Below are 61,450 nucleotides of genomic sequence, written 5' to 3'. Positions count from 1 at the left end.
TGGGACCCGCGCCCCTTCCACCCCGTGCGGCCCTCAGCGCGTCCTGGGACCCACGCCCCTTCCACCCCGTGCGGCCCTCAGCGCGTCCCCGAGTCCCGCGTCCCTTCCACCGCGTGCGGCCCTCAGCCCATCCTGGGACCCGCGCCCCTTCCACCGCGTGTGGCCCTCAGCGCATCCTGGGACCCGCGCCCCTTCCACCCCGTGCGGCCCTCAGCGCATCCTGGGACCCGCGCCCCTTCCACCCCGTGCGGCCCTCAGCGCGTCCCCGAGTCCCGCGTCCCTTCCACCGCGTGCGTCCCTCAGCCCATCCTGGGACCCGCGCCCCTTCCACCGCGCGTGACCTACAGGCCATGTGGCCCCTTGGTTGAAAAGGCATCTTTCAAGTTAGGGCAGTTCCTTGATCTCCTCTTACTGGTGGTGGTCGGGGAGGGGGAGCACCAGACAGTGAGGGGCTCCCACGTCTCTTTGATGATGACTATCTGCTGCTGTTCACTGACCCAGCCCCCCAGGTCTGCTGACTGCAGCCTCAGCTGCTGTAAGGTCACCCCCTAAAACATGGGGCCCAGGCACATAGGGTTCCTTTTTGTCCAGAGGAAGCTGACAGGCAGCACGCTCCCACTTGAGGGCTGCTGGCTGCCCCCAGCCCCCAGAGGGGCCAAGCCATCCAGGCTGTAGACGACCCTCGGCCCACCTCTCTCCAGCCCCAAGCCCACCTGCTCTAGGCTGCTGTAGTGTCTCAGGCACCTCATTCTGCTCAGGCCTGGGTGAGCACTGGGTCCCAATCCCAGCCTTTGCCTTCGCTGCTCCCTCCCGCCCTCCCCAGGGGGCTCTGACCCCATCAGTCTGCATGGGGGAGGGGGGCTGTGCTCGGCTCCCGGAGTCCTCCCTCCCACAGCTGCTAGGAAGGGCAGCAACAGGACACACACACACACACACACACACACAGAGATGCACCACACACGCCTGTCTCGGTGTTAATTCTTGGCAAAGTGATAGCCGCCTACAGGAGACTGCTCCTTATATTTTCGTAGGTAGATGATTTCTCATTTATAAATGAAGTTTGCACCCAAAATGCCTTGAAGTGTTTTTAATGGAAGTGGTCTAGCAATGGTTCAGGGTTTGGTGATGGGCCCTCCCTGCCCATCCCAAACTGGAGGGCATTTAAGGCACGTCATCTTGTGATTAGAATTACACAAAGTTTGATTAATATTACAATTGCAAAATCATACACAATTTTCAGACTTGTAATTTGAAATGTTTCGGTGAAATTCTTTGCTTTCACAATAGATCAGTAGTACACAGTATATTCAACTCTGTAACAAAATTATTTTTGAGAAAATACAGAAGAAATGATGATTTCCTAAATCTGCTGACTTTATCATAGAGGAGGCCAACGTTCAGTATTAAATAAATAGACATCCTTCCTAATAAAAGTTTTTACAACAGTTTTCCTAAGGAAATACATTCATAAGACTGTTTACCTTCTGTTTTACAGTAGTGACGGGAACATGGGGATTCCCACTCATGATGTGTTCCTGGCAACCACAGCCCGGGCGCACCACGTTCCCTGGTGGGGTGTGGTTTGAGCTCCTGTGAGCGAGGTTTCCTCACCTGGAACTCTGGTTCCACGTCTGTGCTTAAGCCTGTGTGGTTCTCATAAACACAGAAAACCTGCCTGCCCACCCCGGTGCTGAAGACTGACCTCAAGGAGGTGTCGGTAAGTGTTGTGTTCACCAAATGGCAAGCTGGCAGTGATTACCCCGTTGTCTTTGCTGACTTTGGTGTCCAGGGAGGAGCGACCAGGAGTGGCCGAACAGTTAGTTACCTGGACTCCGCTGCTGACTGCAGCCGGGAGTCAGATGCAGGCCCAAGCAAGGGTCCAGGGGAGCTGTTCTGTGCCCGGAGTCACCACATGCTGCGCTGTGGGCCACACGGCGCTCCCGCTCTGTTCTCCCAGGCTAGGATAGGCACTTGGAAGGTAGCTTTGCTCCTCTGGCCACCCGGAGACCTCTCTGCGGTGCAGACGGGACAAACTGGGGACCTCTCTGAACACTCACTCGTGCCGGGGAGGCCAGGCCCCAGGCTGCTCTGGTGAACATCAAGATGGTCGCTGCCGCAGGGACTCAGGCTGGCCTCAGCTCTGTCCAGCAGGGTCACTGACTGGGCAGGCCTTGCTGCATAGAGAATGGCTGGATTTTGTGCTCAGAGTTGATTGAAATGGCTGCAGTGTGGAGAACGGCCACTGAACACCGAAAGTCACTGCGCTTGATCTGGGTGGCTGAGCCACTGGTTCATACAACAGAGTGGCTGCAGTGAGATGAGAGCTTCTCCGACGCAGGGGGCACGGAGGCTTCTGTGTGGATGACGCTTCCCTTTTTCACAGCAGTACGAAGTTACCGGTGGGAAATGGTGGACTCTTCCCACCAGTGTTCCATAGTCAAGCAATGGAAACTAAGAACGCCTCCTTACTGGTGACTGCCAACACTTACCACGAGTAGTTTAATTTTCCTGAGCAAGGAGCTGCGAGTCTGCCTTTGGAAGAGCCCCTAGGAATGTCCCACCTCCACTGCGCTCATCAAAGCCAAGTGCAGGCGGGGTGGACCCTGTGGGACTCGGAGCCCCTCCCGGCTCAGCACCGCGGCCTCCCAGAACTCGGGCTGGGAGGACCGGGACCGGCCCAGGGACGCTGGAGGGGGGTGGGAAGGGTCCAGGACAGGCCCAGGGGTCTCAGCAGGTCTTCCTTGGAGGGCCTGAGCCTGCGGGGTGCCCTGGGCACCTCCATTCCCCCTTGGCGCTCCCTGCTGTGTTAAGGGGGCCAGGGCACTGAAGGACCGGCCGTGATTCTCGGCAAGCGCCGCCCGCCAGGCCGCCCCTCACCCAGCCGGGGCACCGCGGGCGACCTCCGCGCCGGGGCGACAGATCAGGCCGGAGACCCGGTCTGCGGGGACCGGCGGTGCCCCGGGCCGCCACCCTGAGACCCGGCGCGGGCAGGACGGAGCCTGGGAGGGAAACGGAGCCGGTGCTGGCTCCAGGAGTCTGAACCCCCTCGCGCTGAGCAGACCGAAGACATTCCGCCGCGTTACCTGCAGCTCCAAGGCCGGGCCCGGGGTCCCGGCGGCCTGGGAGGTCCCTGAGTCGGTCCCGGGCGGGCCACGGTTTCGGGGCCACGGTGGGGACGGGCGCGAGCGGCCAGCTCCGGCGCGCGGGCCCTTCCCGCCTGCGGCGTCACAGCGGCGTCTCCTCCTGCTCCAGCGCGTGCGGCGGCGCGTGGCACGAGGGCGGCAGCGAGGCCAGCTTCAGCAGCGCGGGGCGGCGGCGCGCGCGAGGCCGCTGGAACGAGCGCCGGCTGTGAACGCGGCGCGCCGCCGCAGACCGCGCGTGCGCGCTCGGCAGCCCCCGGCGCTCCGGCCCCGCCCCCGGGGCAGGCCCCGCCCCCGGCTCGCTCTCGGGCAGCTCTGCGGGCGCGGGCGCGGCGCTCTCGGGGTTCTGCGCAGGCGCAGGCGCGCGCGGGGCGGGGCTCGGGGCGCGCGGTCGCTGCAGTCGCGCGGGGATCGGGGGCTTCTCGGGGGCGGCGGCGGCGGGCGTTCCGTGGCGCGGGGACGAGCGTCCGGTCAGCGGCGTGTCGGAGCCGGTGTCACCTGCGGGAGAGCGGGGCGTGAGCGGCGGGCGGAGCTCGGGCGCCGGGGCGGGAGGGGCGGTCCCGCGGCTCAGCTCTCCCCGAGCCCGGCGGCTCCCCTCGCCCTCCCGCCGCGCACCCCGGACTCGGCGCCCGCCGGGGGCTCCTCCCAGGACCCGGGTTCGCGGGGCAGAGGCGGAAGCGGCAGCAGCGAAGCCCCGGCCCGGCCCCGTCACGTCCCGCCGTCGGGGGTCCCGGGCCCGCGGCCTCCTCGGTGCGGGCAGCCCCCGCCCCAGGCCCCGCCCCGCGGGAGGCGACGGTCCCCAGCGGGAACCCTGCCCCCCTGCGTCTTAGACCGAGGCCGCCCCTCCCTTCCCCGGCCCGGAGCTGCGGGGTCCGGCTCCCGAGGGGCGCGGCCGGCGGGGCCTAGAGGAGGAAGAGGCTGCAGGAGAGAGAAGCAAGTGCCGGGTTCGGGTCCCGGGAGGAGCGCGCCGAGACCTGCGGGAGAGGAGCTGCGGAGAGAGGGTTAGCGGGCGGCCCGGGAGTTACATGTGCGTGGACTCGGGCCCGGCGGCGGGGGGCCGCTCCTCGGGGCCGTCGGCCTGCAGGAAGGAGTCCACCGACTTGCTGCTGAGGCGGAAGGGCGTCAGGCGGCGGAAGGCGCCGGGAGACAGGGGGATCTGCGTGCGGGCCCTCTGCGAGGGCACCACCGTCTCCCCGGGAGACAGCCAGGGCGGCACCCGGGCCAGGAGGCTGCGGTCCAGGGCCTCGTCCGGAGAAAACACAGGGTTGTCAATTCCTAGGGGAGAGAGCAGCGGCCGGTCAGCGCCCCGGAACCCCGCAGCGGCAGGGGAGGCCTCACCGGGGCCGTCACCCGCAGAGTGCCCTGGAAGGTCAGGGTCACCCGGAAGGTTAGGGTCAGCAGGAAGGTCAGGGTCATCCAGGAGGTGAGGGTCAGCAGGAAGGTTAGGGTCACCCGGGAAGTTAGGGTCATCGGGGAGGTAAGGGTCAGCGGGAAGGTCAGGGTCACCCGGAAGGTCAGGGTCAGAAGGAAGGTCAGGGTCAGAAGGAAGGTCAGGGTCATCCAGGAGGTTAGGGTCACCCAGGAAGTTAGGGTCAGTGGGAAGGTCAGGATCACTTGGAAGGTTAGGGTCAGTGGAAAGGTCAGGGTCACCCGGAAGGTTAGGGTCACCTGGAAGGTCAGGGTCATCCAGGAGGTGAGGGTCACCAGGGAAGTTAGGGTCAGCGGGAAGGTCAGGGTCACCCAGGTTAGGTCACCCAGAAGGTGAGGGTCAGTGGGAAGGTCAGGGTCAGCGGGAAGGTTAGGGTCAGCAGGAAGGTCAGGGTCAGCAGGAAAGTCAAGGTCACCAGGAAGTTAGGGTCATCGAGAAGGTAAGGGTCAGTGGGAAGGTCAGGATCACCTGGAAGGTTAGGGTCAGTGGAAAGGGCAGGGTCACCCGGAAGGTGAGGGTCAGCGGGAAGGTCAGGGTCAGCGGGAGGGTCAGGGTCATCACCCAGAAGGTTAGGGTCATCGGGAACATAAGGGTCATTGAGAAGATCAGGATCACCTGGAAGGTTAGGGTCAGTGGAAAGGTTAGGGTCATCTGGGAGGTTAGGATCATCAGGAAAGTCTGGATCACCTGGAAGGTTAAGGTCAGCGGGAAGATCAGGGTCACCCAGAAGGTCAGGGTCAGTGGAAAGGTTAGGGTCAGCAGGAAGGTCAGGACCATCTGTAAGATTAGGGTCACCTGAAAGGTTAGGGTCACCTGGAAGGTCAGGGTCAGTGGGAAGGCCAGGCTCACCCAGGAGGTTAGGGTCACCCAGAAGGTTACGGTCAGTGGGAAGGTTATGGTTACCCGGGAAGTTAGGGTCACCCAGGAGGTTAGGGGTCACGTGCCTTTCAGGTTGCAAGCCCTTCCCCCACAGCCATGACCCCACACACCACAGGAAGCACGGGTAACACCTCCCTTCCCTCAAGACACACCCAGCCTACTCCACCCAGCCCACTCCGGGGACAGCATTGTCCGAGTTGGTTGAGGGGACACTCAGTGAGTGCCAGGCAGGGCCCTCAAGAACTCACAGGAGCGCCCCCCCCCCCCCAGGTCTCAGTGTCCCTGGTCTGATGACAGAGCTCCCTTCTGGGGCAGCAGGGACCACCCCTCCCTTGGCCACGACATCCCCACCCTGTTCCCACCTGCAGGAGAGTCGGATGCTGTGTCCTTGGTGACACCGGCCAGGAACTCGATCCCCCCGCTCATATCATAGTTGGGGGGCTCCTCAGTGTCTGAAATTTCCAAGTCTGGGGGGCATGAGGGAGACAGGCTGGGGTGAGGACTGGGGTCACTGGGGGGCCATCCTCACAGACTGGTCGGCAGTGTCCATCAGCTCTGTGCACTTCGGGGCAGGGGGTTGGAACCCACAGAGAGGAAGCCTGGACCGCAGGGCCGGGGGAGGGACCCAGAGAGGAAGGCTGAACTGCAGGGCCAAGGGAGGGGGAGGAGGGACCCCGCTTGTAGGGCAGTGCCTCTGGAGCCCCATCCTGGGTGGGTCTGACTGTGCCTCCCCTGCCTGTGTGGCTGGAGGGGCAGCAGCTGGGAGGGTCCCGAGAGGGGAGGGCGGGGCCTCAGAGGTGGGGCCATTAGCACACCTTTCTCCTTGATGGTGAAATTCTGCACGGGGATCTCCGTGGGCAGCTTCCCATTGGGGATGCTGCTGTTTCTCTGCGGAGTGAACGTGAAGCTGCTGTTGACCCCAACACGGCTGCACTGGCCCTGACCCCGCTCCCACTCAGGGCCCAGCCCCCCACGTCTCCTGGTGGCCCACCCTCACCCGCTTCTGGGCACGCTCCCGCTTGTACATCTTGGCTGCCTTCTTGTTCTGGTTGAGCCCCAGCTTGGCCGACTTGAAGGACTCCAGGCGCTTCCGCATGGTCCTGTGGAAGATTTCCCGGTCCTGCTTCTCGTCCTCAGTGGGCGTGAGCTCGTGCCGGCTGTACAGATGCTTGTACTGCAAGGTCGGGCACGGAGGTCACAGCTGTGCCGGGCGTGCGCTGGGTGCTCCTGCTGCAGGAGCTGAGCACAGATCCCCATGGTCCCGGGAAAGGACCAGGAGGCCGCCCCACAGGGGTCCCTGTAGGCTCCCCTGGCCCCCGGCCCACGGCACCCACCTCCTGCCGCGGCTTGTACAGGTACTGCTGCAGCGTGTGGTGCGTGACCATGTCCTCCGCGTCCCGGATGCTCCGTCGCCGCTGTTCCAGAGACTGCATGTCCAGGCAGACGGCACTGACGTTTTCCCTCCTGTGCAGGGACAGCACTGAGCCACAGGCTGCCTCGGGGCGGGGTTTCGTGCGTGGCCCTCGCCTTATGGAAGCCACCTGGCCGGCCCCGTCTCCCCTCAGGGCTCCGGCCGAGTCCCACAAGGCCTTCCTGGACTCCCGTCTGAAGTGGAGCCCCCCTCTGAAGCCCTGGGTGTGAGATCCGGGGACCCCAGCGTCTGCACACCTGGCAGAGGGGACCTCTCGTGACAACTGGTTGTCAGCTGTAGAGCCCAGGACTAGAGGGGCAGTAGGGGTGGCACGGGGACCAGGGCAGCCTGCTCCTGACTGGGGGCAAACACGTCAGGCTCAGCCCCCAGTCCTCTGTGCCCGCCCCCCCTTTCATCTTGCACCGAGGGAGTCTGGCCAATGCCTAACACGGGAGAGGAGTGCCTGCCGGAGAGGACCCTGGGCCACGCCTTCTGCACCCCTCCCTTCCCCCCCTGCCACCCCCAGGCCAGGAGCTGTCCCAGCCCCTCTGTGACTCTCAGCTCCGGGGCTTTGTTCTTCCCTGGGGAAGCTGTGTGAACATGGCCACGTACAGGAGGTAGGAGACAGAGGCCTCCACAGTGGATGATCGCGGCGTGAAGTCCACGTTGACCATGTTGTCGGTGCTGGGGGAGCGGATGAAGGCCAGGGACCCCCGGCGCTCTCCCTGTGGTCAGGAGGCAGCCCGTCAGCGGCTTGAGCAGCCCTAGGCCCAGGACCTGGGGCAGCTGCGGCTGATGTGTGCCCTGGTGGGAAGCGCCGGGAGCTCAGGGCCCAGGGAAGACCTTGAGACGGAGCCTGGGTTCACCCCTCACAGCTGCGGTGGGTGGAGACCCCGAGACCAGGAGCTCAGATTTTGAGTCCCCGTCCGCGTCCATCTGAGGCATAGCCAGGCTTCTGCCTGAGCTTGGCAGAGCTAACAGTTGCAGGACGACACAGCAGTCTGTGTGTGAAGCGGTGAAGCTGCCTGGGACCTGGGGTGTGTCTGGGGACACTGTCTATACTGCCGAGTCAGAGAGGAGTCCCCGTCCCTGCCAGAGGCCCTGAAACACCTGCCCCCATTTCCCCCAAAAAGGGACCCCATCGGCGCCACATCCAGAACTGACTCAGGTCAAGGGATCGGAGCAGAGCCCAGTGGGACACAGAAGCTGCACAGCTGAGCGTCCTCAGACCCTGCCCGCCTGCCTGGCAGCAGGGCTTGGGGAGTGTGGGGCTGTGGGGGAGCATAGGGCAGGAGGGGCTTGTGGCTGGATCAGGGTCTCCAGGGCCAGCAGAGGCACAGGTGTGGGGAGTGTCAGCTCGCTGTGCTCTGTCCTCGCCAGGTGGGCACCCGTGCTGCCTTGCACTGGCAGAAGCCTCCAGGGGCGGGAGGTGCTTCTGCTCCCCCTGCAGACATGACCCCCACTGCACTGCCCACCCGGGGGTCTGTGAGGGGCGTTGGTTCTGAGGATCCTCTGTCGGCTTTTGCTTCTAAATCCAGCATCTTCTGTACCTTTTCCTCTCCCACCAACTCCGTGAAGACTAAGAGTTGGGGAGCCACAGTCCAGCTGCAGCTCTGGGCAGACACAGGGGAGGGCCGCAGAGTGGCGGGTGCTGGGAGAGAAAGCGGCTGCCCTGTGTGGGATCCAGGAGGGACACTGGGCAAGTGGCACTCTGGCCACGCCGCCCCAGGTGGGGAGACTGTAGCCACTGAGTGACCAGGAGGGGCCCACAGGCTCCCCACACGCAGCGGAGCCCAGGGTCAAGGACGGTGGCTGGTGGGGTTGGGGAAGAGGCTTGAGGCCCCGCCTGCTGACCTTGTCACCTGTGTGGGGGTGAGGGGAGCCCGCTGCCCCTTCCCACCCTAGGCCAGGGTATCTCAACTTGCTCTTCCTTGCCGGGCCTGTGGTTTGGGGTATTGTTTGGAGCCTGGCCCAGGGGCCCTCCTTCCTGATCTGCACCGGCCCGGCCCCCGTGCCCCCTGCCAGGAGCCGCCTTGCCACTCGGCGTGGCCCTGGCCGTGGGTGGTACGTCCGGGGCGAATGCACCCCAGTGCAGGCAGAATCATTCTGTCTGAATGAATGGTATTCCCAGGCCCCCGCTGGCCCTCTGTATGAGGTTTTGGCAAGACCGCCCATTCCCTCTGGCAAGAGCACCGGCCCCACCTGGCTGCTGGACAGGGGCACCAAAGCTGTGTCCCTCAGGTGGAGCGGGACCTAAAGGGAGCAGAGGCCCTGCTCCGCACAGTTCCTGAAGCCAGAGCCCCTCTGGGGAGGTCAGGGCAGGCCCGGGAGGCTGAGGCCATTCTGGGCAGGAGCAGGAGCCAGCGACCAGTGGTCGTGGGGCTGGGTGGGGCGCCTGGGGCCTCGTCTCCTGGAGCCAGCAGGGGCGCTGCAGACGCCAAGAGAGGCCTGCGCCCCGTGGACCAGGAGCTGCTGGGCAGCCTCAGAGCCACGGCCTGCCCATGGCAGGAGACGACCCTGCTGCTGCCCTCCATGTGCCTGCATGTGGGCCTGTGGGTGCACGTGTACATGTGGGCACGTGTGTGTGGGCCTGTGGGCACGTATGTGCATTTGGGCATGTGTGTGGCGGTGTGTGTGTGGGGGCATATGTGGGCATGTGTGTGTGGGTGTATGTGTATGGGCACGTGTGTGTGTGGGCCTGTGGATGCGTGTGGGCATGTGTGTGGGGAGCCCTATGTGTGCATGTGGGCCTGTGGGTGTGGGCCTGTGGGTGTGTGCATGTGTGTTGGTGCATGGACATGTGTGTGAGCACATGCGAGCCTGTGGGTGCGCGTGTACATGTGTGTCGGTGTGTGCTTTTGGGCATGTGTTTGCATGTGGGCGTGTGTGTGTGTGTGTGTGTGTGCGCTTGGGTGTGCCCGGGTATGTTGGAGCCAGGTCCCGTAACGGCCTGCCTGCTTCCTGTCTGCTTCCATCTTCAGGGAAAGTGCAAAAGCTCAGGGTTGGGGGACCTGGCCTCAGCCCTCCGCCCACCAGCACCAGCGTCAACAGGGCTCTGTGACGTGGTTTACCCCTTGTGAGAGCCAGCTGGGATTTCCAGGGCATCAGAAGGCCCAGGGTCCTCCCGTGAACTTTTGCGGTGGGCCTGGCCTTGGGATCGGGTTCAGGGTCCTCTCCTCACTGCCCCTGTGGTGCCCACAGCCAGTGTCTGAGCCTGCTTCAGCCCCCACCCGATGCAGGGAGTGGTGGCTCCGGGACCTCGGCCACGTAGCTGATGGCGTCCTTCAGGTTCAGCTCATGGAAGACATTCAGGATCCGGTCTCGAGACTTCTGGGCCGACCGTCTCATGAGGACCCGGCTGAGGAACTTCCTGTCGAAGTGGGACCACCTGCAGGGACAGACCCCATAGCGTGAGCCTCAGGCCACAGGCGCCCCGGAGCCCGCCAGATGGCTCTTCTCTCAATGTTATTTGGTGTGAGGACCCTGCAGGCGCTTTTAAAAGGAGAGCAGCCCTGCCAGGCACCCAGGCTGTTCCGCTGCTCCGCTGCCTGTCCTGTTTGATGGATGCCATTAGAATACACATGAAACTGCATTCCACTTTCCAGCAGCCACCGCCTCCAGAGGGGGGCTTAGGACAGGGTGGGCATCAGGCCTGGCTGGGCAAGGGGGCTCCGGCCACATGGGGGAACATTTCAGTTGGACAGGAGGAAAGGGAGGGTGGGCAGACGCCCTGAGCTTTTCAACTTGCCAGAGCCAAGCTGATCAGAGTGAGGTTTTTTAGCCTAACAGGATTCACTGGTTATCTGAGGCAGAAGGGACAGTGGCCCGGCCGGACTTAGAGGAAACTGAGGCACAAAGAGGTGACACCCGTCACTCCTAGACATGGGTCCCTGGGGCAGAGGTGGGCCCTGGCGAGCTTCAGTGCTCACACCTGGGCAGGCCCCGTGGCAGCCATGGTGGCTGCTCAGTGCAGGTCGAGTCACCCCATCAAGAAGTCAAAGCTTACGGAGGCCATGCCTTCCGAGACCCCCGGACGGCCTCTGGGAGGCCAGGGAGCTGGGGACTGGATACCTGGGGCAGAGTCACTGTGGCCACAGAGAACCACAGCTGTGCTTTATGAAGCCACGTGGCCACACCGTCTGGATGCTTCCATCCCCACCAAACACAGATCGTTTGGAAAACAGGAACCAAGGGCAAATTGTGCTGTGTGCTGGGTTTATTATGATTTTAAATGTCAAATGTATTTTATAATAAAACATAGGTGATTTCAGCTTAATGGACAAAATCTTTTTTTATTTTGAGACAGAGTCTCTCTCTGTTGCCCAGGCTGGAGTGCAAAGGCACGATCTCGGCTCACCACAGCCTCCACTTCCTGGGTTCAAACGACTTTCATGCCTCAGCCTTCTGAGTAGCTGGGATTACTGGCACCTACCACCACCCCTGGCTAATTTTTGTAATTTTACTAGAGACAGCGTTTCACTATGCTGGCCAGGCTGGTCTCAAACTCCTGACCTGAGGTGATCTGCCTGCCTGGGCCTCCCAAAGTACTGGGACTACAGGTGTGAGCCCACCTGTCACTCCTAGACATGGGCGCCTGGGGCAGAGGTGGGCAAAATCATTTTAAACGTTGACTGATATGAACATACTCTGTTTATGACATGGAGGAAATAACCTATTTTCCCTGTTTTCAATTCCTACATAACAATTTGGAATTAATTGGCCCACATGAGAGGGTGTCTCTATTCCCAGGAGCAAAGCATGCAGCTCCCTTTTCTGCAGCACCTGTGTGTCTGGGGGCACACTTGGCACCTGGCCTCATGGGGCACTGGAGCCAGCCTGGACGCAGACAGTTACACACGTGGCTTCCGGCTCTTTCCAGCGGAGATGTTTCTGGAAGCTGGGCTGTGCTGTGCAGCACAGCTGGGGCAGCCCCAGTCACTTACTTGTCTCTGAGATAATTGTGCCCGATCTGTCCAGATATGTCCTCGATGGCTGAGAGGATGTGGTCAAAAGCCTTTCAAGGGAAGAAAGACGTGAACATCCTGGGGCAGCCAACGGGGGAACATGTGACATTCCTCTCCCCTTCCAGGCCCAGACGAAGCCTCTCCTCCTCTCCCAGCCCAGCCTCGAGGAACACATGGTGCCCCCTCACCGCCCTCAGCCCCGAGGAACACTCAGCGCCCCCCCCGACCCCCAGCCCCGAGGAACACTCAGTACCCCTCTCCCCCCAGCCCCAAGGAACACTCAGCGCCCCTCCCCGCCAGCCCTGGACGTACGCGGCCATGCAGCTTCTCGTTGAGCCGGGGTTCACGGTGCTCACTCCTCTTCACCTTCAGCCACTGCACCAGGGGCTTGATGGTCAGGCCCTGGAGGACCGTGTCTCGTGACCCTGGTGCCAGGCAGCCCCCCCCCACTTCCCGCTGGCCCTACCATGTGCACTGCACGGAGCTACTTGCCCCAGGGCCTGTGGATGCCCTCCCCGCTCTTCTGGTGCCTGGCCACCTGCCCCGCTCTGCAGAGGAGGAAGCGGCACCGGCCTCATCCACCAGCGAAGGCTCAGGAAGAACATTTTTAGGACAATTATGCTTCCTCCCCAGTGGGGCCACATGAAAACCTCCAAAACGGCTCCTAGTTACTAAAATTATAAAACCCAATTAGGATCTGGAGCCTGGAAACACTCATCTGCCTCTGGCGGGCGGGGCAGAGACCCCAGGGCGGGCGGGGCTGGGCCCCACCTGGAAGATGACAGTGAAGAAGACGACGATGATGGTGGTGCTGACGAACAGATTCTTCTCCTTGACCTTCTCTCCATCCAGAAGCACCACTAGGGCAAAGGCCACAGCCCCACGCAGGCCCCCATAGGACAGGACCACCTGGTCAATGGGCTCCAGCTGCACCATGCGGTAGCGGTTCAGGAGCCACGTCTGCAGGACCACACCTGTGGACGGGGTGGGCACTCAGCTCCCCAGCCGCCCGCCTGCTCTGCAGGGCCTTGGTGGGCAAGCACGTGCTGACAGAGAACGGCGACACCTGGATGCGGCATCTGCACGCCACGTCCCACGTCACCGTCCACCGAGCCACAGGTAGCCTGGAGTCTCCCCACACGCTCTGTGCATCGCACACACAGGCGCTAGGGGACGGGGCTGGGTGGCGGCGGGGTATTCTTGTCTCCCGGTCCATCTCCCACCCCACTGACCCTGTCCTAGGCACGTCCTGGGTGAGTCAGCGGGAAACCGAGTCAGCTCCCTTGGGGTTCCAGAGCCTTCCACCCCAGCCCCAAGGCTGCCACCGTCGGGTCCCCTCCCTTGGGTCCCCTCCTCTGCCTCGCACGGGGCTGCACCTCCATCTCCATGGGCCCAGTGGAAAGCCCGTGCCTTCCCGGGGACGGGGCGGGCCCGTCGCAGCCTCACCTCCACAGCCCAGCCCCGCCTCACCGATGGCCCGGTACACGGAGATGAAGACCAGCGTCAGGAGCACGAAGGCCGTGTTCCAGGTCCAGATGAACGGGTTCACGGCTGAGATGCCCAGGAACATGAAGATGATGGTCTCAGCGCCGCTGGCCAGCATCTTCATGGTGTAGCGCACGGTGGTGGCCGACTGCTCCGAGATGTTGGCCTTCACGTACTTCTGACAGCAGATGCCGCAGAAGGTGATCCTACAGACAGACACGCCTCAGGACACGGACGCCTGGCCCAGCGCCTGAGGCCCCCACGTCGCCCACCCCCCACGGCCTGGCACCTGCAGGCAGAGTCACGGTCGTGTGGTTATGGGGCCTCTCCCTCCCGAACCCCTGGGCTGCCGGGGTTCCTGCCCACGGCCCTGTGGGGTCACAGGCGGCCGCCACCTTCAGGTGGGTATGGGGCACTAGGGCCGCCACCAGCAGGGATGGCAACAATGGGTTCCAGAGCCCCTTGCCCCTCAGCTGTCTCAAAGACGCTGCTCCCAGCTCACAGACAATTCAGTGAAAACAAAACTCCTTATGATAAATTTGAATAAGTTCTTAGCTCCACACTGAATTCCCACCATCCTGGGAGCACCAGCAGAGCAAAGCAGGCGACGGGCAGCGGGCAGGGCAGGGCAGGCCCCCGTGTCCCCTTTCGGGGCTCACAGGGAACTTGCGGGTGACACAGAGGTCCAGGAGGGCGTGGAGAGGCCGGGTGCGCGGGAGGGACTCACGCCAGGATGGCCGACAGCGACAGCATCTCGGACGTCAGGTAGGACAGGTAGGAGATGACGAACACGAAGCCGGGCTCGATGATGCGCACGTGCTTGGTGAAGCGTGTCACCAGTGACAGCAGGAAGGCGAAGATCACCCCCACCAGCGTGCCCCCCAGGCTCACCACGAAGAAGGACACTGAGGAGAGACGCCCTTTGTGTCTGTGCTGCCTTCTGGGCCCCTCCTCGCCAGCGGCCGCCTGGTGACCCCCAAGGAGGTGCTGGGAACCCCGGAAACAAGGGGTGGATTCCTCGCTCTCTTGGCAGGGAGGGGGGCTGGTCTCAGCACCAGCCTTGGTCAGCAAGGGGAGAGGACCTTCCCGAGCCCCCAGGAGCCTGGCCCAGGCCCTGTCCGGCCGTCTCTCTTGGGGAGACCTGGCTGCCCTCGTCCCTTCTCTGGGAAATGCCCAGGAGCCCCAGGCCCTTGTCAACTCGTGTGTGAATCGCTTTGGAAGGGGACGTGGACAGAAGGGCTCAGTGCAGCAGCTTTGAGTGGAAAGCGTTTTCCTGCATGGGCTGCCGGCCAGGCATGGAGAGGAGACGCGGCCGCCCGCCCTCCTTGACCCACAGCTACAAACCTATGCCTTTCACGCAGTCAACACCGGTCACATTGTCACCCCCCAGCGATACGAAAGATTCAAACACATTGTACAGGACCTGCAGGACAGAGAGGAGAAGGGCATTCAGGCTCCTGGTCAGCGCCGCCCCCTCCCCGGGGCCCAGGCCTCGCCAGACTTGGCCCGTGTGTGGAGCCCACGGGAGCCAAGGCCACCAGAAGGAAAATAATCACTGAGCAACGGCAGCCAAAGCAGGGAGGCCAGAGACCAGCGGTCCGGGGGACACCAGGGGCAAAGAATGTTCTGGAGGGAGCTAGAAGCTTCGGGAGCAAAGCCGGCTTCTTCCTACCCTGGGCAGAACAGGGGCAGCGGCAGAGCTCTCCCACCATTGGAATTCTGAGCCTCATTTACCGAGACAAACCCAGGGTTTTAGCGATGACCCTGCCGCGCTGGCTCCAGATTGTGGGGCTGAGCCCTCGCGGTCTTTGCGTGCTTTTAAACCTTAGCCCACAAGGCCCTGAGATAAAACGCAGGAAAACCTTGTCCACGCCCTGGGCTCCACGCCGAGTGAAGCCGAGAAGCGGTGGGACCTGCTGAGGGCTGTTCTGGGTGGGCTGAGGTCCCTGGGGAGAACCCGGCTCCGGTCAAGGCGGGAGAGGACTCGCCGGGGCCGGTGTGTGAGCTGTGTTTGTGAATGCAGGCTGGGCTAGGGGACCCGAGGAGGTCCTGTGGTCTCTCGGGCCATTCTTGGAGCTGGGTTTTTCCTGAAAATCTAGCTGGGAGGGAAGACAGTCTCTGGGGGGCTCTGGCTTCTACGGGGACGTGGGAGCTGCAGGGCTGCAGTTACATGGGGCTGTGGCTGTATTTCTGATTAAGTCTCACTTCTCAGATTCCCTGAGAATATCCCATTTGCACACCAGAAGAAGAAATCTGGTGTGCTACCCCCAAAGGACTTTCCTGAACCCTAAGGAAACATGAGAAGCGGATGGGGTCCTTTGAGAGGCCACAGGCACTGTTAGAGGGGAGAGGAAACACCCCACCATTCTGGCTGCTTCTGCAGGGTCCTCAGGGCTGCGGGAGGATGGCCAGGGCAGCACAGGGGCAGGGTGGCCTGGGGACCGGGCCCAGGGCTGGCCTCACTGACGGGTCCTGAGAGGGTCGCCCCATGACTCACCTCCCGGAGGCAGTCGCCCCATTTGGGGATTGGCTTTGAAACATCACAGGTGCGGCTATGAAGTGGCAATCCTGCTTCTTGGGGTTTGACTCTTCTCCTGGCCTTACTTAGCACTGTTGTGGCCTCTGGGCCTCCGTGGGAGCCCCCGTCCAACCCTGCCCACCCACAGAGCCCCGCAAGCTGCCGGAACGCCATCTCCTGGAGAGAAACCCACGCAATGCCTGTGGCCCGCTGTCAGCACCAGCTCCATTTCCTGTCCTTCACTCCTTTATGAGCCAAATTGTGCCCCCAAAATTCCCGTGTTAAAGTCCCAGCCCCCAAGACCTCAGCATGTATGTGTGGAGGGGCAGGGTCTTTACAGAGGGGCACACGGCACAGTGAGGTCACCAGCGTGGACCCTGATCCCACAGGACCCGTGTCCCCGTAGGGGGAGGAGATTAGGGCACATTCACGAGGGGACAGCCACGTGAGGATACGGAAGGCGCCATCTGCAAGCCCAGAACAGGGGCCCGCGGGAATCCACCCCACCGACACCGTGATCAGAACCGTGCGAGAATCAACATCGTTCAAGACACTGGCCCTGTGGCACTTCGCCACGGCGGCCCTGGCAGGCTACACAGTTCCTGTGGGATTTTGTGGTCGGCCTATTTGTGTATGTATTTGCGTTTTTGAGATGGAGTCTCACTGCTGCCCTCCACACAGGCTGGAGCACGATGGCGCAACCTCCACTCACGGCAGCCTCTACCTCCCAGGTTCAGGCGATTCTCCTGTCTCAGCCTCCCGAGGAGCACACCATCACACTCAGCTAGTTTTTGTATTTTTAGTAGAGACAGGGTTTCACCATGTTGGCCAGGCTGGTCTCTCACTGCTGACCTCAGGTGATCCACCTGCCTCGGCCTCTCAAAGTGCTGGGATTACAGGCGGGACCCACCATGCCTGGCCATTCATGTATTTTTTAGGAACTCAGGAATGGGTAGTAGCAACCGCGGGTCTAAAGTCACAGACCCCCCTGCTCCGGTGTCCGGGAGGGTGGGGTTTTGACAGCGGCACTGTTAACCCTGAAGGTGTGGGTGGGCGGACCGGGCCTCAGAACTGTGAAAGAGCCAAAGAAGCCTCGTGAAAGCCGCCCATGGTTCTGAGCTGGGAAGAGGGAGGTGGAGGGAGGGGAGCGTGGGGACAGGGTTTCACGCCCTCCTTTGCCGACGGACTGATGGGGGCGAGACGGGGCCCAGGCCCGCCTCGGTTCTGTGGCTTACCACGGTGACTGCGTCGTTCAGCAGGGACTCCCCAAAGACGATGATGAACAGGACCTCGTTGACGTGGACCTCCTCAAACACAGCCAGGACGGCCACCGGATCCACGGCGGCAATGAGGCTGCCAAACAGGAGGAAGTCCAGCAGCCCGATCTGCAGGTCGCCTGGAAGACAAGCGGAGCTGTGGGGCGAGCGCGGGCACTGCCACCCGAGAGGGAGGCCCCGGGGAGACGCTTGCCCGCAGGTGGGGGGCCTGAGCCCGTCCGGCTGACGCCGGTGGTGAGGGGAGCCAGGCCAGCCACAGGTGTTCCTCCCACAGGACCCCGGTGCCCTCCAGGGAAGGCTGGTGTCTTCCAAGGGGGCCCATTCCATCTGAGCAAGTCAGACCGACCCTGGCCCTCCCCTGCATCTTCGGGCGATGGGGGCCCCGGCCTGCAGAGCGCAGCCTGGAGAGAATTGAGCCCTCTCACTGGGGTTCCCAGCCCGGCAGTGAAGGTGTCTGAGGCAGGTGGGGGCAGGGGACTGTGTGCTGGGAGGATGGGAGCCCATCACTTGGAGTGACATCCCAGTCTGGGGGGAGCCAGTAGGGCAGACCCAGGACGGGCCTGGAGCAGGGCACACAGCACCCTGGGGCCACGGCCAGAGAGGGGCAGGCGGGAGGGCCGCTGGGGACATGGGGGCAGATTGTGGGGATGAGTGGGGCCTGGAAGGCATGGTACCCGTGGTCCCCAGCGCCTGGCCAGCTTTCCTCCCCTCCTTGCACCTGCTTGTGGGCTCTGATGTCCCTTGATGGGGAGGTTTTACTGAAGTGCAGCCTCATCCTGCACGAGCCTTTGCAATTCAACCCAGGGTCCAGGCCTCAAGCCATGAGGGAGTGCCGGGCTCCAGGGGGCCCTCGGGGAACTGAGTGTGGCTACACGGGCCCTGAGCGCCTGCCCTCGCTCATGGCTGCAGGGCTCAGAGGACACCGCCTCCCTGCTGCCTTCCCGGCTATGAGAGCCCGGGGACTGGAGATGCCAGGGCCATGAGGGAGTGGGAGAGGCCACTCAGGGAGGGGGATGCTCCCGCGACGTGTGAGGCCTGCCTGAGTCCCACCCACAGCTCCTGCCTCCCTGCTGGGCTGGAACAGAACCTGCCACACCCCTGGGCCAAAGCTCGGGCTTCTGGGAGCTTTGTCCCTGGAGCAGGACAGGCCCCAGGAGATAGCGTAGAACAACCGAACCAGGGGTTTCTGTACTAGCACCCGGGAGCAGACGGGTCGGGGTCGCCTCCGTGGTGACTAAACCCTGAGTCTGCTGTGAGCGCCTAAGCCCCGGCAGCCTCTGGCCAGGGTCACAATACCCCGAGGAAGTGACAGATGCCAGAATAACCAGCGTTTAGGGAGGTAAGGTCTCAGCACAGGAATGGGAACCACACGTGGTTTCTCCACCTCTGAACTCAGGCCTCAGGACGTGAATCCCCTTCAGAGTCATCTTTAAACACGGCCTCCTTGCTCCACCGCCCTGGAGCACTGACAGCCCCACGGATGCCCTGGACTCTGAGCAGACAGGGTCCTGGGCTCAGCCGCGTTCAGACCAACCGGGAAGCATCCTTCCTGTCTGGACAGCTGCCCTGTGCTGGCCCTGCCAGGAGGCTCACGCCACCAGGCCTCTTTCCACCACGCATTTTGCCTGTGCAAGGGCCTCTGATGCCTGGAGCTTCCGGGGGCCTGTCCCCACGCTGCCCAGACACCCACTGGGCCATCCCTGCCGTGTGGACCCTTTCCCAAGGGGCAGGTCTGGCCTTGAGACACTCCACGGGGCTTGGCTGCTGGTCTGTATAGATCAGACTTGACCTCTCAGCTCCCTCGGGCTCCCAGGAATGGGACGGACCCACAGCCGTGGACGTCTATGCTCCGGGACCTCAGGTAGCGCCTAGCTTTGACCAGCTGGGCCCAAGGCTGAGTGCAGGCCTCTGGCATCCATGTCATCTGGGGAGTGGCCTGCCTCAAGGGGGCACAGCAATGCCCCGGACGCGTGTTTCCCACAGGGAGCACTATTGGAGGATGGCGGAATCCAGTGCAGCTGGCGGGGGCCAAGGACATCCCCACATCGTGAGTCCTCCAGGGCCTGGAATGTCCCGGGGTTGGGTGTTCTCCAGGGCCTGAAGGTGCAGGTGCAGTGTGAACATCCTACTCCAGGCCAGGCCAGTTGCACTGAGGACACTGTGCTTCCTACAAGGGAAATCTGGCACTGTCTCTGGCCGATGCTTGGTGGGGACCACAGTGACCAGTGGCCTCAGAGCCACGGAATGTGCCTGGCTCTCAAAGGAGCCACCTAATGGCCAGACTGGACCAAGGCTACTCCACTCACACTCGACACAGTTTGGAGGAAGCGCTCGGCTGGGATCTCATGGCAAGGGGCCCTCTGGCAAGGTGGCCATGACCCTCAAGGAGCCACAAGTCCACGAGTCCCTGCTCTGACTCTGGAGGCTGTCCCTTGGGCCCGGGGGCTACAGTGGCTGCCCCATCCAAGGTGCATCCTGACCACCTGTGGCATCGTCCACGTGATGTGTGGCACCCACAGCGCCGGCCTGAGCCTGCCATCCACAAGTCTGTGAGTCCTGTACCCTCGGTGGCTTTCTCTGGCCTGGGCCTGGTGGGTGGTGCCAGACAGCAAGGGCTCCAGAGAGGGGTGAGGACGGGGCCCCAAGGGACCACGTGCCAGGTGGGGGCGGCTTCAACCTGGGAGCTCCTCTTTCTCATGAGTCTTCTTGGTCTCAGGTCTCAGCCCCTGGACTCCCATGGAGAGGCCAGGCCATGCTCTCCCTTGAACCAGACAGAAAATCACCAATTCTTGCAAGTCCGGTTCAGCTGGTGAACGTGTTTGAGGCTGACAGTTCTCAGACAGGTGGGGAGGCCGGGTGAGGGCATCAGGTGTGACACCTGCCCCCTCCTTTCTGGCCACCCCCGGCGCCGGAGCTGATCCTGCGGGCCCCAGGCATGAAGGCATTTGAGGTCTGTGCTCCACCTTGGGGCCTAGCTGGTCCAAGCTGTAGCAGGCCCGGCAGCAGCGGCTGGCCGCAGGGCTGCATGACACCAAGCATATCTGTGCGAGGCCTCAGGAGGCACCAGCTAGGCAGGATCCGGCTCCAGGGAGGTCCCCGCCCCCTCCTGGTCCCCGCCCCTCCCGGACCCCGCCCCCTCCCGGACCCCGCCCCCTCCTGGTCCCCGCCCCTCCTGGACCCCGCCCCCTCGTGGTCCCCGCCCCTCCTTGACCCCGCCCCTCCTTGTCCCCGCCCCTCCTGGTCCCCGCCCCCTCGTGGTCCCCGCCCCCTCCTGGTCCCCGCCCCTCCCGGACCCCGCCCCCTCCTGGACCCCGCCCCTCCTGGTCCCCGCCCCCTCGTGGTCCCCGCCCCTCCTGGACCCCGCCCCCTCCTGGTCCCCGCCCCTCCTTGACCCCGCCCCTCATGGTCCCCGCCCCTCCTGGACCCCGCCCCCTCATGGTCCCCGCCCCTCCTTGACCCCGCCCCCTCATGGTCCCCGCCCCCTCCTGGACCCCAACCCCCTCATGGTCCCCGCCCTGGGCCCTGGCAGGGGGCAGCAGCAGCGCAGACTCACCCATGAGCCCGCTGAGGAAGACGCCGTAGAGGGACAGGCCGGTGGTGGCCGCGTTCCACACGGTGCCCACGACCGCGTACAGCAGGATGGTGCCCAGGTTGCCGAAGAAGAGCCGGTTAGGCATGAAGTAGCCGGCGTCCAGCACGATGGGGGGCAGCAGGTAGAAGAAGAAGACGGTGGGCGTCAGCGTGAAGGACGCGATGTGGTCGGCCGCCCAGACGATGCCGCCCAGCACCAGGCCCAGCACGATGAGCAGGGCGCTCTCGGGAACCACACTGGTGACCTTGTGGGACAGGTGGAACCCTGCGGGGGGGAGGGAGGTCAGCCTGACCAGGTCCCGTGGGGCTCAGAGATGCATCCGAGACCGTTCCCCGCTTTTCAGGGAGCCCAAGAGGGCCGGAGGGAGGGTGCAGGGGCAGCCTCTGGGGGCCTCCAGAATGGGGTTGGTTGGAGGAGGCCGCGGTGCTGTGGGCGGAGGCCCATGCTGGGTGGTCAGGGGTGGGCCTCTGACCTGCCCCGGCTGGCTCTGGTCCCCGGACCCCAACTCGCTCTGTGCCTTGTGCGTCGGGGACCAAGGTCTGGGCTTGCCCTGACTATCCCTGACCTGTCCAGAGCCTGCTCCTTCTAGAGGCTGGCTCTGCTTCTCACCCCTCTCCTGGGATTGCAGCCCCCAGGTGGGGCCTTCTAGGAAGGGTCTTTGGGTCCCACGAATGACAGCCCACTTCCCTCCCACGGGTGAGCTTGGGGTTGGACAGCAGGCCCTGGGGTCCCATGGAGCCAACACGTTTCACCCTCTCCCCTGGCACCACTGCCCCCGCAGGACCCCGGAGTTGGAGGCTCTGGCCTGCCCTGTGGGTGGAGGCACAGGCACCAGCCTATCTGGGCCACGTCTCCTGTGTTTTAATTGGACTCAGAAAGAAAAAGGTGATGAGAATTCCTGCATTCGGCCTGATTTCAAAATAGCAGGAAGGCGTGTCCTCCAGCTTAGGTGATGTAAGGGATAATTAGCTTTTTCATTCCCTCAGCTGCTGTTTATTAATTTGAAATGCAAAGGCAAGCTGTCTCCTGAGACCAGCAAGACCCCATTTAAACACAGCAGCAGGAGCAGGGAGGCTCTGTCACAGACTCGAAGAACGTGTGGGCACGGCTGGAGGGCGTCGGGGGCCGTGGCCATGTCCCGCCCTTCCCGGCTGTGTGGCCCTGACCAGCTCGGCCCTCCCTGCCTGTTTTCTCCCTTGTAATTATGGGGCTCTTGCAGGGATCGGGTGCTGACCGAGGAGGGAGGTGCTGTTTTGGTTTTGCCAAATACCACGGTTGGCACGGCAAACTGCAGAGGGCAGGGCCTGGAGAGAGGGAGGGCGACTGTCCCTGGGAACACAGAGGGCGGGTTCCTTGGAGTCCTTGGGGCCCTGCTCAGAGCTGGCCTGGAGGGGCCCATCGGCTCCAGCTGTCAGCAGGAGAGCATCCACAGCTCTCTTGGGGAGCCATCTACAGCCATCCTGCAGCCATCTACAGCTCTCCATTCTCTGGAAGGTGCTCCCCTTGCAGCTGTGATGGAAGTGACGAGTCCTGGGACCTCACACGTACCCCAACAGCCCGTCCTCAGCAGCGCCTTCCCCAGACCTGGGCTCACAGAGCTGCAGCCCAGCAGGAAAACAGGCCCCTCTCTTCCTCTGGGCTCCATGTCCTGGTCCCTGTGGTGGCTGGGGACGGACCCAGCCTCGCAGAGCTTTGGGAAGACGGGGGTGGCCTCTTCTGGCCCTGCAAGGGGAGGGCTGCGGCCTCTGCTCAGGGGAGCCTAAGGCCTCCTCCAGACCCGGCTCAACAGGTCCTAGGCTGGCCCGGGAATCTGCATGCTAGGGGTTCTGAGGCCCTTGGGAGTCCTGCTGGGGGTCCCCATGGGGAAAGAAGGCCTGGAGCCAGTGCTCCCGAATCTGTGGACTCCTGGTTTTTTTTCTCAGTGTCTGGAGAGATGTGGAGTGCACCACCTCCTGTTCCTTCCTGAGGCTGTAAATCCTGGCTGTGGCGTCCCTAGCTGTGTTCAGAAGACCCGGGTGGTCCGTGCCTGGTGCCAGCGCTTGCTCACCTGCAGGCCCGACCCGCACCTCCCACATCTGTCCTTGGTGGCGGCGTTACCTCCGCTGCTGCCCCATGAGTGCCCAGCAAGGCCCAGCACAGCCATGGTCATGGTGATAGAGGGAGGCTGCCCAGCCCCTGGCGAGACCCACCCAGGCCACTGTCTACACAACGCATTTTCTGCCTCTGCACACGTCCCAGGTTGGCTCCTGCAGGGGATCAGCTCACCTGTCCTCCCCTTCCAGGGTCACAAGACCTGGGAGATGGTGCTTGCCCAACAGCGATGTGGGGCAGCCGGAGGGGCACTTGTGGCCCCTTGGTGCCTGCCAGCATGTGGACTGCTCTGAGGATAAAATCCTGTGACCACAGAGATCATGCATCCCCAGGCAGGGGCAGCGTGGCCGAAGGTGAGACCTGGGACGAGGCGGGAGCCTGGGAGCTCCAGGAAGCCATCGCCTGAGGTGGCTGCAAACACATGGCCTCGGGTCCTCTCGTTCAGGGCTTGGGTCTTTTAGCCACAATCTTCCAAAATTAGATTTATAGCAATCACCACTACCATTGTGAAGCCACCAGACAACTGCGGGTCCAGGAGGTCAGGGATGCTCGGGGCCAGCTTTGCCTTTAAAAACAGCTCCACAGCTCCACACACCGGTGCCTCTGTGCTCCCCACCCCGTCGCTGACCCTCCGCCACACTCCAACATGTCCTCTGTGCTCCCCACGCCGGTGCCTCTGTGCTCCCCACACCGTCGCTGACCCTCCGCCACACTCCAACATGTCCTCTGTGCTCCCCACGCCGGTGCCTCTGTGCTCCCCACACCGTCGCTGACACCCTGCCACACTCCAACATGTCATCTGTGCTCCCCACGCCAGTGCCTCTGTGCTCCCCACACCGTCGCTGACCCTCTGCCACACTCCAACATGGCCTCTGTGCTCCCCACACCGTCGCTGACCCTCCGCCACACTCCAACATGGCCTCTGCACTCCCCACGCCGTCACTGACCCCCTGCCACACTCCAACATGGCCTCTGCGCTCCCCACACCGTCGCTGACACCCTGCCACACTCCAACATGTCCTCTGTGCTCCCCACGCCGGTGCCTCTGTGCTCCCCACACCGTCGCTGACCCTCCACCACACTCCAACATGGCCTCCGCGCTCCCCACACTGCTGGCCCTCCGCCACACTCCAACATGGCCTCCGCGCTCCCCACACTGCTGGCCCTCCGCCACACTCCAACATGGCCTCCGCGCTCCCCACACTGCTGGCCCTCCGCCACACTCCAACATGGCCTCCGCGCTCCCCACACTGCTGGCCCTCCGCCACACTCCAACATGGCCTCCGCGCTCCCCACACTGCTGGCCCTCCGCCACACTCCAACATGGCCTCCGCGCTCCCCACACTGCTGGCCCTCCGCCACACTCCAACATGGCCACTGCGCTCCCCACACCGTCGCTGACCCTCCGCCACACTCCAACATGGCCTCTGCGCTCCCCACACCGTCGCTGACCCTCCGCCACACTCCAACATGGCCTCGTGCTCCCCACACTGCTGGCCCTCCGCCACACTCCAGTGCGGCCGCCGCTTGCTGTGAAACCTGTTAACCAGGACACTGGCAGGTGAGGGGCAGGCTGGCTTCAGACCAAACACTCCTGCTCAGAAGTAAGCCCTGACCTTTGTAGTCACTGAGAAAAGTACACTTGCGTTACCTACAGGTCGTCAGAGGAGGTCAGGTCGGACCTTCCATGCACACATTAATGCCACGTAGGCGGAAGGTAGCTGCAGTATCCAAGGGCAGCTCCTGGAGCCTGCAGGGTGCGTGTGTGTCGAGTTGAGAGCTCACCAGTGTCGTCCTGCACGGCCGTGCCTGTCCCACCTGCCCACGTTGGAGGAGCCGTGAGCCACATCCCCTGGGAGGTCCAACCCAAGATCCCCAGACGGCCTGGGGTGACACCGAGCGACTTCCAGTTCTGTGAACGGAGTTGGCTTGCTCCCTGCCGGGCGCCAGTTCTCTCCTGCTGACCGAGGTTCCCCGTAAGCTGGAAAATCTCACCTTGGCCTGTGTCTTCAGCGGCAGGTGGATTTTCCTGCTCAGACCCGTGGCTCTCAGCTTTCCACCTTCTCTGTGTCATTTGCTCCATGCAAACATCTTTTTCTACAGTTAAATTTATTGGTCTCTTGTTTTATGGCTTCTGTGTTTTGTGTTATGCTTAACAAAACTGTTTCTGCTAAACTTTTTAGCAGGAAAGATGAAAGGCACTCAATTAAATTTTCTTGGAAGGCTGAACTCGGTGGTTCTCACCTGTAATCCCAACATAACAGTTTGGGAGGCCAAGGCAGGTGGGTCCCTGAGCCCAGGAGTTCAAGACCAGCCTGGGCAACATGGCAAAACCCTGACTCTACAAAAAAATACAAAGACTCTGCTGGGTGCCAACTGTAGTCCCAGCCATTTGGGAGGCCGAGGTGGGAGGATTACCTGAGCCTGGGAGGTCGAGGCTGCAGTGAGCCCAGTTCACACCATTGCACTCCAGCCTGGGTAATGGAGGCCTTGTCTCAAAAACACGAAACAAAACAAAACAAACTTTTTTTACTTGAATATAACAAATAAAATACCTAAGAATAGTTGGGACTCAGAAGGCCTGCTAGCCTGAGACAGTCTTTCCACACATACGCCGGCTCCTGAAATCCCTGAGCCTGGGAGTGGGTCTGGGTGGCAATGCTGGACAGCTCCCGGCTCCAGGAGCCCCTGCCCCTCCCCCAAGGGTGTCCCGTGAGTATTACTGGGTGGCTCCTGGCGCCCCTGCCCCTGCCCGTCAGGTGTCCCGTGAGCAACGCCACTGGTCTGCCTCAGACAACACCGTGCACTGGCTGGGTTCTCCCCGGTGCTGGATCAATGCTCCCCACTGCCCTCAAAACCTGGTTTCTCTGCTCTTGGGTCTCACATACGGGTTCTTCCCTCAACAGCTGGCGTCCAGCATCGCGCATCTGCAAACGCCAGCCTGACCGCTCTGTGTCTGAGCCACGGCCAGAAGCCTGCCTGGCCACGTGGCTGCTGTGAAGGACACAGGCTGCCTGACTTTGCTCGGCTCCTCCTTGGGGTCACTCCTTCATGTTTTTCTCTGTCTTGTTGTCAGAATAAATTGTTTTCAATCTGGAAACAAGAACAGCTCTTCACATATTTGTTCTATTCTTTGTTCTTCCTCCACTTCAAAGCAGCTTCCCGAAGCTTCCAGATGCACCGCAGCGCCCCTGAGCTGCTGACCCTGACCCCTGGGAGTGATGTCTCATCTGCAGCTGTCCTGGGTGGGGCTGCCCGGCTGCATCTCCAGCCTCTGCCCCTGTCCTGGGTGGGGCCACCTGACACCTCTGGCCTCTGCCTTCCAGCGGCTTAGGCAGGTGCTGGCCAGCTACGAAGCCTTAACCTTGCTCGGGGGAGCCCCTGGTCTGGGCTGCCTGCCACCCACCCCCGTCCACTGTCCTCCTCTTCATCACGGCTCTTTCGCCTCTGGTCGCTTGATCTTCTTTGTCGTTTTTCTCTGCGCTCCTGGACATCTCACACCTTTTGCTCTGATGGTGACTTGAGCCTCGGCAGCCGCTTCTGCTCCTGCTGCTTCTGGCCCATTTCGGTCCGACGTGGCAGCGCTGGTTCTGACTGTCTTCCGTGCACGTGCTCTCAGCGAACACCCCACCCCGTTTCCCACACAACTCACATTCCGGCCATTTCCGTGGTGTGAGGCACAGCGGGACTCCTGCTGCTTCTCATCACACGTGGCCCGGGCTGGGTTCTTCCTGCCAGTCCCACTTCCTGCCTTCCGGCACCAGCCACAAGCATGCCCTTTTTATTTCTGAGACGGCGTCTCCTTGTGCGGCCCAGGCTGGAGTGCAGTGGTGCAACCTCTGCCTCCCAGGTTCAAGCAATTCTTGTGCCTCAGCCTCCCGAGCAGCTGTGATTACAGGCGTGCACCACCACCATGCCCAGCAAATTTTTGTATTTTTTGTAGAGATGAAGTTTCACCACCTTGGCCAGGCTGGTCTTGAAGTCCACGTGACCCGCCTGCCTCGATCCCCCTACGGTGCTGTGGTCACGGGTGTGAGCCACCACGGCCGGCCCTTGCGTGGGCTTGCTGTGGGCTGTTCCGTGGATGTTCTCTGCATACCGCGTGCTGGGGACGGTGCCCTCGCTGGCCTCGGCTGTGTCTCCTGGGGTGTGTCTCCCTTCTGAGCTGGCTTTGGGTGGGATGCTGCTTTCTATTCATTCTCCAGTGGCTGGGGGGCCACGTCTCTTCTGGTATCCGATGGCAGTTTGGCCCCAGCCAGGGTGAGGGTTTCCTGGGCTTCCACATCTTCCTCCCGAGGAGGCGCCAAGGCCAGGCCTCGTGTCAGTGACCACCTCTCTGGTTTGGGATGTTGGACTGGGGACCAAGAGACTGAGTAACGGTGTGTGGTGGGCCTCTCTCCCGAAACCAGGGGTTCTGTGGCCGATGGAAGTTCTCACTGGGCGTCCTCAGCCTGGGGCTGGTCTGTTCCGCATGGCTTTTCCCGCTGGAAGCGCAGTCTGCATTGTAATTAGCTGGTGGAACCCAGAACGCGATTGGTTTTAAAAGGTAATTTGCTAGCGGTTCAGCAATTAAGCACATAATGGACGATTGGGAGCCAAGACCCTGAGCAGCGAGCCCTGCGGCGTCCAGCTCCTGCTGTAGGTCGGTCCGGATGGCGTTGAGTGCCTGGGGCTGGTAGGGCACAAGGGAGGGCCTGACCTGGGTGGTGCCGTCCACACGCACACACCGGGGGCTGCCCTGCCCTGCTGCATCCAGTTCCTGCTACGGGCCAGTGTTCAGCACCGAAACTGCCTCTGGTCTGACAACGGTCACTCCTGACCCCTCGAAACGTGAGCCTTCAAGGCTCTAGGACAGGAGGGACGGGACTGACAGGGCCCGAGACGATGCCAGGATTGCCCCAAGTCCGGACCCATCCCCACCTGGAGGGGCCATTGCTCAAGCATGGCTACGGTGATACCACGGGAGTGTGGGGGGCCACTGCACCTCAAAGAGGAGGGAACCCACAGCCCTGGGCCCTGTCGGAGCCACCACGGGCACAGGGCACAGGCTCCTCAGCCCATCGCTGTTGGGCGGGGGCTGCAGGGTGACCTCAACCTTCCATTAAAGAGCCTCAGGCCCACCGTACTCACAGCAGCAACCCTGGCCCGTGGGTCAAAAGGGCAGAGGGTGTCTGAGACCCTAAGAAAATGAAGGGAGCAGACCTGCCCCACTGCAGGCACTGTGAGGGCACTGGCGGGTGCGGGGCCTGCCGGGGGTGCGCTATGCAGAGGCTGGCTCAGCCGTTCAGCTGCAGAAGCCAAAACCACCAGGAGCTCCACAGACAGAACTGGCTTCCTGCACAGCCGGGACTTGCTAGCCGGCTGGCCGCGAGGAAGGGAGGGGGGCAGGAGATGGGGATGGGACCCTCTGGGGACACAGGAAATGTGCACCAAGCTCGGCTCGGCCAGGTGGGCCAGTGTGGACAGGGTCGGTGTGGACATGGGGCTGGTGTGGACATGGGGCTGGTGTGGATGGGGCCGGTGTGGACATGGGGCTGGTGTGGACACGGAACCAGTGTGGACAGGGCTGGTGTGGACACGGAGCTGGTGTGGACGGGGCCAGTGGACAGGGCCAGTGTGGACAGGGCTGGGGGCCAGTGTGGACATGGGGCTGGTGTGGACAGGGAGCTAGTGTGGACAGGGAGCTGGTGTGGACGGGGCCAGTGTGGACAGGGCTGGGGGCCAGTGTGGATGGGGTCAGTGTGGACACAGAACTGGTGTGGACAGGGCTGGGGGCCGGGGTGGATGGGGCTGGGCCCCAAGTCTGCCTGCCACAGACTGGAAGCCCATGTGGCTTCCACACAAGGGGACAAAGCTGGGGACATGCAGGCCCTCGGGTAACTCATTGCCAAGGCTGGAGAGTCACAGCTAATTAAGCACAAAATGGCTCGGTGGCCTGATGGTTATGACAGGGGACAGACACTTTGAGTTCTAATTACAAACCCTGTGCCTGGAGGACAGGCCGGCGCTGGCAAACCGGACATTGCTGGAGTGGGTGCTGGAAAGGGCTTCTCTCTGGGCCCCAAGGAGCTCAGCAAGGCCACGGCCGACGCACGTCACGCCCCTCGAAACACAGTGAGACTGGGCTTGGTCTGGCCCGGGGACTCCGCGGCCTCCAAGGACCTTTCAAGGTGACAGCAGATTCAGCCAAGTCCACAAAAATGCAACAGCGCAGTCAGTGCCATGGTTTTACTTTAACAGAGAATGTCCTGGAAGATTAAACTCTCTGCTGCTCCGAAGCAGCCCGGCAAGCAGTGGGGCAGTGAGGCCAGGAGGAGAGCGGAAGCAGGGGACCCTCCCTCCTGTGGAACGAGGGGGCCAGGGCGTGTACTGCGGGCAGGCGCAGACACATGGGCCAGTACGTGCACCCACACAGAGACGCAGAGAGACGCAGACAGGCAGAGACACAGAGATGCACAGAGACACCCACAGGGTCCACTCCGTTCTCCTAGCAGAGCCGTGGGTCTGAGTTCCCCGCCACCTGCCCCTGCAGGTCCAGCGGAGCTCACCAGCGCACAGGGAGCAGAGCCTGCTGCTCTGAGCTCAGTATCACGCTGCCCGCCTGCGGGACACCTGCGAGGAATCACGGTCACTGCATCAGCCGCCAAGCCCAGGGCAGGGGCACAGGTGCTCACGCTGCCCACCCTGCAGCCTAGCAGATGTGCCTGCGTGGCCCCACATGTCCCTGCCTGTGGGTGTGGTTCCTAGTGATGCTCAGGGTGGTGTGGACCAGGGAGCCTGCTCCCCGGGGACCTCGCAGGGAGCCCCTCTCTGAGCGAGGGAGGCGGAGGTTTCCAAGGCCAGGAAGCTGCTTCGTGTGAGATGAAGTTCACGCAGCACCGAGAACAGCCCTTCCAGGACTGGGCTCTCCGCGCTCAAGTCATGAGGTATTTAGACACCGTACATCTACAGCGCTTCAGCAAACCTTGCTGGTTTTTAAATTGAAACATGAATGTTGCCAGCAGCTCCCTAGAGAATCAGGCCATCCTTCAATTCCAAACCATCCTGAGCAACAGCGCCGGGGCAACATGAAGGCAGCTCTGAGCCAGCCCCGGCCCCGTGTCGGGGATGCTCGGCAGACCCCACGCCCCTTCCTCCCTGGGACCGAGCCTCTGCAGCCTTCCCCAGAGAGAGCCCAGCCCCGGGAGGGCGGCGTCCCTCGCAGGACGGCGCGGGTCCTCACTGGCCGCTGTGGTGCGGGCTGGCTCCCTGTCCTAGCGTCCACTCCCCTCTGTCACGTCACCTACCTGGCGAGACTCAGACAGGCTGGAGTGCTGCCTGCACAAAGCACCACCGCTTCCTCCAACTCACCGACAAAAGCGGCCTCTGGGGTCGGGTGAGAGACAGGTGAGAGTGTACACCAGCCACAGCCCCGAGCCCCAGGGTGGGAGGAGAGGCTGCCTGCTCCCGCTCCCTGGGCCTCCCTCGGGGCAGGAACACAAGGAAAGGCAGCGGAGGAGAAAGAGGGGCTTCAGATTCAGTGTCAAGCACGACGGCGAGACCCGGGGGCACATTTGTTTATGAATGAAAGTGTCATCCTGTGCGGAGGCTGCCCCGGGGGAGCAGGTGGCTATGCAGCAGGCGCTACGGCGACACCATGCATGATCACGTACACTGACTATAGAGCGGACCGGTGTGCAGTGGCTTGGGACCCCGGAACCTGGAGCTGGAGGCATCTCCCTTCCACGCAGGCCCTTCCTGAGCATCCTCTCCTCGCCCCTGCGCCAGCCTCCTCCCCGTCCCCGTGCAGAGGAGGGTGGGTCTTAAGGTTTGCTTTCTGTTTTTTCTTTTTCTTTTCTTTTCTTTTTTTTTTTTGAGACAGAGTCTCACTCTGTTCTCTAGGCCAGAGTGCAGTGGTGTGATCTCTGCTCTCCTGCCTCAGGCTCCTGAGTACCTGGGACGACAGGTGTGCACCACCACACCCAGCTGATTTTTGTACTTTTTGTAGAGACAGGGTTTACGCCATGTCACCCAGGCTGGCCTCAAACTCCTGGGTTCTGGCGTTCTGCCCTCCTTGACCTCCCAAAGTGCTGGGATGACAGGTGTGAACCACCGCGCCCAGCCTCCTCCTTACGGCCTCGTGACTGGCTCTCGTTCAGATACAGATGGATGGAAGGACTTCCCACACATGTATTTAGGCTGGGTCACGGTGGAGTGGCCCCATCACGCCAGCTTTCCCATGAGTAACAAGGATAAGCTCCAGGAAAACATGCGTGCGTCGTCTTGAGACAGTGGGGTAAGACGCTGGAGGAGAGACGGAGGAAGGGAGCGGCTCCCGGAGCCTTTCCCGCTGTCTGCGGCTCGGCTCCTAAAGACAGGTTTGTGCAGGGGCATGCTAAGCAGCTCAAACCCAGATGGAAATCACCATCTCCACTGCTCAAAAACGTGGAGACAGACGTAAAGCTGACCACAGCAGCCACCAGAGAGACACAAATCCTAGAAAGGAAGGCCCAGAGAAGGGGAGCCCCAAGCCGCGTGTCTCTTTCCAAACCTCTGACTGATCCCCAATTTTCATACAAGACAAGCAGTGATCTGGTGTGGCTGTGTCCCCACCCAAATCTCATCTTTAGTTGTAGCCCCCAGAATTCCCACATGTTGTGGGAGAAAGCCGGTGGGAGGTAACTGAGTCATGGGGGCGGATCCCCCATACTGTTCTCATGGTAGTCAACAAATCTCAGGAGATCTGATGGTTTGAAAGGCGTTTCCGCTTTCTCTTGGCTCATTCTCTTTGCCTGGCACCATGTAAAACATGACCTCGCTCCTCCCTCATCTTCCGCCATGATCGTGAGGCCTCCCCAGCCATGAGGAACGGTGAGTGAATTAAACCTCTTTCCTTTATTAATTACCCAGTCTCTGGTAGGCCCTGATTAGCAGCGTTGAGAACAGACTGATACAGGCAGGGCCCAAGCAGTTCCCAGGCTTTCCACAGTAGGGAGAAGATCTGGATGCAGATGGCAGCCGCCACCTCAGGGCTACACTACTCAAAGCAGCAACGAGCCTCAGCCGTGGCAGACCCAGTGACGCCTTCCTGGGCCACGGCGGGACACAGGCCTGGGCAAGACACTGCAGCAACCAAAATCAAGAGACACGTGAAGAAGAGGAAATGTGGCCCAGCCCAAATCACAGCAGAACTCAAGAGGGTCAGACGCTGGAATCAGCAGACAAGCACCTCAAGCAGCTGCTCAAGGAAACAAAAGAAACAGCCTCATAACCACTTACGAATGACGCGCTGCAGCGGGGGAGCGGAATGGGGTGTGGGATGTTTTTTCTTAAAGGTGGATCGTCAGTATTTTAGATTCCAAGGCTGCCCAGCCTATGCTACCACTACTCACTGCCAATGAAGCCGAAAGCAGCTGTAACGACACAGAGGGGCGTGCTATGTTCCAGTACAACTTTATTTACAAAACCAGTGGCCAGTCCGTGGGCTGCAGTTTGCTGACCCCTAAAATACAAGTTATCAAAGAGAACCAAGCAGAAACCCTGGAACTGAAGAAACGCAATGTCTGACACAAAAACCCAATGGACAGGTATGAGCAGACAGAAATGACAGCAAAGAGAGCGAACTGGAAGACAGATCAGTATAAATTATCCCATGTGAAGAACAAGGAGAAAAAATACTTCTTAAAGTGACCAGAGCGTCAGTGGACTATAGGGCAGAATCAGAAGCTCTGTAGCCACAGCACTTGGGAGGCTAAGGCAGGAGGATCACTTGAGCCTAGGAGTTTAAGACCAGCGTGGGCAACGCGGCAAAACCCCTTCTTGACAAAAAACAGATTTAGGAATTTGCTGAGCCTGTGGTCCCAGCTACTCAGGGGGCTAGGGCCAGAGGATCCGTTGAGCCTGGGAGGTCAAGGCTGCACTCCAGTCTGGGTGACAGACAGAGCAAGGCCTCATCCTCACCCAGAAAAAGGCCTAATACTTACGTAGTTGGAGCTCCAGAAAAGGGAATGAGGCCGGGAAACCTTGGAGAACTAATAGTAAAAAAATGCCCCCGATTTGGTGAAAGATCTGTTTATAGATTTGAGAAATTTTGCAAACCCCAAGCAGTGTAAATACAGGGAAGATCACATCTATGAGCACATCGTAGTCAAACGGCTGAAAATCAAAAGCAAAGAGAGAATCTTGAAATGTGTGTAATTTGTATGAGTTACTAATCAAAAACTGTCTTCTTGTTCCCTTCCGTGAAGTGGGCAAGGAAGGAAGCCGTGTCCACCGGAAATCTCGTCCACGGCTGTGCTCTGTCCTGAACGGACGAATCGTGTGCGCGAGGCTGGAGGCTCTGGACAGATGCCTGGGCCCCCAGAGCTCTTGGGGGCTCCCATCGTCACCCAGGTGCCTGTGTTCTCAGGGTCCCACCCCCCCCCACGTCCCCACACTTTACCCTCGCTTCTCTCTTGCCATAAAATCATTCATTTTAAAGTAGAAGTTGTGAAACTGTCTTGATCAATCGCGGACGTTTAGCACTCCCGGGTTTGCCTTTGGTTTATCAACGACTAAGCACGGCTGTTCTGCGGAAGCTCCCAACATGAGGCAGGGTACTTCTGGGGCCCTGACCGCACCCCCTGTGAGGCGCCTGGGAAGGGAAGGTGGCGGAAGCCATCGCTGCCTCCTGCCTCGGACCCCGGGAACCCCAGGGGCACACATCCCGTGTTCCTGCAGCCCCGTGTCCTGTGACCCGCTCAGGCGATGTGAACTGCCCTCCTAGCTTCAGCCTCTCCTCTGTAAAGGCAGGAAATAGCCCTCCGGGGCTGCAGTCCGGGTCCAGGACAGGCTGAACCTTGAGCCGCTGCGGGCCCATGGGATTTGTTTCTCAGGAGAGAACTCCAGGCTGCCACTGCCGCCGCCGCCTCCTCCTCCCTCCTCCCTTCTCCCTCCTCCCTCCTCCCTCCTCCCTCCTCCCTTCTCCCTCCTCCCCCTCCCAACCCTGGCCGTGTGTGCCGGCAGTGGCGGGGGGGAGGAGGTGTGCAGGGACCTTCAGGTCACACAGCAAGCAGTCGGGTCCTGCCCTCACCTCTGGCCAGGCTCCCTAGGCTCCCAGCCCCACTGGCTCACCCTATAGCCCCTAGGTGAGCCCAGAGGGCTCAGGGAGGGGACAGCAGGCAAACCTTTGGCCGCCGGGCAGTGCCTCCCTTGGGGGCCATGGGCACCGGGCCTGCACCCCTCGGGGCTGTGAGGCTGCTGTCTCTAAATGCAAGGTCTGAAGGAGAAGAGGTGTTTGTGCCCAGCTCCCGGCTGGCCACCGACGTGACCCCTGCATGGGGGCCAGGCCAGAGCCTCAGCAGCGGAGGGGCGGGTGCAGATGGCTGAGCGGCACACAGCAGGAGCTCACACCTCAGCTAGCAAAGTGGCTCCCGGACCGGACGCCTGCGCCTGGCAGAGCAGCAGACGCCCGTGCGGCACAGCAGCCATGTGGCCATCTCACAGGGCCCTCCACTGGGAAGCAGGTTCCAGCTGCAGCCAACTCTCCTCTCCTTTCCCTGCACAAGTGGGAAAAGGCCTCAGAAGGGTGTGGATGCAGGGGCCCCTTTAACAGAATGAGGGGATGGTGGCCAGGGTGGCCGGAGAGCTGGACAAACAAGAAACAGCGTCCTCCTCCGTTTCCAGCTTCAGAGGCTTTTAGGGGAAGAAGGCCGCTGTGGGAGGGGCATCTGGATGTGCGCTGGGCTGGCAGGGAGTGACTGTGGGGGCTGGTGGGGGGAGGTGACCATGGGGGTTGGTGGGGGGAGTAACCATGGAGGCTGGTGGGGGAGTGACCATGGAGGCTGGTGGGGGGAGTGACCATGGGGGCTGGTGGGGGGAGTGACCATGGGGGATGGTGGGGGAGTGACCATGGGGGATGGTGGGGGGAGTGACCATGGAGGCTGGTGGGGAGGTGACCATGGAGGCTGGTGGGGGGAGTGACCATGGGGGCTGGTGGGGGGAGTGACCATGGGGGATGGTGGGGGGAGTGAACATGGGGGCTGGTGGGGGGAGTGACCATGGGGGATGGTGGGGGGAGTGACCATGGAGGCTGGTGGGGAGGTGACCATGGAGGCTGGTGGGGGGAGTGACCATGGGGGCTGGTGGGGGGAGTGACCATGGAGGCTGGTGGGGGGAGTGACCATGGGGGCTGGTGGGGGGAGTGACCATGGGGGATGGTGGGGGAGTGACCATGGGGGATGGTGGGGGGAGTGACCATGGAGGCTGGTGGGGAGGTGACCATGGAGGCTGGTGGGGGGAGTGACCATGGGGGCTGGTGGGGGGAGTGACCATGGGGGATGGTGGGGGGAGTGAACATGGAGGCTGGTGGGGGGAGTGACCATGGGGGATGGTGGGGGGAGTGAACATGGAGGCTGGTGGGGGGAGTGACCATGGGGGCTGGTGGGGGGAGTGAACATGGAGGCTGGTGGGGGGAGTGACCATGGGGGCTGGTGGGGGGAGTGACCATGGGGGCTGGTGGGGGGAGTGAACATGGAGGCTGGTGGGGGAGTGAACATGGGGGATGGTGGGGGGAGTGACCATGGGGGCTGGTGGGGGGAGTGACCATGGGGGATAGTGGGGAGGGTGACGCTGGGGGATGGTGGGGAGGGTGATGCTGGGGGCTGGTGGGGGGAGTGACCATGGGGGCTGGTGGGGAGGGTGACGCTGGGGGATGGTGGGGGGAGTGACGGTGGGGAGGGTGACCCTGCGATATGGTGGGGGGAGTGACCATGGGGGATGGTGGGGGGAGTGACCATGGGGGCTGGTGGGGAGTGAGTGACAAAAGATGAGAGGTGTTATTTGTTATCCTTGTTTTTAAGTTTTCGGCTCAGGACAGAAGGAGGAATCCCGCTGCTGGGGTGCGTGTGTGTGTTTGTGGTGTGTGTGTGTGTGTCTGTGTGTGTCTCTGTGTATGTGGTGTGTCTGTCTGTGTGTGTGTCTGTGTGTGTGGGGTGTGTGTGTGTCTGTGTGTGTGTGTCTCTGTGTGTGTGTGTGCAGCATCCGGAGTGTGTGTGTGTGTGTGTGTGCAGCGTCGGGCTGTGTGTATGTGCTGGGGTGTGTGTGTGTGTGTGTGTGTGCAGCGTCGGGCTCTGCTGCTCAGGCTGGGCCAGGTGTGTGTGTGTGTGTGTGCGTGTGTGTGTGTGCAGCGTCGGGCTGTGTGTGTGTGCTGGTGTGTGTGTGTGTGCGCAGTGTCGGGCTGTGTGTGTGTGCTGGTGTGTGTGTGTGTGTGTGCAGTGTCGGGCTCTGCTGCCCAGGCTGGGCCAGGGGTGTGTGTGTGTGTGTGTGCGTGTGTGTGTGTGTGCAGCGTCGGGCTGTGTGTGCTGGTGTGTGTGTGTGTGTGCAGTGTCGGGCTCTGCTGCTCAGGCTGGGCCAGGTGTGTGTGTGTGTGTGTGTGCGTGTGTGTGTGCAGCGTCGGGCTGTGTGTGTGTGTTGGTGTGTGTGTGTGTGTGTGTGCAGCGTCGGGCTCTGCTGCCCAGGCTGGGCCAGGGGTGTGTGTGTGTGTGTGTGTGTGTGTGTGCAGCGTTGGGCTGTGTGTGTGTGCTGGTGTGTGTGTGTGTGTGTGCGCAGCGTTGGGCTCTGCCGCCCAGGCTGGGCCAGGGGTGTGTGTGTGTGTGTGTGTGTGCAGCGTCGGGCTGTGTGTGTGTGCTGGGGTGTGTGTGTGTGTGTGCGCAGCGTCGGGCTCTGCCGCCCAGGCTGGGCCAGGTGTGTGTGTGTGTGTGTGTGTGCAGCGTCGGGCTGTGTGTGTGTGCTGGTGTGTGTGTGTGTGTGTGCGGCGTCGGGCTCTGCCGCCCAGGCTGGGCCAGGTGTGTGTGTGTGTGTGTGCGGCGTCGGGCTCTGCTGCCCAGGCTGGGCCAGGTGTGTGTGTGTGTGTGTGTGTGCAGTGTCGGGCTGTGTGCGCTGGTGTGTGTGTGTGTGTGTGTGTGTGTGCAGCGTCGGGCTCTGCCGCCCAGGCTGGGCCAGGGGTGTGTGTGTGTGTGTGTGCAGCGTCGGGCTGTGTGTGTGTGCTGGTGTGTGTGTGTGTGTGTGTGTGCGCGCGCAGCGTCGGGCTCTGCCGCCCAGGCTGGGCCAGGGGTGTGTGTGTGTGTGTGTGCAGCGTCGGGCTGTGTGTGTGTGCTGGGGTGTGTGTGTGTGTGTGCGCGCAGCGTCGGGCTCTGCCGCCCAGGCTGGGCCAGGTATGTGTGTGTGTGTGTGTGTGTGCGGCGTCGGGCTCTGCTGCCCAGGCTGGGCCAGGTGTGTGTGTGTGTGTGTGTGTGTGCGGCGTCGGGCTCTGCTGCCCAGGCTGGGCCAGGGGGGTGTGTGTGTGTGTGTGTGCGGCGTCGGGCTCTGCTGCCCAGGCTGGGCCAGGTGTGTGTGTGTGTGTGCGTGTGTGTGTGTGTGCAGTGTCGGGCTCTGCTGCCCAGGCTGGGCCAGGTGTGTGTGTGTGTGTGTGTGCGGCGTCGGGCTCTGCTGCCCAGGCTGGGCCAGGGGTGTGTGTGTGCGTGTGTGTGTGTGTGCGGCATCGGGCTCTGCTGCCCAGGCTGGGCCAGGTGTGTGTGTGTGTGTGTGCGTGTGTGTGTGTGTGCAGTGTCGGGCTCTGCTGCCCAGGCTGGGCCAGGTGTGTGTGTGTGTGTGTGTGCGGCGTCGGGCTCTGCTGCCCAGGCTGGGCCAGGTGTGTGTGTGTGTGTGCGTGTGTGTGTGTGTGCAGTGTCGGGCTCTGCTGCCCAGGCTGGGCCAGGTGTGTGTGTGTGTGTGTGTGCGGCGTCGGGCTCTGCTGCCCAGGCTGGGCCAGGGGTGTGTGTGTGCGTGTGTGTGTGTGTGCGGCATCGGGCTCTGCTGCCCAGGCTGGGCCAGGTGTGCAGCCTCCCAGTCCCGGGCTCCAGCGCTCCTCCTGCCTCAGCCACCCCGCTGGCTGGGACCACAGGCACCACCAGGCCGGTGTTCGGTGTTTTTTGTAAAGACGAGTTTCACCGCGTTGCCCGGGCTGGTCTCAAACTCCCGGGCTCCTGCAATCCTCCAGCCTTGGCTTCCCAAAGTGCTGGGATCACGGGTGTCAGCCGCCACGCCGGTCCTGGGGTGACCCAAAAACACTGGCACCTGACCCCCAACACCCAAATCCCCATCCCCCACAGACACATGAATCCCCGCCCCCCACAGACGCCCGACGCCCCGCCCCCGACACTGCCCGACGCCCCGCCCCGTGACACTGCCCGACGCCCCGCCCCCTGACACTGCCCGACGCCCCGCCCCCCACAGACGCCCCGCCCCCCACAGACGCCCCGCCCCCTACAGATGCCGAACCCCCCGGCCCCGCCCCCGGCCCCGCCCACAGCCTGCCGCTCTCATTCACACGCAGCTCCTGGGCCCCGCCCCTCACACTAGGGGAGCCGGGGAAGGCTGAGGGGTGCTCGGGCTCCGAACCCGGCTGTGGCATCACAGGCAGCCCGGAGCTCGCCCGGGGATGGGGATGCCGTAGGGAGGCTCCGGCCTTGGCCTCAGCGTCACCATCGCCCCCCCACCCCGTAAAGGGCGAGGACGTTCAGAGACAAGACCTCCCGGGAGTCGAACTTGAGAACTGAAGTTGAAAGAGGAGGTCCGGAATTTCTCTCAGGCCCCACCTGGCGGCTCGCACCTGTGATCCCAACGCTTTGGGAGGCCGAGGTGGGGCAATCGCTCGAGCTTGGGAGTTTCAGATCAGCCTGGGCAGCACGGGGCCTCACCGTCTCTACAAAACACAAAAGCTAGCCAGGCATGGTGGTGCTTGTCTGAGGTCCCAGCTACTTGGGAGGCTAAGGCAGGAGGATCACTTGAGCCTGGAAGGTGGAGGCTGCTGTGAGCTGAGATCACACCACACTGCACTCCAGCCAGACCTTTTCTCAAAAAAAAAAAACATTACCTCAGAAGATAGAGATAAAAAGACACAAAAGGAAAATAAATGTGCAGGCTCACACCTGTAATCCCAGCCCTTTGGGAAGCTGATGGCAGGGCGGATCACTTGAGGCCAGGAGTTCGAGACCAGCCTGGGCAGCATGGTGAAACTCTGTCTCTACTCAAACAGCTGGGTGTGGGGGCCCATGCCTGTAATCCCAGCTACTCAGAAGGCAAGGCACAAGAATCGCTCGAAGCCAGAAGGTGGAGGTTGCAGATTGAGAAGGAAGGAAGGAGGGAGGGAAGGAGGGAGGGAGGAGAGCTTGAGAGCAGAGTATGCTGGATGCACGTGGGCTGGACGTGGAGCCCTGGAACTCAGGCATGGGCAGGAGATGGGGAGCCAGGGATGACAGGCACCGCCACAGCCGTTCCCAGAACCAAGCGTGCGTTTCCAGGCTCAGTGGCCGCCAGGGACCTGGCACAGCGGGTGAGGTTAGCTCTACCCCAAAACACATCAGGGAGTGAGAGGAGAACGGGGCACGGGGAGGGGGAGGAGGCCCCCTGCAAAGAACCAGGAACAAGGAAGGCTTCTGAGTCTCGCATGGACGCCAGACGAAGCTGGCGCAGGGCCTGATGATTTAGTGGGAAGCCAGTCCCAGCGGCGCGAATCGGGCAAGGCAAAGGCATCTCAGAGGGGCCGTGGGGCGGCCAGGGTGGTGTGTCCTGCTCCACCAGACGGACAGCACTCAGCTGCCTTCCCAGGCCTGAGCAGGGCTGGGGGAGGATTCAGAAGAAGGAGTCCACAGAGAACAGGGGCTCCCAGGACGTGGCTGCAAGTGAGCAGCCCAGCGGAGGAGAGTGTCAGGGACGCAGGTGCCGGGCTGGGCCGGGGGAGCTGCTGCAGGCCTGGGGCGGTTGAAGTAGGAGGATTGGGCCCTTGGAGCAGCACAGCAGCTTGCTGGGAGCTGGGGGCACAGTCACTTGGTAAGCTCAGAGAGGGGTGCCAGGAGCAGCAACAGAGACCATGGTGCCCTCCAGGCAAAGCCAGGCACTGTGTGGCAAAAGAAACTACGAGGCCACAGAGCTCCGAGGCGTTGGTGTGGACGGAAGTGTAGCAGAAAGGCCAGAACCCGAGGGGCACATCCTCAAGGGCCAGTGGCACGATCGGTCCAGCCTGGAGATGGGCCAGAGCAGTGAGGTTCTCTCCTAGCCCAGGGGTGGAGACCTGACCGGGCTTTATGGCGGCTCCACTGGGGAGCGGGGCCTAGGGAACAAGGTGGGCAGGGGCTGCTGTTTTTTCAAATGAACCCTAGAACCACTTGATTCTTCATCCGACAAAGCTAACAGAGGAAATGATGAGGGCTATGAACACAGGGGAAGCTCTCCACCGGGCAGGCGAACACATCCACTGCATTTTCAGGCATTTGCTGAAGGCTCGATACCCACGGGCCAGAACAGACTCAGCCCGTAAAGGCCCAGGCAGGCAGCCAGGGGTGCCATTTTCTGTGAGTCGATGGGTCTGGGGTCGGCTGCCTGGGGGATCCTACAGTGGGGAAAGCAAGGGAGACGGAGGCGGAGGAGCCTGGGGAAAGGCCAGGGCGGCCGGGCGCTGGGAAGACGCACCGGGAGATGCACACGCAGCTTTCTCTGGGCTCTACCACGCTCCAAGACCTCTAAGACATGTGTGAAACACGTTTCTCATAAAGGGTTTGTGATTCAAAACATGCAAAGGGCTCTGAAAACTCAACAGGAGAAATAGACAACCCAATGAAAATGAGTCAAACAGATGGCTCCCACCGTCTCATACACGCTGCCCCACCAGGTTTTCCCGCGTCTCCCCGGCCACAGCCCTTCTTCCTGTCTCTGCGGGTACCACCCTGCGACCTGTGGCCTCCCATCACAACTCCCTCCAGCCTCATAATAAAGGGTCATACCTGCCCATCTGCATGTGAGATCCTAAAATACCCAACACGCATCAGCAAAACTGTGAGCCGCAAGGAGGGCACTGTGGTCCCTTTGGCCTCGCTGGGCAGGGGCAAAAGTATCTGACTGCTCTCAGATGGCGGGGCCGGCATTTCAGTGGACAAAAGACCTAACTGAAAAACACAGAACGAGAAAATTTCTAGACGGCAGCATGGAAGAAGACAGCATGGGAGAGCCTTGGGTATGGTGATCAATTTTTAGATCAACATCAAAAGCCTGAGCCATGAAAGACAAAATTGGTAAGTTGGACTTTTATTAAAACTAAAAACTTCTTCTCTACAAAAGAAGACATTTGCAAAACACATATCTCATAAAGAGTTTGTAATTCAAAACATGCAAAGGACTCTTGAAACTCAGTAAGAAAAATATACAACCCAATGAAAAATGAGCCAAACATCTGGGCAGACCCCTCACCAAAGACAGATAGTCAATAAGCCCCTGAAATACGCACGACAGCCCATGTCATGGTGGAAGTGCAAATTAAAACACATGGAGGCACCTCCGTGCACCCGCTAGCCTGGCTGAAACCCAGGACACAGATAGCACCAAATGCTGGCGAGGATGTGGGGTCACAGGAGTGCACATTGAGCTCTGGTGGGGGCACACAGTGGGAATGCAGCCACCTGGAAGGCCACGTGGCAGTTTCCTACAAACGTAAGCATGCCATGACCCTACCACCTAACGGTCAGGCCCACAGGAGTTGAAATCTTACATCCACACAAAATCCCCCACATGGATGTTTATAGCAGCTTTATTCATCATCACCAAAAAAAGCTGGAAGCAACTGAGATGTCCTTCAGTAGGTGAATGGGTCCAGGCAGTGGAACATCATTCAGTGCTAAAAAGAAGTGAGGTGTCAAGCCGTGAGTGGATACGGAGGAAACACAGAGGCGATGAGTAAGTAAAAGGAGCTGCTCTGAGAAGGTTGCACGCGGTAGGTTGCTAACTACATGATGTCCTGGGAAAGACAAAACTATGGAGACAGTAGAACAATCAGTGGTTGCCAGGGATTGTCGGAAGGGAGGGATGAGCACAGTGGGTTTCCAGGGCAGACGCACCTCTGGATGAGACTGTGATGCTGGATCACGTCACGGAATGCCTGTCCAAACCCACAGAAATACAACAGCAAGAATGAGCCCTAATGTCAACGGTGGACTTTAGTTAATAATAATGTATCAAGAGTGACTAAATCATGACAAATGTGTCACACCAATGTCACTGTTAACAATAGAGAGTGTGGGGGATGGAAGGGGTGGGGTGTGGCTAGAGGGAACTTTATACTATCTGCTCAATATTCTGTAAATCTACAACTTTACTAAGAAACTTGAATCCATTCATTTTCTAAGAAAGGGCACCTCCGAAGCTGTGGAGGGCAGTCCTTTCGGGGTGGGCTGGAGAAAGCCAGGCTGACGCATTCCAGGCAGAGCATGCGTGTGGTGGGCAGGCTGAGCCCCGGCCGCGGCACACCCGGAGGAAGGGCCAGGCATGCAGAGGCCCCACAGCCCTGATCCATCTGCCAGCTCTGACTCCACGGTGGAGTCGGACACTACTGTCAGATGCCACCAAAATCAGCGCAAACACCAGTCCCACTTTTCACTGGAAGATAAAAGGGGAAAGGTTGTTACAGAGTTTTCTCCAGCAAAACCCGAGACCAGGCGTCCCCAAACTTTTTACACAGGGGGCCAGTTCACTGTCCCTCAGACCGTTGGAGGGCCGCCACATACTGTGCTCCTCTCACTGACCACCAATGAAAGAGGTGCCCCTTCCTGAAGTGCGGCGGGGGGCCGGATAAATGGCCTCAGGGGGCCGCACGCGGCCTGCGGGCCGTAGTTTGGGGACACCTGCCAGAGACAGTTGGGCTGGAGAATTTCCTCCTGCACATCAGGAAGGTTGGGGGGGGGTGGGGGGGAGCAGGCAGCTGTTGTGAACTGCGTGGTGTGGGCAGGGACCACTGAGACGCCAGCTGCTGCGGGCTCCAGCGAACTGCAACACCAGGGATGCTTTTGTGACATGGTAGTGGCGCTGGTTACAGCCCGGGAGGCAGCAGCCCCTTTGGGGTTTTGGATTTTGGCAACATTTACCTCGGGCAGTATCTGGGTCTTCATTTTGTTGATGCTTTTGGGGGAGGAGAAAGGCCGGGAGGAAGGCTGGCCTATGGCATAGCCACTGTGCCAGGATGCAGGTGCCAGATGGGTCCTCACACGGGAGCCCCCACGCCCTACTCCAACAAAACCCAAGTGCCCCTTAAAAGCACGTGGCCCCTCTGAGGATGCGGCGTTGGACGGGAGGAAAGCGTGAGGCACAGGAGTGACGCCCGGGGTCAGTGCCGCAGGGGTGTGCGGGGCAGAGAACGTTGTCAGCACCATGGGCAGTTGGGTGGGTCCTGGCCACAGGGTCCCTGAGATACAGTGGATGCTGAGACCACCATGTCTGACTTCACAGCACGCACATGCCTCCCCCATGACGCACGTGCTCCTTAGGGGTGCAGGGACAGCTCTGGTGGGCAGGACAGTAGCTCGGCCACCTCCGCTGTCTCCCCTGGTGACGCTGGAACTAGTTCCAGGTGGCTCCTTCTCAGGAACCTTTGACTTCCCACAGTCAGCCATTGTGTTGCAGATTTAGGATGAAAACAGCTAAGCGGCTCTCCCATCTGTCCCTCTGGCGACAGGGCTGCGGGCGGGCTCCTCTCTCTGAAGGCAAGTGGGGCGGTGCACAGCCACCAGAGCTGGAGCTGTGGCTTCCTTCTGCTTCCCTCTGGGAGCAGCGCTCGGACAACCCAAGCCAGCTCTGCCTGAAGAGATTCCCCCAGCTCTGTGCTGGGTGGAGGCTGTGGGCAAAATCCAGAGAAGCAGAGGATGGCGCCTGGCAAGGCCCCAGCCCCGCTCAGAAGGGCACTTGCTTTCTGGGAAGAGATTACTTCCCTAATCACAGTTGGCTCCAACTAATCCCAAAATTAACCTTCAGATCTTGAGAAAACCAGGATTAAAGACAGAATCCTGGAAGTGCCGCTCACATGGGTGAACCCTTGGGGAGGGGGTCTCCGGGGGCTCGGGCAATCCCAGTTTGGAAACACTTCACACACACACTTCCTCTTCCTCCCAGACCGGTGGTCTCCCGGGCTCTGTCCCGAGGGGCTCTGGGGCCCAGTCTCTGGCCTGCCCCCTCCCTCCCACCCCTGCAGTGTCCCCCAAGACCAGTGGCCACTGGCTCCACCCTGCTGGGGCCCGCCCTGTCCCCAGGGGGCCCATCGGGTCTGGCCCGTCTGGGGCTTTGCTCATGGTAGCAGCCCTGCCCAGTGGGGCCCACAGCTGGCAGGCAGGGAGGGATGGTGTGGCCGCTGAGGGCCCAGAGAGGGTTCTAAGGGGAATGAGTCTTCACCAGCTGATCGGCCCTGTGTCCTCTGCACCAAACGTCTGGGGCTGAGTCTAAGGACGGAGCCCCCAGGAGCTGCTGATCTTCCACACTTTGTGTCACCCCCAAAGCTCTTAAAAACAGGCATTTTCAACTTTCCCATTCAGGCTTACAAGAAACCCTTTCCCGACAGAGAACTCAAACCCCTGGACTTTGGCATGACAGCTCAGCAGGTGGTGAACCTGGAGGTTTTCTGATCCACCGGGAAGGAGGAAGCGGTATGTGCACCCGCACTCCCGCTCCTACTTTCTGTTCCAGCCCTGCCTGGTCTGGAAGGGGCCACTGGTTTCCTCCCTGCCCAGGGGCGGCTCCCAGAGCCAGATGCTGGGGTCCCGGCATGACCCAGCACGAATCCCTCAGGGATAAGCACAGGATGCCCTCCGGGGAGCAGGAGCCTGGCACGGGTTGCCTTGTTTTTCCCTGAGGCAGAGCCTTCAATTGGGAGATGGGGAAGATTTCTTGGCCCCTACACCCCACCCCAAAGTCCATGCCATCAGCCTGGAGTCTCTAACACGCCCTAGACACCCCAGCACAGCCCCTGGATGTGCCCCTCCCCATTTGTGGAATTCCCCTGCCACCCCACAGCTGCTATCACAGCCCCTCCTGCTCTGCCTACCCTCCTCCCTTTCAGGCCCGTGTGGATGGTGCACACATGGGAACCCCCTTCGGCACCCTGGGCTGCTCTCCTGACTCCTTCGCCTGGCCTCGGCCTGAGGCCTCCATCACAATTCTTCCTAGACTGAAGACACTTGGCTTTGGAAATGGACTTGACACACAGCCAGCCCAAAAGAAGGCCAGGAATGAGACTGAGCAGCGAACCCAGACCTCAGGTCAGTAAAGGCACTCACCAGAGTGAGGGAGTGACCCAGAGTCACCCCAGCTCTCAACATGGTCACCCCACGGCCAGAGTGCAGGTACCACCTCCTTCTTGTCCCCCGGGGGTCCCCCTACTCCTCAGACACACATACTCCCCTCTGCTCTTCAAACACCCACACACTCCCCACCTGCCCCTCACACACCACACATTACCGCCTGCCACTCAGTCACCCACACCATCCCCCTGCCCCGTCCCATAACCCACAGGGCTGACTGTTCCCTCTGACCCAGGGTTTGACTTCCTGTCTGTCTTTTGTCTCCTTCCAGCAGTGCTGCCTGTGGGGTATTTGGGTCTCATTTGAAGTGGGATCCCCACTGCCTACAGGGCGTGGTGGGCACCGAATGTTCATTGAACGAATGTTAAACTGGAGACAGTTTGTCTATTACGCAGAGCTCTGGTCGCTAAAAAGTCAAGCATTTTGGGCTACTTTGATAAAAATAAATCAGAATCAGACCATTCAAGCTCGTAAAAGTGGTTGGTGTGCTGAGGTTATTGGCTGCCTTCGACCCCGAGTTCCATTCTGTGTCCCAGGAGGGTGCCAGGTGGGGCGGTCCCAGCACCAAGTCAGGGCCTGCCTAGGGTGTGTCTGGATCTTCCGAGGCCTGGCAACATCAGGATGGGGCTGGGTTTGTCTGTCTTATTCCGGAAGGCATAGCCAAGGCAGCAGAATCCAGGACAGCCAATTTCGGCTGACAATAGAGCATATTTTAGGCCAGGTGAGTGTGGTTTCTCTCCTGGCACATAACCCACTCCTGGAAGAGCTCTGTTGGGGGCAGATGGTGCTCTCCATCCTGAGCCAAGGTCTGCCAAAGTGCTCTGAGCTGATGCTGCAATCACTTTGTCAATGATCCCACTTTGCAGGTTAAGTCTGCCACTCCTTGGCAGGTGGCGCCTCTAAAGCCATTGTCATATGGAAGTAGATGTGCTGCTCACGGGAGACTCTGTGGTAATTTAAGGAAATAATTCAGCCAAGGAACTGAGAAAGCCTCTCCCTGGGCCCAGTGTCCAGATGGTTTTAGATGAAGCTTACACATGGGAAGCCAACATTCATCCCTCCACTCCTTCACTCTCCCGTATGCACTCATCCACCCCTTTGTCCATCCACTCATTCATTCATTCTTCCTTCACCCACCTGTGGGTGCATCCATCTATCCATTCACCCACCCACCCATCCACCTATCCATCCATCCATCCTTCCATCCACTCACCCATCCATCCACAAACCCATCCACCCATCCATCTATTCACTCACCCATTCATCTATCCATTCATCCATCCATCCACTCATCCACTCACCCATCCATCCACCTATCCATCCATCCATCCACCTATGCACCCATCCATCCACTCACCTATCTATCCATTGATTCATGCATCCACCCATCCATCTATTCACTCATTCATTCATCTCTACATCTATCCATCCATCCACCCATCCATCCATCCACTCACTCATCTATCCATCCATCCGTCCACCCACTCACCTATCCATCCATCGATCCATCCATCCACCCATCCACATATTCACTCATCCATTCATCTATCCATCCATCCACTTATCCATCCATCCACTCACTCATCTATCCACCCACCCACTCATCTGTCCATCTACCCACTCACCTATCCATCCGTTGATCCATCCACCCATCCACCTATTCACTCATCCATCATCTATCCATCCATCCACTCATCTATACATCCACCCACCCACTTATCCATCCATCCATCCACTCACCTATCCATCCATCCACCCATCCACCTATTCACTCATCCATTCATCTGTCCATCCACTCATCCATCCATTTATCCATCCATCCATCCATCCATCCACTCACCCATCCACTTCATCCATCCATCCATCTACTTACCTATCCATGCACCTATCTGTCCATTTATGCATCCATCAACCCACTGATCCACCCATCTACCCATTCACTAATCCATTCATTCACTCATTCATCCATTCATCAGTTCACTCATCCATCCATCCATCCATCCATTCACTCATCCACCCATCCATCTTCACTCGTCCACCTATGCATCCATCAATCCACTCATCCATCCATCCATTCACTCAGCCATCCACCCATTTGTCCATTCACTCACTTACTCACCTGTGCATCCATCAATCCACTCATCCATCCATCCATTCACTCATCCACCCATCCATCCATTCACTCATTCCATTGATCCACTCATCCATCGATCCACTCATCCATATACCCATTCATTCACACCTCCATTCATCCACTCACTCACTCCTCCATCTATCCACTCACTCATCCATCCATCCATCCATCCACTCATCCATCCATCAGTCCACTCATCTATCCGTCCATTCATCAATCCACTCGTCCATCCATTCGCACATCACCCATCCATCCATTCACTCATCTATCCATCAATCCACTCATCCATCCATCCATTCACTCATCCATCCATCCATTCACTCACTTGTCCATCCATCAATCCACTCATCCATCCACTCATCCATATATCCATTCATTCACACCTCCATTCATCCACTCACTCACTCCTCCATCCATCCATTCACTCACTCATCCATCAATCCATTCACTCATCCATTCATCAGTCCACTCATCTATCCATCCATTCATCAATCCACTCATCCATCCATTCACTCATCACCCATCCATCCATTCACCCATCCATCCACTCACTCATCCATCCATCAGTCCACTCATCCATCCATCCATTCATTCACTGATCCATCCATCCATTCATTGATCTATCCATCCACTCACGCACTCACCCATCCACCCATCCACTCACTCACCCATCCACCCATCCATCCATTTACTCATCCATTCATCCAACCATCAATCCACACATCTATCCATACATCTATTCACTCATCCATCCATCCAGGTGTGCATTCATGTGTGCTCAGATTTGCAGGACCCTGCTGGGGACTGGCACTGGAGACACAGCAGGAATAAGACAGACAATCCCTGCCCTTGTAGCACCAAAAGACCTTGGAGGAGGAGGAGATGCCCTCAGGAGCTGGGAGAAGGAAGGCACTGAGTTCAGGAATGAAGGGGCAGGAGAGAGGCTGGGTGTGGAGGAATGAAGCTGGGGTGAGTACATAACTTGGGGGAGGGTGGAGTCTGGCACCCTAGGACCTGGTTCCCTGAGACCTGGCACCCTGAGTCCTGGTTCCCTGAGACCTGGCACCCTGAGTCCTGGTGCCCTGAGACCTGGTACCCTGAGATGCTTGTCTCAAGGGTGGGTGGAGAGCCTTGGTGGCTTCATCGTGCACAGAGACTCCTGGGTGTGGGACTCAGCCCAGACACTGGGCAGATGATGTGCAGGGTGGGAACCCCAACTCTAAATATTCCCCAGGGCAACCTATGGCTCCTGGGGAAGCTGTTGGTGGGGACAGCCACTTTAGGGGATCTCAGCCGTCCCTGCAGAAGTAGACGTCAGGCTGGCTAGGTGCTACAGCATGGGTCCAGACAGGCATCTTAACAAGCCTGTGTGGTCACAGGGAGCGCCGCACACGCCCATAGGCTGGGAGCTCCCTGGGAGGGGGGCAGGTGGCAGCCAAGAGTGACTCACCATCCCTCTCTCTCTGGGCCTCTTGTGGAGGGAGCTGACAGGCACCCACAGGGAACCCTGATGGCTCCTTCCCTGCCCCCGATGCTATCAGCACTTCCCAACCTTTGCCCCTTTCCTCAAGATACTCCGGGGCGACACCTTAGCTCCAAATGCCATGGATTGTTTTACAGCCTACAACTGATTCTCTCATGGGCAGCTTATGGAAAATGAGACTTCACCCCTTCACTCCCAGACCCTCCCCTGTGAAGACTCTTGGGAGAGTCCTTAGTTCCAGGCCTCCCATGACAGCTCCTGACTCCAAACCCACGGAGTGCGTCCCTTCTGCCAGGACTGGGGCCCACGGGGCCCACTGACTGGTCCTCTCCTGGGAGGACTGGGTCCCCTAGGGACTTTGCTGCCCAACCTGGCCTTCCAGGCCATCCTTGTCCCCAGACTCTCCTCTCCTATGCTCCTTCAAGGATAATCTAAGGGCAGTTCAGCTGGAGTGGGTAGCTGACTCAGAGGCGAGTAGGCACTGTGTGCAGTGAGGGATTCCTGCCTCCAGGGCCAGGGCCCATGCAATAAAACCGTCCACCCCAGGAGGTGCATATGAGCCAACAGCCATCCTCGCAGCCTGGGAAGACACCCAGTGCCTGGCAGACGGCTGCACCGTGGAGAAATCCACAGCTTGGGCAGGTAGGTGGTCCAGGCAGCACCACACCCCCAATGGCGGAGGCTCGCTGGGACACCCTGGGTAAGACAGCAGGGTGACAGCCCCACCCCAGACAGCAAGGAAGCACGTCGGTGGTGCCTCGGGTTTGGGGCCAGGGGCAGGGAACCTGGCTCTCAGGGATCTGGGTCTTGAGCACCCTCCAGTTACGGAGGAGGTGCTGTGATCCCAAGGCTGAAGCTCCAGTGGAAAAGCACATTCCCACCCTCCCGAAGTGAGACAGCGGCGGTCAGAGAGGGAGGGGGCTACGCTTCTGACTCTGTGCCGCCATGTCTACCCGACCCTCCTGGGGCTGCGCAAGGCATTGCTGACTCCACACAACCGTCTTGCTCCTGCCTGCCCTTCCAGCCAGAGCAAGCAAAATGTGGGGCAGCCTCAGCCTCCCCCACCAAACCCCTCAGCTCCACTTCCAGAGCCTGTCCCACCTGCCTGCCTGCCTGCACCCAGCCGCACTGTCCTGGTTCCCCCGTGGGCTGCCACTGCCGCTGCTCAGCTCCCATCCCCTCACTACACCATCTCCCTCCAGGGTCCGGGCCCCACAAGATGTTGGCTCCCACACCTCTTGTGCGTCCATGGCCCACGGGGTCTCCACAGCCAAATGCTTGGGGACAAATAGACCCAGCTCGGTCTGGAACCCCCTCCCAGCCTCAGCCCCACCCCAGTCTCCGACGTCTCAACATCATGACTCCCCCAATTCTCTTCTGGTCGGGTCTTGTCGCTCAGGTGCATCGCTCAGGGCTCCGAGGCATGGTCAGCACAGCAGAGACCCCCCAAGGGTTGAGAACTGGATGGGACCAGGTCCGGCCCCTGCTGTGCCACTGATGACCCTGTGATGTCCCCACCCCTGCCCCACAGAGGCCCTGCTGTCCACTGCCCTGATGCCCAAGGGCAGTTCCCCACTGTCCCCCCGGAATCCCCCCACGACGGTGCCTTTCTGTGCCCCATGGCCAGGCAGTTGTCTGAGAACCCGGGACTGACCACACCCACCCCTCGCCATGACCTTAGGTGGGAACCAAAGTCCTCCTTGGCCTGAAGCCGAGTTGCTCGGGCCTCCTCCTGCCTCCCCAGGGCCCCTTCCCTGGGCCTTCCACTCTGGCCTCTGATTTCCTTGTCTCCCTCTCCTTCCAGGGGCCCATTCCTAGCTGTCCTGGCACCTGCCACTGCCCGGATTCCACCCAGGGGCCCCCACCCAATGCTGCCAGGCCTGACAGTCTCTGCAAGGTGCAGCCTCAGCCCCCAGAGGAAGTCCAGGAAGGAGTCCCCAAAGCTGATGGTGCAGGGCAAGGCCAGGATTCTGGTGGGCACCCAAGGCCCAGAGTTGGCCCTGGTGTGGGTGGCTGCAGGCCGGGGGCCCCCAAGGGGTGACAGGAGGAAACCCCCTCACCCTCCCTGCATCAGACACCAGGCCCTGCCACCTCCACTGCTGGAGACGACCTCATCCTCTCAGCCCAGGAGGCCTGTGCTACGGACTGGGCTGCCCGGCCTCAGTTCCTGCCTCCCCTTCTGCATTTTAAAAAGATGCTCTAACAGTCAGAGAAACCCCCAGAGGTCCCAGTGCACACAAATAGGGCACTCGTGGGGGACCCTGGTGGGCTGACAGTGGAGCCTGCTCCTTGCCCGGGCTCCTGGGACACCTGCTGAGGCCCCAGTCGCAGCATTTGCTTGGGGCAGCTCTGGCCGTGCTCTGTCCCAAGCGGCCTGGAGTAGAAACCTCCTGGGATCCACACCGCCGTGGGTTTCAGGGTCCCCGGAGTTTTATTTCCCCAGTCGGGTTACAAATGGCTCGAAGAAGGCCGGGGCTGTGAGTTAGAAACACTCAGGACATGTGAGAAATTCAACAAATGTTTGGAAAACCAAGAGGACTGCAGCCCTTTTCTGTTGGAAGATACATTTCTGTTTGTGTGACTTGAGACTGTAGGAATCTGGCCAACCCCTGAGCATTTAAACAACAAAACATGCCAGGCAGTGAGTGAGTTCGGACCCAGGTCGGGGGCTGCGGGCTGTGGAGGGGGCTGGGGCTGAACTTGGAGTGCTTCCCACTGTGGTGCAGGCGCAGGCCCTGGTGCCTGTGAAGGCCTGGATGTGAGGGTCCTCTGGGGGACAGGTCATGCACCTGAGGCGGGCTGCACAAGGAGGACGGCCTGGATCAGAATCCAGCGGGGTCTGAGAAGTCCAGAGTTCACAGGGGAGGGGCTGGGGGCCGCGTTCAAGACCCGTGGATGGCAGAGAGGGAGTGGGGGGTGAGACACCTTGGGGGCCGATCAGGGCAGACCCAGGGCAGACCTCAGCTGTCACTGCCGGGGCTGCAGAGTGGAGTGTGGGTCGGGGGGATGACGGTGAGCGTGGAGGGCAAGTCTGGAGGGAGTCTGCACCGGTGGGATGCGGTGATGGACTCCCACAGCTGCACGAGGCTAGGCTCTTGCCTTCCCAGGGCGGGGCTGGGTGGGGGGGCACGATCCTGGATCGAGATAGTCTCCTGTGCTATCAGAGCCGGCCTTCCTATAAAGGGCCAGCTCCCGGCAGAAGATGCATTCTGGGCCCACCCGCCCCAGGGAGTTTCGATGCATTCTGGGCCCACCCGCCCCAGGGAGTTTCGGCTGGCGGCTGCCTCCCTGCCCTCAAGGACATCTTCCCAGAATCAGTCTAAGCACTTGGGAGGGAACAGCAAACTCTGAGGCCAGGCAAAGCCGCGGTCAGTGTGCCCTCCCGGTGGCCTCCAAGCGGGGCTGGCTGGTGCCTGGCAGCTCTGGCTCCAAACACTGGGCACACCTGGGAGAGGCCCCAGCTTGCACAGAAATTACATACTCAACGGCCGGGAGTGGTGGCTCACACCTGTAATCCCAGCAATTTGGGAGGCAGAGGCGGGCCGGTCACCTGAGGGTCAGGAGTTCAAGACCACCCAGACCCACATGGAGAACCCCATCTCTACTAAAAATACAAAGTTAGCTGGGTGTGGTGGTGCATGCCTGTAATTCCAGCTACTTCGGAGGCTGAGACAGGAGAATCGCTTGCTTGAATGAGGGAGGTGGAGGCTGCCGTGAGCCGAGATGGCGCCATTGCACTCCAGCCTGGGCGACAAGAGAACAAGAGCAAAACTCTGTCTTTAAAAAAAAAAAAAAAAAGAAAAAAAGAAAAGAAATTTCATATTCACTTTACACCAGGGGGTCGCTCCCGTCAGAGGAAGGCAGGATGAGCTTTAGGACCGGGCATCCTCAGAGACCCAGACTGCGGTTGGACCTCCCTGATGCCCCAGGGGCGCTTCTCAAGGAAATGACCCGCGGGAAGCCGCCGGCATCAGGGCCTCCCCTGCTGCCAGCATCCCAAGCCTGCAGCGGAGCCCCAGGGGACAGAGTGAGCCGGGCGAGCAGGCAGCCTGGGGCCGGGAGCTGAAGGACACCAGAGCAAGGAGGAGGTCTCGGAGAAGCGAGGAGGCCGGAGGGCTCAGAAGAGCATTCGTGAGACAGAAAGTAAACACGCAGGGACCTGACGGGGAGGGGAGACCCTGGCCTAAACAGGGCGGGCGGCAGGCGGCACTGACGGGAAAGGCGCCTTCGGCAATCAGCCTGCCGGGAGGACCAGGTTCCACCAAGTTCACGGTCCTCTCTGCGGCCTCCCCAAACCCTGTCCCTTCCCTGTCCTCCGCGGGTGCCCCTCCTAGGCCCCAGCATCCAAACCTCCTGCCCCAGTCCAAAACCGCTCTGGAAACCTGCCTGGCACCCGCTGTTCCTCTTGGCCCAACTTGGGTCCCCTCATCGCCCCTCCCCACGAGTGACCACCTCCCTGCCACCCCTGGAGAGACGCTGCCCTGTGGACCAACACACGAAACTTTGATCCCCACGAGTCCTCGGGAAGCTGACCTTCCTGTCACCTTGCCAGGAGCCACCTGCCCGGCCCACAGTACTGGTTCACTGGAGCCAGTTAAGGAGAAGACAAATCTGACCGACCGGGATTTTCTAAAAAAGGAAGACCGCTAATGGGAACGCTGCACCTCTAAGGAGGATTCTACTGGGTTTCACGCGGGTGGGGCTGCTTTTCTTTTTTGTCCTTGTAACGAACGAAAAATCATCATCACTCCAGTGCCTGCCGGCGAGGACGCGTCTTTAAACAGCCAGAGAACCCGAAGGAAACCTGGCCCCAGGGACTCTCTGGAGCGGGCAGCCTGCAGGAGCGGAGGCCGGGGGGAGACCCCACAGGGACCGGGAGCCGGGACTCCGAGGCTGTGCCCCGCTGGGGTGGGGCGACCCTCGGCGACCCTCAGGGCGGCTTAGCGCGGCCGGAGTCGCGCCCGAGTCCCGCTCTGCTGGACCCAAGAGCCGGACTTTTCGGGGCGGCCACAGCGAAGACCCTAGACCCGGCAGAGGCGGAGACAGGGGCAGGGGTGACGGCCGCACCCAGGTCGGTGGTCCCGAGACCCCGCGGGCGCAGGCGGTGACCGGCCGGAGACCCTGCGAACCACTTACCGATCTTAGCCAGGCTGGCCACGAGGATCCAGAGCGCGATGACGTAGGGGTCCTGGACGTGCGCCCACTCGAAGGTGACCACCTGGAAGCCTTGGCTCTCGCCGTGCGCACCCCCGGGCTCCACCTCGACGCTCCCGGTCCGCAACAACCCGCCCAGCACCAGCGCCAGCAGCAGCCCCCGGCCGGGGCCCCGCGCCCGGAGTCTCCACATCGCCGCCGGGTCAGCGCGGGGCCGGGACGCACGGGTCGCGAGGGGTCCCGCTGGGCTCGGCCGACGCGCGGGGCTGGGGCCGCGGGACGCGCAACTCCGCGAGGACCCCGGCGCGCTCCGGTGCCGGTGCCGGCGACACTCGGATCCCCGCCCACCCGGCTGGCCTTTAATCCCGCGGCCCCCTCCCGCCCCGGGGCGGGGCCTGCCCGCCCCCGCCGCGCACTCGCGAGCGCAGACATCTCCGCAGCTCCCGGCACGCCCGCCCCGCCCGCGCACGCCCACCCGGCCGGCCGCGCCTCCACCGCCCGGCGCTCCCGGGTCCCCACCCTCCCCCGGAGCCTGGGGGTCCGCGAGGTCGCGGCAAGGGCCAGCCCGGGACTGCGCGGCCGCCTCCCTGGGGGAGGGCGGCGAGCGGAGGACTGCGGGGGGCGGCGGGACGGCCCGTTCCCCGCGCGCCTTTCGGCTTCCGCGCAGCTCCTGAGGTGCCCGGACAGCTGCGAGTGCGCTCGCCCCGACCCTCGTTCATACACGCGGCGCCTGGGGTTGCGCAGACCCCACGGGGCGGCCCAAGGGTGCGCAGGGGCCCCGGGCCGCAGGACTCCGGCGTCTTCAGCAGGAGCATACCTTCCACAGCCTGACCGGTCACTTACCAGAAACCGGGGCCGCCCAGGCCTGGCGTGGTGCGCTGGGACGTTTCTCTGCCCCTCCCCTCGCCGGAGCATCCCCCACCCCAGCCTCTGAGATGCAAATTCCGGGGCCCTGGTGGCCTCCCCACCCCGCTCCTGCCTTCTGACCTCCAACCGAAACACCTGACACCCCCAGGCCTCACAGGGATGCAGGGCCTCTGCCCACAGCCCCCTCCGGCAGCACTGGCGCCCTTGGGCATCTCAGGCTCCACCGCACAAACCACACCACTCTTTTCCTCCAAACCTACCCTGCAGCCTTCCAGCGACAGACCTGCGAGGCACGCGGCCTTCTGCTTCCCCTCACCGGCTTTCCAAGCTCTTAGCATATCTGTCTGCTCTACCTTCAGAATGGGCGCAGAACCAGCGGCTTGGCTTCTTGGGGCCAGCAGCCACCTGCAAAGCCTGGTGCCTGGCCCTTCGCCTGCCCCTTCAGCCCCCGCTTTTGGGACCCTCCCCGTCGGAGGAAAGGCTCAACTTCTCCCAGGAACTCCGACCCCAGCCACTGCCTGACCCCCATCCCCGCGCCAACCCCAGCCCATATCCTTTGCATGCACTGATCCCACCACTTGGATGGCTCTGTGTGCCCCCTTCCTCGGTTCCCCAGGGGCTGGGCTCCAGTGGCACCTTCTCGCTCCACCCCTACCCACTCAGCTCACAGCGGTGGCAGCCCAGCTCCGGCCACCCCTGCTCACTTGGCTGGCTACGGGGCTCAGCTCACCTCCCGGCCCTGGTGCTTGCTAGCTTTGACCGTGAGCTGTCTGCCCTCACCCTGGAAATGTCTGCCCTACCCCAGGGTTGTGTGGAGAGGTCAGGGCAAGGGGTTCATGCATACGTCCCTTGAGCTTGGAAGAGAGCTGGGCACAGAGTAGCACTCGAAAGATAGTGGCTGGCTGAGCGGATGGATGATAGGTGGATGGATGGATGGACGGGTGGACAGAGGGCAGGTGGGCGGTCGGTGGGTGCAGATGGACACATCTTCTGATGTCTGAGAATCTGTCGGGGAGCTGCAGGGCCGGAGGAGGACAACGCTGAGTTGGATGACTTTATCCTGTAGGGTGGGGTGGGGGGTGCAGTTTCATATTGATGGAAGTGGCCTGTGTAGCACAGGAAAGGTGCTTGCCCAGTGACTTGGCCGCTGAGTGGCGGGAAGGGAGGACAGCCCTGGACTGGGCCGCCGCAGGGTCAGGACAAGGCCCTGGGGAGTGGAAGTGACTGGCCACTAGAATGGCCTTGCTAGGCGGGGGCATCGGAGTCGCTCTTGGCCTGTGTCCCTGCCCCATCTGCCTCTGTCCCCCACTCTACTCCCAACCTCTTGTCCCAGAGAAAAAGCCACTAGGACAAGAGCAGGGTTCCCTCCAGCCTGGAGCTTCCCTGCTCTTTTCTTACAGGTCTTAAGTGGAGCCTTTAGGAAGGATGTCGTCTCTGAAGATGCTGCCCTTGCATTGCAGAGGAAGGCCAATTCCCACTGGACTGGTGTGTGCCCCTATGCCCACTGACCCTCCCGCCGCATCCCCCCTCCCCCAGCCAGCCTGTCCTAAGGGCCCACAACCTTTCTCCACAAAGCTGTTTAAAAGGCAGAGAGCAGCATCACTGCCTGGATGCGCGAATCCAGAAGAGGCCTGAGTGCTAGGCGCTGACCATCAGGTAGTGTGCTGTCCCCACCCCTGCTGCCCCCACAGCTGGAAGGACTGCCAGATGGGGCGTAGAAAGGCGATGAGCCCCTGAGCACCCCGCTGCCCGAGTCTCCCTGCACCGCTGAGAAGTGTGGCTGCTGTGCTGCATGTGGTGGATGAAATGCGTCTACACTCCAAGGTGCTGGAGGGCTCTGGGCAGATGGTGCTGCCCCAGGCTGCGACGGGCATGGCCGTGGGAACGCCAGCCTCATAGCAGAAGTCAGTCTAGGGGATTATGAGGGGTGTGCACTTGCACTCCGCTACCTGCAGACTGGTGCCACACACCCCTCCAAGTGGGTGGTGGTTTTAGGCAGGGCTGTGGCACCCCACCACCGCGGGGCCACCATCGTTATCAACTGTGCCGTTTGGAATTGTGCAGTGTGCAACCTGCACATCCTCATGGCCTGACAGACCCAGAGGCTTGTGTGCGCATGACAGGGGGGTCTCCGGAAGTGTGCTGCAGATGGTGAGGAACTGATAACTGCCTGACCCCTCCTGCCTCAGGCAAGCACGCACTGCATTCTGGATGCTTCCACTGTGGCGTGGACCCCCTGTCCTGGCGGTCCTGGGACCGCCCCCCTCCGCATATATTGGGAAGGGTCAGGGCCATAAAACATATTCAAAAATGTGGAAATAATGCAAAAACCAGTTTGAAAAGAACTGTAATCTTACACTCAGCTACCACAGCATCTGAGCTTCAAGATTAAGAAAGTAAAACTGAAAACGCCTAGTCCATCACGTTAATTTCCTGTCATAAATTTCATTGCACGGCTTGTGAAAGTGTCTTGTGGATGAAGAGGTGCATCCATTAATGCTGTTAACAGTACTCAAGAGAAGAAAGTTAACTTTTTAAGTAACTTTCAGTGCTTGTGGCCAGGCAGGAGACAGGCAGCACCTCCCTCCCTTACGAGCTTATCTTTCAACTCAAAGTTGTCAGGTGCCAGGTCTTGTTAAGGAAGAAGGTTTTATTCCACTGGTGCTGCACCTGCTGGCCCTCCCTTCATCTCCGCAGGCTGTGTGCCAGGCACAGCTCAGCTTCAGCCAAAAAGCCCCTCTGGGAGATGCCCTTCCGGGAAGGAGACTGTCGTCCCTCGAAGGAGACCCCCATCCCGCCACCTCCCTTCAATGCCACATTTATCGGTTATCCGATCACTGGGGCCTTTCTCAAAAGCAGATAAGAGCTCAGCCCTTCCCTTCCTCAGGCCTCAGGTGGGATCTCAGTCTTGACCTTTCCTCTTCTTCCGACCTGGACAGACTCTGAGAGCAGCCTGGAGCTGGAGGCCCCGACGGAACTTGAGGCCTGGGCTCTGGTCCCTCCTGCCCGGGTTGGGCCTGGGGTCTTCTCACCCACGGAGACTCACCTTTCTTGGCTTCCTGAGGGCACTGGCCAGGGTGGGAGTCAAACCCTCCCACTGTGAGACCCCTGCCGGGGTAGCCGGGGAGGGGCCTGGGTCTGAAGCAGGCAGCTTCCTCCCGGGGTTGGGTGGGGAGGTCGGGCCAGGCCACGGCCTTGGTACTGTGGCCGAGGGGCAGGGGGCAGCGCCATCGCCGGGTCTCTGTGCCCCACGGTCCACGCCAGGGCGATCGCGCTGGGGACCTGGCAGGGGCGGGCTGTGAGGGAAGGGGGGTTCGCGTGCTCCCGGAACCATATCCAAGCGTGGTCCCCCAGCCTCCCTTCTGCCCTTGGGGACCGCCTGACCCCGCCCCTGAACTTGGCAGTGGGAGCCCCTCTCACCAGACGCATCTGTCCCTCGGAGAGCACGCGATGAACCCTCTCTGCTCCCGTCTCTGCGCCCCCTGTTACCCTGCCCCAGGCGACTCTGCTACCGTGTTTTCGAGGTCTGGGGACAGGCGACCCCCTCGCCCATGGGCACTCCCCCCCCGCTCTGTATCCGGCACCTGTCCCCGCGCCCGCTTCCCAAAATATTGGCTGAGACCCCCCACTCCACCATGACGCCTCACCCCAGCCCCGGCCCGAAAGACGCTGTGGATATGAAGCCAGGCCTGGACACACCGGGAGGGACCATGCCGCCCTGGGCAAACCCAGCTACCCCAGCACCCAACACAATGGGAAGCACGGTTACCGAATCCAGCAGTGCGTAGAGACTGGCCCAGCACTCAGGGAGGCCAAGGCGGGAGGATTACTGGAGGCCGGGAGTTTGAGACCGGTCTAAGCCGAATAGTGAGACCCTGTCTCTAAAAAACATAATAACAAATATAGCCGGGGGGTGGAGCTCACCTGTGGCCCCGGCAACTCGGGAGGGGAAAGCCTTGGCAAACGTAGAATAGAGGCGGATTTCCTGTGATCCCAGCACTTTGGGAGGCCAAGGAGGGTGGATCATCTGAGGTCAGGAGCTCGAGACCATCCTGGCTAACACGGTGAAACCCTGACTCTACTAAAAATACAAAAAATTAGCTGGGCGTGGGGGTGGCACCTGTAATCCCAGCTATTCTGGAGGCTGAGGCTGGAGAACGGCTTGAACCCGGGAGGCAGAGATTGCAGTGAGCCGAGACTGCACCACTGCACTCCAGCCTGGGCAACAGAGAAAGATTCCATCTCAAAAAAAAACCAAAATAAAAGACAGAAGCTGGTAATGGGTAGCATCCTAAGGCCAGCAGGAGCAGGTGCCCGCACTCGGGAAGGCAGGAACTCAGCCACGAGCCCCCAGTCAGCCTCACCCTTACGATGCAGGAACGCACCTGGTGGTGGGCAGCACGGAGACCACTTACACTCAGAACCGGCAGGACTGAGCTCACCAAGGCTGCTGGCTGCAAAGCCAATATTCCAACCTCAGTTGGGTTTCTACCCACAAACAACACACGTTTTAAAAAATGAAAGTTAACAGTACTATTTATGCAGCATCAAAAATATGAAATACCTAAGAAAAAATCTAGCAAGAGGTGTGACAGATATTTATAGGGTAATTCAACAGTGAAACCAAATGGGCATGGAGCTCTTTGTGGAAAGGTTTTAAATGATGAATTTAATTTATTTAATAAATATTAGGCTGTTTGGACTTTTCTTTTGTGTCCATTTTAATAAATTGTTGGGTTTTTTTTTTTACTTTTTGTGTCCATTTTGATGAACTGTATTTTTCAAGAAATTTGCTCATTGCATCAAAAAATTCATGTTTATTGATGTAAAGCATGACTGTAATCCCCCCATGTCCGTAAGACTGCAGTGATATTTCCCTTTTTATACCTGATGGGATTTTTGTTTTCTCTCTTTTTTTTTTTTTTTGAGATGGGGTCTCCCACTGTTGCCCCAGCTGGAGTGCAGTGGTGTAACCTCGGCTCACTGCAACCTCTGCCTCCCGGATTCAGGTGATTCTCCTGCCTCAGCCTCCCGACTAGCTGTGATTACTGGTGTGCGCCACCACACCCGGCTAATTTTGTGTTTTTAGTAGACATAGGGTTTCTCTATGTTGGCCAGGCTAGTCTCGAACTCGTGACCTTGTGATCTGCCCACTTCGGCCTCCCAAAGTGCTCAGATTACAGGTGTGAGCCACCGCGCCCAGCCTCTTTTCTCTTTTTTAATGATCGACATTGCTAGGGGTTTATCAACTTTATTCATCTTTTCACAGAACCAGATTTTGGCCTTGTGGATTTTCTCTGATGTCTGGCTTCTCTTTCACAGATTTTACTATTATTTCCTTCCTTCTACTTTGTTTGCCTGTATTTTGATGCCCTTTTTCTAGTTTCTTGAACTAAAAGCATAGGTCACTGGTTTCAGCATTTCTCCTTTTTTAAACGTGTAACTTTTCCAGTAAGCTCTAGATTTCCCTTTGGTGACAGTTTTGTGTATCCTGGAGGCTTTCAGGTGCTGTGTGTTCCTCGTTCAGCTCAAGACATTTTCTGATTTCTACTGTGGCTTCTACTTTGGCAGATGCGTTATTTAGAATTGTGTTGCTTAATCCACAATTGCTTAATTTCTAAACATTTGGAGATTCTCTTCTTACCTTTCTGTTACTGAGATCGACTGTAATTCCACACAGTCCGGAGAACACAGGCCCTGTGACCTCAGTCCTCTCGTGTTTGACGAAAGGCACTTTGTGGGAGGAATCGGGTGGGTCTGTGTGGGTGACTCTGCCTCAGCCCTTGATGCAGTTCTGTTTTCTGTGCTCTGCTCCTAGTGGGACTTGCGGGATGCCGGGATGCAGCACTCTAGGTGTGCGGGTTTGTTCCAAGGGGCCTGAAAATCTTTACGTTCCAAGACTTCTTCTTAGTTAATCACATGCAGACGGCTGCTGGCAGCCCCCAGGCTCTGCACGCTGCAGCTGGGCCTCTCTGCGGGTGTGGGCAGCAGGGCTTCCCTCTGCCCCGCCCCCCCACACGGTGCCCACCACACTCAGGGCCGCGGCCTGTGTCTGTCACTGCTTCAGAGCTGCTCAGGGGAAAAGCAGCTCGCTCTGCTGTGTCCCGCCCATGCTTTCTTCTTTCTCTCGGACTTGGTTCATTTCCCCACGTTGTCTTTTGAATTCTCTTCCCTTCTGCAAATATTTGCCTGAGTGGTGTTCGTTTCTGCATGAGGCACAGACGTACCCTCTGAATGTGGGCACTGCGTGGGAAGCGGACGCTCACACGCGACGCATGTCACAGGAACTGCACGGGCGATTCGGGAGCGTGGTGTTGCCGGGAAGGAGAGATGCGGTCGGACTGGGGGCCACATTCCACCCCCTGGGCTGGCTCACGGCCGCGTTCCAAGTCAGTGTTCACACAGAATTTGGCTACAGCAGTGTGCTTGAGTCTCGCACACTTGAGTAGCCATCCAGCTCTCCTCCTGCAGCTTCCTCTGAGGCCCACGGCCCCCCGGGGGCTCCGGTGTGCGTCCCCGGCAGATGCGGCCTGGCCTGCCAGCTATGCCCTGTCTCTGCCCGCGGGCGAGTGTTTGCCCCCTTCTCCTCCCCTCCAGGGCCCCCAGAGGCTCGTTCATGGCCTGGAGACACAGTGGCAGCCTTGCTACTGGCCCGAGGCCGGTGCTGGCGAGGGGCCTCAGGACCTGCGGTCCTCGGACCCCTAGAAACGCCCAGAAGTCAGGTGGAGCTGCGGGAGCTGAGACGGAGCAGGCAGCCGAGCAGACACTGCCCTCACTCGGTGTGGCCCAGCCTGACTGTGCCTTCCAGCACCCCTCACAGAGTGAGGGTGGTAAGTCCCTCAGCCACAGGGCTAGGCATGCTCCAGGTGGTCGATGTGCGTGTGTGCCAGGTGTGCAGGGGGGCAGGCACCGTCCCT

The 61,450-nt window shown here is 60.6% G+C and overlaps 1 protein-coding gene across 1 annotated transcript; it reads right to left on the bottom strand.

Moving 5' to 3' along the window:
- Nucleotides 1-1,072: 1,072 nt before the first annotated feature.
- SLC9A3 (solute carrier family 9 member A3) lies at nt 1,073-54,013 on the bottom strand. Its single transcript, XM_010343099.3, has 16 exons — nt 53,649-54,013; nt 20,657-20,959; nt 17,062-17,222; nt 14,653-14,731; nt 14,036-14,213; nt 13,294-13,514; nt 12,595-12,797; nt 12,136-12,225; nt 11,803-11,873; nt 10,118-10,247; nt 7,472-7,584; nt 6,783-6,912; nt 6,446-6,622; nt 6,264-6,336; nt 5,811-5,915; nt 1,073-4,415 (listed from the first exon to the last, which is right to left on the bottom strand). The coding sequence occupies exons 1-16, from the start codon at nt 53,857-53,859 to the stop codon at nt 4,162-4,164; spliced, it is 2,499 nt and encodes an 832-aa protein (XP_010341401.2). The 5' UTR covers nt 53,860-54,013; the 3' UTR covers nt 1,073-4,161.
- Nucleotides 54,014-61,450: the final 7,437 nt, after the last annotated feature.

The sequence above is a fragment of the Saimiri boliviensis genome, chromosome 1 (genome assembly GCF_048565385.1).
Source record: "Saimiri boliviensis isolate mSaiBol1 chromosome 1, mSaiBol1.pri, whole genome shotgun sequence".
NCBI lineage: Eukaryota > Metazoa > Chordata > Mammalia > Primates > Cebidae > Saimiri > Saimiri boliviensis.
The sequence above is the reverse complement of the archived record's forward strand: the minus strand, read 5'-3'. Positions and strand labels throughout refer to the sequence as shown.

Coding starts and splice junctions, on each gene's coding strand:
- SLC9A3 (XM_010343099.3), bottom strand. CDS start 53,859: ATGTGGAGACTCCGGGCGCGGGGCCCCGGCCGGGGGCTGCTGCTGGCG. Junction 20,960..53,648: donor GGCCAGCCTGGCTAAGATCG/GTAAGTGGTTCG, acceptor TCCCCCCCGCAG/GGTTCCACCTGTCCCACAAG. Junction 10,248..11,802: donor CACAATTATCTCAGAGACAA/GTAAGTGACTGG, acceptor CTGTCCCTGCAG/GTGGTCCCACTTCGACAGGA.